Source organism: Dipodomys ordii, unplaced genomic scaffold, assembly GCF_000151885.1.
Source record: "Dipodomys ordii isolate 6190 unplaced genomic scaffold, Dord_2.0 Scaffold75, whole genome shotgun sequence".
Taxonomy (NCBI): domain Eukaryota; kingdom Metazoa; phylum Chordata; class Mammalia; order Rodentia; family Heteromyidae; genus Dipodomys; species Dipodomys ordii.
The window spans coordinates 1,507,718-1,579,357 of NW_012267291.1; the positions used below are offsets into that span (position 1 = coordinate 1,507,718).

At 49.6% G+C, this 71,640-nt stretch overlaps 1 protein-coding gene across 1 annotated transcript; it reads right to left on the reverse strand.

Moving 5' to 3' along the window:
* Positions 1–36,531: 36,531 nt before the first annotated feature.
* Vapb (VAMP (vesicle-associated membrane protein)-associated protein B and C) lies at positions 36,532–57,928 on the reverse strand. The gene is made up of 6 exons (XM_013024288.1): positions 57,853–57,928; positions 56,328–56,540; positions 47,009–47,112; positions 42,114–42,194; positions 40,236–40,412; positions 36,532–37,829 (listed from the first exon to the last, which is right to left on the reverse strand). Exons 1-6 carry the CDS (start codon positions 57,926–57,928, stop codon positions 37,671–37,673), a joined length of 810 nt encoding a protein of 269 aa, XP_012879742.1. The 3' UTR covers positions 36,532–37,670.
* Between the last annotated feature and the right edge of the window lie 13,712 nt (positions 57,929–71,640).

The following is a 71,640-nucleotide window of genomic DNA, read 5'->3' on the forward strand; positions in this document are numbered from 1 at the left end:
TAAATGTTGAGAACATCGTAAGATGGTTTGGAGAGCTAAAAGAAACCTCTAGATGGTCAATAACAAGAAGTCGTTTCTAGCTCAGCCTGGAAGCGCACGCCTGTAACCCCAGCGCTCAGGAGACCGAGGCAAGCAGCCAAGTGGGGCGAGCTCTCTGCTGGAAGGACTTTTATTTTTTAATCTGCAAAGAAATAGGACAGAATGGGCTCTCTCCCCCACGGAAAATAAAAAGACAGACGCCGTAGTGAGAGACCAGGATGCAATCCAAAAAGCTGTGGGGGAAACTCCACAGAGAACCCCAGCAGGCTGCCAGCAAACACCTCCCACGACCTGTCTGCACTTGGTCACATGTGCGGTTTGCTTGGCTGTGTGGGACGCATCGTTTATTGTGATATTTTTCCTTCTTCAAAATAAATATTTGGGGGTGGGGATGTGTCTGTGTGGTGGAGCGCTCACCTAGCGTGTGAGGTCCTGGGTTCAACTCCCAGCATCCCACACACACACTCACACTCACACACACACACACACACACATCCAAATACGCACACGCACAAATGAATGAGTAAATAATGAACACCAATTTTAAGGATTTTTATAACTGTGCGTTCTTTTTCTATGGGAGAGCTGCACCCCTTCCCCACCCACCCCACCCCCCGTCCCAAGGTGACCTCGGGCCCCTCAAAACCTGGCCCTGGCCTGGGTACTGAGACCTCAGCCAGGGCGGCTCCTCGTTTTCACTCTCTGCTCTCTGGCAGAGCTGGCATCAATTGGGGCTCCCCCCCCCATCTCACGCTCAGTGAGCTCACCTGCTGGACTGCCCTGGCCCACTGGGGTTTTTCTGTTTGTTTTGGTTTTTATTTTGGGTCCGGTCGTGGGCCTGAACCCTGAGTCTGGGCGCTGCCCCTCAGCTCTTCAGCTCAAGGCTAGCGCTCTACCACTTGAGCCACAGCGCCACTTCTGGCTTGTGTTTTTGCTTATGGGTGCTGAGGAATTGAACCCAGGGCCTCAAGCATGCAAGGCAAGCGCTCTACCACTGAGCCACCTCCCAGCCTGGTTTTTCTGTTTTCTGCTCTGGGTGTATGCATGCGTCGGTTGGGCTCACGGGATAGTATAGATTATTAGTCCACTTCTTCCATGTCAGGCAAGCATGCAGATTTTGATCCTAAACTATGTGTTTAAGTCCTGCTGGCTTTGTGGGCTCACCCCATTTTCAGTCCCAGAGGATGCCTTTCTCTCCTCTCTTCCCATCCACCCAGCACACATGAAGGTGCAGGGAGCCGGCTGGAGCCGGCCCGCCTCCTGCCTTAGATTCCATTTTCTTCATATTTGCTTTTGTCCTTTTCTTTGGCCTTCTACTTTATTTGGCTTCTCTCTAATTTTCTTCTTATAACTTTTGATACTGCTAATTACAGTCAGATTTTTCTTCCTTTAAGTACAACCAAGTAAGCCATAGACCTGCAAAGTATTGCTTTGGTTTCTCTGCATTGCATTTTCCTTTTTGTTTATTTTATTTTGTGTATTTGTTTACTTACTTGCATATTTTTTAGATACTAAGGATTTAACTCAGGGCCTTATACTTGCTAGGTAGGCACTCAACAACGCCAGACAGACTCCCAATGTTTTTGCTCTTTGTTTTTCCAACAGGGTCTTGTGCTTTTGCCCAAGCCATCCTTGGACCGCAAGATTTTTTTAATTGAATATATTTTTATTATTATAAAAGTGATGTACACTTCATGAGTCAGGTAATAGGTACATTTCTTTCTTTCTTTCTTTTTGGTCCGGTCGAGGGCCTGGGCGCTGTCCCTCAGCTCAAGGCTAGCACTCTACCACTTGAGCCACAGCGCCACTCTTGGCTTTTTTCTTTTTGCTTATGGGGTGCTGAGGAATCGAACCCAGGGCCTCATGCATGCAAGGCATGCTGAGCCACCTTCCCAGCCCCTAGGTACATTTCTTTTTGGATAATGCCACCCCTTCCTTAGCTCTCTCCCAGATTTTTCTTTCTGTCCCCACCCACAAGTTGTATAGTTCATTTTCGACAGAGTGTCTAGTGAGGAAGTATTTTCATTCAAATATTACTGGGTTTTGTGAGGAGAGTGTGGGACCAATCCTGGGGTTTGAACTCAGGGCCTGGGTGCTATCCTTGAACACTCTACCACTTGAGCCACAACTCTACTTACAACTTTTTTAGTGGTTAACTGGAGATAACAGTCTCACAGACTTTCCTGCCCAGGCCGGCTTCAAACTGAGATCTTCAGATCTGATTTTCCTGAGTAGTTGGGATTATAGGCATGAGCCCTCAGTGCCCAGCTTTATTACTGGCTTTTAATTTGATTTTACTGTCTTCACGATAGCAGTCATTTGAAGGTGTTGAATAACACTTTATGGTCATTTATGGGGTTATTTCTATGTTGCATGTACTCAAATGTCTGAGGGGAATTACTGAACAGCTCTATGTGTATGCATGTGTGTGCATGTGTGTGCATACACGTGTCAACGAATCCCTGATCACTGCAAGTAAGCTAGAACCTTACTCCTTCCTCTTTATATTACAGGTTTCAAACATACTTTTTCTTTGGTGACCCTACAAAATTAAAGCTACTTGTTAATTCCCTTTTCGTTCCTTCTATTTACAATATTTTCAAATTCTTTACTCATTAGTCTACCTTCTTAAAAAAAATCAAGGGCTGGGAAGGTGGCTCCGTGGTAGAGCTCTTGCCTTGCATGCAGGAACCCTGGGCTTGATTCCTCGGCACCACATAAGCAGAAAAAGCCGGCAGTGGTGCTAGAGCTCAAGTGATAGAGCGCTAGCCTTGAGCTGAAGAGCTGAGGGACAGTGCTCAGGCCCAGAGTTCGGGCCCCACAACTGCAAAAAAAAAGAAAAAAGAGCCGGGTGCTGGTGGCTCACGCCTGTAATCCTCGCTACTCAGGAGGCTGAGATCTGAGGATCGCGGTTCAAAGCCAGCCCGGGCAGGAAAGACTGTGAGATCCTATCTCCAATAAACCACCAGAAAACCGGAAGTGGCGCTGTAGCTCAAGCGGTAGAGCGCTCTCCTTGAGCTGAAGAGCTGAGGGACAGCGCCCAGGCCCAGAGTTCAAGCCCCAGGACCAAAAAAAAAGAAAAAAGAAAAAAGAAAAGAAAAGAAATCAGGCCTTCCTTCCAGTAAATTTTCATTCCTCAAAAATTCCTTTGTTAAGAATGGCCCTTGAATAGGGTGGTAAAAACCCTATTCATTTTGTTGTTTACCTCAAATTTACCTTGATTTTTTTTCCCCCTTGTCCTTGGGAGAGGCTTTTAGCAGACCCACAAGACCAGCAGAGGCTGCGTTCCGTCCTTGTCTTCAATGCCCTTTAGGCTCATGTGCTGATTTCTTTCTATCAACCCTACTTTCTACTCCCATGCTTTCTGGTACAGTGTCTTTTACCATTTCTGGGAAGCTACCAGGCAATTTTCTTCTCTCCTACCTTTTTTTTTGTTCTTCCCTCTAGGAAACATTAGTTAAACTTTCTTATTATAGTTCCTATGTCGCTTTACCACCTATCCCCCACTAGTTTTCAACTCCTTTCTTTCTTTTCTGACTTTAGATAACTCCTTTATATCTGCCTTCCAATTCACTGATCTCCCCTTCAACAGTGTCTAATCTGCTCTATGATGCACCCACAATAATTTTATTCTGACCATTATATTTTTATTTTTTCTATTTGTTTTCGAATCTGCTTATTGCCTTTATAGTCCTGTGTTGCTTTTCTCTCTTTAAAATTTCATAGATGGAAATGAAAACAAGAATTGTTTTTGTTTTTTGCTGTTTTTGTTTTCCTGTTTGCTCATTTATCTGTCTTTGGGAGGGTAAGGGGAGGCACAGAAATGGAGGGACAAGGGATGAACAAACGCAGCAGTGGAACTCACTGGATTCTGTGTTGAAAATGAACTTTACAACTTATGGGTGGTGATGGGAGGGAAAAACTTGGAGAGAGCAAGAAAAGGAGTGATGCTGTCCAAAAAGACACGTACTATTTACCTGACTTACGTAATTGTAACCTCTCTACGCATCACCTTTATAGTAACAGCCAAAATAATAATCATCTTTTATTTCATTAAACATCCCATCCATATTCTATAGTCTATTCTATACCAATCACTGCTGTTCATTGGGTTATGGGCTCCACCTTGGCTGGCTCTGGCTCTCTCCTGGACTGCTTACTTGTGTATTTGGTGATCTTTAATGGGGAATTTGTATTTACTCTTACTGCATTTACTCTTATTCTGTTTAAATCTTGAAGTCTACCATGCTTTACTCGAGATCATTCATACTTGTTTCTCCCAAGAGTGCAGGGGCAGCAGCAGCCCGAGATCTGGTCCAGCCCCTGGTCCCCACCTCCACGCCACCTTGGGCATGTGGATACCAGGTGTGTCCACTGCTCTTGGAAGGGCTTCTTACATCAGGACCCTCTGGGGTGCTGGGGACTCACAGGCTTCCCCGCCTTCTGGAAAAAGTGTTACCTAGGCCAAGCACAGTCGTGTACAGGGGAAATGGCTGGGTCGCAGGTCGACAAGGTTCCTTTGCTCCTTCTTTCTTTCTTTCTTTTTTCCAGGCAGAGTTTGAACTTGGGGCCTGGTGCTTACTAGGCTTGCACAATACCACAGAGCCATCCTTGCTGTTCACTGTTTCAAGGATAGAGTCTCACCTCCTACCTGGGCTTGCACCTGAGCCCCAGATCTGCCTACTTTAGATTTCCTATCTTCAGTGTCACAGCAGGAGCCTGCTGCTGTCCCCAGCTGCCCCCAGAGATGGAGTCTCAGACCAGCCCTGCTGGCCACCATCCCCCCGGCCCCGTCACCCCATCTCAACCACCTCTGTAGCTAGGCATGTGCTGCTGCAGCCAGCTAGGGGTTGCGAAGAAGGTCTTGAAAACTTCTCTGCCAGGGCTGGCCTTGAACTGTGAGTCTCTCATTCTCAGCCTCCCAAGTAGGAGGGAGACAGCAGTGTTAGAATTGAGAAATGATGGCAGAGAAAACAACAGGAAGATATGCTAAGATATGCACTCTCAGAGTGGACTCAAGCTGCTCACTAACTCCTGCCCCTTGTTTATTTGTTGGTATAAAGAAAAATGCCACTAACCACAAACCTTCATTAATATATAATTTCTCTTCCAGGGTTCATCTGTGAGACATGGAAATGAGAATGCCCTTGTTATAGCTGCTAATACTCGGGATAGCAAGGGGACGAGGACTTGGGGGCTCTTGTACGTCACTGGTGGAGGACAAAGTGAAGCTGTATTTTTGGTGGACATTTTTGTGGTCCCATCTATTGACATGTGAAATGCAGTTTCTCTGTTGGAAATTGTTCCACAGACACATACAAAATGTATAACAAGATGTGTTAGAAGATGTCCAGTGTGCTGTTGATTTTGATAGTAGAAAAAAAGGAAAAGGAATGGGGGGGAAAAAGAGGGAGGAAGGAAAGGAGGAAGAGGGGTGTGAGAAAAAGAGGAGGAAAGGAGGAAGAAGAGGAGAGGAAGAGGAGAGGAAAAGGAAGGGAAGGAGGAAACAGATAGAGATCCCAAACTAAACAAGCATGGTCAAGTCAAAGTTCCCAGCAGGATGAAATATATTTTTGCATTTTCCACAAAGAGATAAAGTCTAAGATAAATATATATATATATATATATATGATAATTTAAGTGTAACAAGCTAAATGCAGAATGATGTGTATAGAAAGATTGCATTCATAAAAAAAAATACTTTAATAGCCAAAAAACCCAAAACCTATCCCTGCATTTTTATGCAGCAACGGATGCAAAGCTGTTTTCTAAGAGGCGCCCCAGTCAGGGCAGGAAGGCAGGAGTTCCAGGGGGTTCTCATTGTCTATCTTCTTAAGGGGCTTGAAAATTCCACTGTAAGCCACGGAGGGCTTTTGAGGGCAGAGTTCAACCAGTTTCATTGCACTCTCGTGGGTGGAGCCTGCTTCCCCCAGGGGTCTCGGGCCTGCCTCCTACTTTCCCTCTCCACCCTCTTTCCCAGACAGGGACTATTCATTAGTCCCTCTAGTCTTTACAAAAAAAAAAAAATGCTAGCATGGAAACAATTGATTTCAAATAAGACGTATCAGATGATTCCACTTCTGTTAAAAATGTAGGATGCAAATGTATGATGTACATATTACAAAGAAGAAAAACCTAGATAGATTTATTCACTCGCTGAACAAAAGCGGACCTCCTGCCTCTTAACAAGAGGGCATTGTTGCAGACACAAAGATCAGATGAGAGAGGACCCAAGTCCCCCAGCTGGGCTTTGCTGGGTCTGCTGGGCCCTCGATTCTAGAATATTCGGGGAATGTGTCTGAGTGGGCGGACAGCAGGTCACCCCAAGAGAGAGGGCTGCAGGTAGCTTGGACGTGATCTTCACACTCTTCTGTATTTTCTGATTCCTGCCCCCCCCCACCTCCCCATAGGGCATAAAAGAACTTACACTAGCCAGGACCCACGGCTCACAGCTGTAATCCTTGCTACTCAGAAGGCTGAGAACCACAATTTGAAACCAGTCCAGATGAAAAAGTCCATGAGACTCTTATCTCCAGTGAACCCCCGAAAACGAAGTGGAGCTGTGAGGTTCAAGCGGTAGAGCACTAGCCTTGAGCACAAAAGCTCAGGGACAGGGCTCAGGCCCTGAGTTCAAGTCTTGGTAGGAGCACACACGAGAAAGAACCTACATAAAGATAACAATTACTTCCTCCGGTTGTCTGGCCTCTCCGGCCGTCCCGTGGTCTGGCGTGGGCTCTGGCTCTCCTCATCGCTTTATACTTGGGGACTGACATGAAAGGAGTTGGCGTGATTCTGGAGCCAGCGTTCCCCGGTGTTCACGGCCATCTCCCCCACAACACCCGGCTCTGTGGGGCTGCCCAGAAGGCCCAGCCCCCTGCGTCCTGCGGGGGACAGCCCTGCCTCTCCACCTGTCCTCCGCCTTCACCCACCCGTGAGGGGTCAAACAGCACCCCAAAACAGAACTCCTCAGCTCATCTTAGGAACAGCCTTCCCCAGGGCCAAGGCTTGCACCCCACATTTCTACCTTCACCCCAAAGCAGGCTTTCCTTACCTGCAGCCACAATGCTTGTGCCCCCCTCTCCCCCAGCTCCTGCTCCCCTGCTTCCGGGGCCCCGCGGCCTGCGGCCTCCCCCCTCCCCGGCCGCCCACACGCCTGCGTCAGCACCCCCCCCCCGCACCTCCCGCCCCGCGCTGCGGCCACCAGCGGCCTGCTCACCTCTCATCACCACCGGCCTCTAATTGACTCCCGTTTTCTCTTCAAATCAACCGACTCATTTGCACAGAAGTTCTTTTTAAAAATAATCTATCCCTCGGTGCCTCTCCTGGCTCCGTGCGTCACTTGCCGAGTTGAGTCAGACTGGCCAGGAAGCGAAGCAGAGGTGGGCACGCCAGCCCGGCCCCCAGGACGGCGGACGGGGCCCCTGCGCTGGGCACCGTGTCCTGAGCACCCCGCTTTGGAGAACACACAGTGACCACCCCCACTGCCCGGAGAACGCTTCTGACCCCCACTCCCAGCTCAGGCCGGGCCTCCTCTGCGCCCCTCCTCCGGATATCCCCCACTCTCCACCCCCGCCTCTGTCACCCCGGTTCACCCCTCCCAGCCGAGCCAACGGCGAGCCTCACACAGGCCTCCGTCTGCCCACCCGCTCCGCTTCTCACAAGCCCCCCGGGTCTCATAGGCAGTGAGGCCCCCGCGTGCCCCGCATCACGGATTCCTGTCGATAAACTGGACCAGCGCCCAGCAGAAGGGGCCTTGCTCCATCAGCTGGCTGGGGACAGAAGCCCCTTCACAATCGCAGGGCTAAGTATACAGTAGGCGCTCAACAAATACCAAGCAAACACTGGAGGCCCTAAGAGCCGCTGCAGAGAGGCCCGGAAGCCCTGCTCTTCGGGTCTTTGCACCCTCAAGAGAAGCCACACTGCCACGCGCATCTTCCTCTGGGTCTGCGTTTGCCTGGTATATGGTGGAAACATCCTCCAAGTTGGTCTAGAAATGTGGTCTAGAAACGAAGACTAGAACTTTCCAGAAACATGTGTCTTCCTGCCATAAGACACATTTCCCCAGTGACGAGGCCATGGAGAGCTCGGGGGAGTGGGGGAGCAATGTCCTCCTGGTCCCCAGATCACAAAGCTTGCAAAGCAATGTTGCACTGATTTTGAATTTTGGAACCCAACACACTAAAGTTAGTATTTGCGTCTTTAGGATTCTATTTGTATGGTAATTTAAAATCAAGAGTTTGGACAACCAGCCCTTCCCTTGAAACTCTGAAAAACACATTAACTTTCTAGATGGTAAAAAAAAAATGATGCCATAATTAAATATTACTATTTCTCTTAAAATAAAATCTGGGCTCTCCTAATGAAACGGTCTGTCTCGAAACATGACGTAAGCTCCCCGCAGAGTCACACTCGAGGGAAATTCTTGATTTTCAATGTATGAAAGAGACCACGAACTTAATCTCAACACAAGGTAAGGGAAATTGATTCGTTAAATTATAATCATCTTCTTGCATTTGAAATCCCTGTGCTTTCGGTCGGGGGCTGTCCTCAGGGTCCCTCCCCTGTACACATCTTTGGGGAGTGGAGATGTTTTTGTCTCGTTGTTTATGATCTTCCCAGATGCCCGTTCTTGGGGCTCACTTGAAGAATCTCTTGTGTTGACAATGTCTCCGATAGGAGCCAAGGCTACTTGCGACTCCATCATCCTTCCTCTCCCAACTCAAAACATATTCTCGGGGTGAGTGTAGAGGAAGCTCTCTCACCTGGGAGGAAGTGTGAGCCCCACAGCTGACCTTCAATGACCTTGGTCTTCCCCAAGACCAGGGAGCACCAAGGGAGGCCCCAATGGACTGGGGGACCCCCAGCCAACACTGGAAGAGGCGCGCTGGGTGTCCTTGGGCTCCACCGAGGCTCCCAATAGCCCCAACCAAAGCTCAAGAGGGCCCCCTTGTGGAGACTCCCCGGAACAGCCCACAAGTGGTGTGCTTACCCCAAGGCTGGGGTAGTTCTCCATCAACTCCCCAAGTCGCTGGGAGTTCTTACGCCCTGAGACGCCCCATGGAGACCTCCAAGCTCCATCTTTCCATGCACACGTCCAACTTCCATCCTTCTCCCTTCCAAAGCTACGTCTTGCTGGTAGGCGAGACGGTGGCGGGTCCCTCTGGAGAAGACCTGGGGGACAGAACTCAGCTCCCCCAGGCACTGCCCAAGATTCCGTCATCTGCGCCCCTTTCCGGGTACTGTGTGAAGTCCACTCCCCGTTCACACAGACGGCTTCTTTCTCGTGGGATGGGTCAAACCCTTGTGATTATCTCGACAAATGCCTGCTCTACAGAACCAGAAAAGCTTCCATCTTGTGCCGAAAGAGCTCCAGGAGCCGTGTAGACACAGGATCTATTTAGCAAATGCTGGCTTGGAATCTTGACCCCTTCTGGCAACTCACTGAGCCTGGGGGGCTGGGTGCTCACCCCCTCCCCCTCCCCACTCCTCCAGGCCCTGGGCAGAAGACTGGCATGGGTGCGGTGTGGCAGTGCGTGAATGTGTGGGCACCTACGAGGCTGGGCTCATCAGGCCTGGCGTTCTGGACACCAGAACATCTGTGTGAAAAGGGGGACCCTCCCGTCAATCACCCGCTGGCCTGGACTAGCTGAGCACAGCTGGTTTGGGCTGGAATTCTCCAGTTCTCCTCTGGGTGGAAACCCCAGCCAGAATGAGAAGTAATTAGCATTACCATGGGGGCCAAGGGAGAATTGTGCTGTGAACGGTTTTTGTACTGGAACATTCCTACACAAACAAACAGAAAACCTGGCTGAGGAGCTGGTTTCCCGCGCCCCCTCCCCACCCCCATGCGTGGTGTGTTTCTTCTTCCCTTAGCAGGAAATGCTAAACATAGGCAGCAGGGAGATGTCCTTGGGGCCATCCCAGCCTTGGAGCACACGCCTCCACACGGGCCTGAGGCGACTGGACGGGGCTCCTCTTCACCATGGCTGCCTTCGTCTGGACGGGCCTGAGATCATGTTAACTGTGAGCCAGGACCACAGTGACCGGCCTGCGTCCTGCCCGAGCCCGCGCTGCCCCACTAGCGGCTCTCTGGCCTCTCCCGTCCATCTGGAAGGCTACGTGTCAGGATCTGTCCCCTCCTGAAACCCTCAGGACAGCTGTCCATGAGGAGGGCACCAGGCAGAAGAGGACACATCCCTCAGGCCTGGGAAGCAGCCAGAGAGAGCAATGGAGCTGACCCTGAAGAAGGCACACATGTATCTCGTTCCCACACGGCCTCCCTGCCCACCCTGAGCACAAAGACCCCTAGATCAGACGGATGACAAGACTCTCCAGAGGAGAGATACGTGTGGCTGCCTGGGCCACGCGTGCAGAGGGCCTGGGCTCGCCGTCTCGCTGCGATCCTGTGGCTGGTCTGCAAGCCCCCTCTGGGGAGGGGAGGTGGCCTCCCACCCGCCGCACCTCCTCTAATCAACCAGCTATTGTTTGGGTGGAAATCCTTGTTCAAAATGTGCATTCTCCTCCAAGTCAGCGCGTCCTAGGTGAATGACCTCAAGCTGAGGGCTTTGAAATAAACCCGAGGTGCTCCGACCTGCTGTCCAAGCAAGTGCATGTTCCCCAGGAAGATCTTAAGCCCAGCTCGGGTGCATAACCAGGGCAAGGGCGGGCCCAAGCCGGGGTAAGGACAGGACCCCACTCACTCAAAGATGACCTCTGGGGTCTTCAGATCCCAGCAGGAAACCCTCCCCCACTACCCCCTCCCCAGACGCAGGCCATGCAGCCGCGCATACAACAGCTCCCTGTGACATGGACACCAAGGTCCGGGAGGCTGCGACGGGGGTAGAGCTGAGGAGACCTTGCTAATTAATACTTCGGATGGTGCAGCACTGGGGCTGGTCCCCAGCGGGGGCTGGTGCCGCCCGCCTCCCCTGTGCAGGGCAGGACCGCACCCGGGGCTGGCTGAGGTAGAGGCATCCGAGGTGTGCAGGAAGTTTAGCAGTTGGCATCAGGACGTAAGGCCAACTCCGGCCTTCTGAACCCTTGACAGCGCTGGGGGCTCACACCTCCCTCCACACGCGCGTGTACGTGGCCGGCCCATGCCCAGCCTGCTCCAAGCCACCTGGCCACTCAGCTACTGCCCGCAGCCAGATTCCTGGCGGTCCTGACGGCCGCAGACCTGCCCCTCATCCCCCGCACTTCAAGCCTGACCCTCATGGTCACATCCTGTTGACCAGAAGAAGGAACCCATGTGCACCCTATGGAGTATGAGTCACCCGCCATTCCTAGGTGTAGGCATCATTCCAGAACTTTCCAAGACTTAACAAATACTTATGGAGCAAGCGTGAGGCACTGGGCTGGAAACTGCCGAATCAGGATCTTGTCCTTGTAGGGTCGAAAGGGCTGGCAGGAAGATGCGGAGAGGAGGAGGGAACGAAAGAGGGGGGGGGCTGAAAGAAGAGAGAAAGGAGAGAAAGAAAGAAATGGGGAAAAGAAGTGACAGAAAGAAAGGAAGGAAGGAAGGAAGGAAGGAAGGAAGGAAGGAAGGAAAGAAGGAAGGGAGGGAGGGAGGGAGGGAGGAAGAGAGGGAAAGGGAGGGAGGGAGGGAGGAAGGAAGGGAAAAGGAGGGAGGGAGAAGGAAGGGAGGGAGGGAGGGAGGGAGGAAGAGAGGGAAAGGGAGGGAGGGAGGGAGGAAGGAAGGGAAAAGGAGGGAGGGAGGGAAGAAAGAAGGAAGGAAGGGAGGGAGGGAGGAAGGAAGGAAGGAAAGAAGGAAGGAAGGAAGAGAGGGAGGGAGGAAGAGAGGGAGGGAGGAAAAAGAACAATGGAAATAAATTGGAGGTGCTCCTGATGGCCAAATCAGGGACAATTTGAGCAAGAAAATGTTGAAAATAATGGGTTATAACCTATAAACTATAATCAACTCCCAGGAGCTCACACCAATTGAAACACAATTGAGTAACTAGGTTAGTGGGGAAGGAACGCTTCCCTGGAGCCCAATTCCAGTGAGTTAGCTGGAATGAAGCTGGGGCTGGGGCTGGGGAGCCCCCCCCCCCCGCCCCCGTGAGTGATCTCCACCAGTGGGCGTCAACCGGGCTGAAGCCAGAGCCCGTCCCCAGGTCCCGAAGAATCCGCCCAGAAGGTAATTATTCATTGCAAAAGGAAAAGAGGTAACTTAGCCCCAAGCAAAGTGGAGACCACAGAAATGGGTGGGTGGACACCGAAGACCTCCTGAGACCGGGATATGCGGACAAACGTCCCGTCCACAGCGTGCCTCCCAAGAAAGCGCACGGGTGACTCATCCCAAGTCAAGGCCGTGCTGGGAAATGACCGGTGTTATTCACAAGTGCCAAGCTGGCCAGGTACCCGTCCGAGGCTCACGCCTGTCATCCTAGCTACTCAGGAGGCTGAGATCTGAGGATCACAGTTCAAAACCATCCAGGGCAGCAAAGTCTGTGAGACTCATCTCCTAATTAGCCACCAAAAAAAGCCAGAAGTGGAGCTGTAGGCTCAAGTGGTAGAGCAAAATAAGCTAAGGGACAGCATCCAGGCTACACACACACACACACACACACACACACACACACACACACGTCTCAAGGTCAAGAAAGACAAGGACCAGAACATGTGTCAGGTTGGAAGCTGTGTATGATGAAGGATCCCAGGCTGAGCTGGCCCTGGAAAGGGTGTGGATGGGGCCCAGGGAGCGGGGTGCCAGCTTGCAAGTCTGTGAGGACTCGGTACAGATGCTTATTCCTGGGTTTGGTGGCTGCTGGGCACACGTAGGCCGTGTCACCTCGATCGTGCTGGAGAGGGATTTTGCATCACTTTTGTCAAGTCTGAAATGATTTCAAAACAAAAAGTTGGAAAGTAAAAGTAAACAAGACACGAAGAGGAGACCCATCAATGCCAGCTGGGCCTGGCGGGGTGGCGGGGCACAAGGAAGGGCCTGGAGGCACGGGCCCGGCCTGGCCCTGCACCGCGGGCCGGGGCTGCGCAGCGAAGGCCAGGCCGACATCCCCAGCACTGCACTTGAGCCCACCCAGTGGGTGGTGGAGAGACAGGACCAGAAAAGCGTCCACTGAGCTCCAGGTGAGCACAGGAAGTTGGGGGCCAGTGGGAACATTTCCTCAGCTCTGCCACTCAGGCCAGCCCTGCAGGACATGGGGAATTTTGGCCCTCTTGGGCACCCTAATCAATCCAGGGCCTGTAAAGGCTCAGGCATCCATGTCCATAGACACTGGTGCTTGGCTGGCTGGCTGGGGGTCACGTGACCGGAAGGCCTGGGCTTTGGGTGGCGGTTGGCACTGGCTGTGGGTCTCATGGCCACGCAGCTCTGTGACTGTGGCTCTTGTGAGGACGGCCCTCGTGGAGGTGAGCGAGCTGGCGGGCGGTGCGGGTTAGTGTGCGGGAGCAGGGCCCCTCCCCAGCTGCCCCCCTCCCCCACCCGCCATGAGTCCCATTTACTTCAGAGATTAGTACTTTAAAATTAAGTTGCCATCAACCCCTCTTAAAGCTCGGTCCTCAACAAAATGGCTGCTTCCCGCCAGCCCTATAAACCCAGGGGTGACGTTGGGGGTCTGGGGGAGCGGAGCACACTCTCTCAATGACCCTCCAACCCCAGAATGAGCTGTGGAGGAGAGGAACATGGTACTTTCCTCCCCGGCTCCCGCCCCAAGGACGGCGACCCACGGCGACCCTCATCTCTCCAGACCCCTCCTCCCCGCATCATCTCCAAGAAAATAGGGTCCCCTGATCTGCGTGTGAGGCCCCGCCACGCCCTGGCCACCGCGGGGCAGGAACAGTGCGTGCTTGGACCTGGCAAGACGGTCATGAGGATGGGGGAGAGGGGGCCCGGGTCACAGGGCGCTGTTTACGTGAAATCCTGAGATGAGGCAGACGGTGACATAGATCACGGATTGCTTCGGGCTATGAGGACTGTTCTGGAATCAGGTAAGGGGAGGGACTGGGGACTGGGACGAATGTCACTGAATTGTAGCCATAAAACAACTAAAGGAGTGAATTTGATGTTGCATGTATTTTATTGGCTAAGCTGGGTGTGGTAGATCATACCTGTAACCACAGCTACACTGAAGATTCTAAGCCAGCCCAGGCAAAAGCAAGAGAGCCTACCTGGAAAAAAAAAAAAAAGACTAAAGCAAAAATGACTAGGGCAGGGCTCAAATAGTAGAGCTCTAACCTAACAAGTATAAGACCCACGTTCAAGTCCCCTGTACTGAAAAATACATACATACATACATGCATGCATACATACATATATAGATATGCCAAACACCAGTGGCACATGCTTATAATCCTAGCTACCCAGGAGGGTGAGATCTGAGGATCACAGTTCAAAGCCAGCCCAGGCAGGAAAGTCTATGTGATTCTTATTTCCAATTAACCACTAAAACCCAGAAGTAGAGTTGTGACTCAAGTGGTAGAATGCTAGCCTTGAGCTCAGGGACAGCACCCAGGCCCTGAGTTCAAGCCTTAGGACCTGTGCACGCATGCGCACGCACACACACACACACACACACACACACACACACACACACACACAAGTAATAATAATAATAATAAATGTGAAGCAGCTACCTGAGGTGTGAAGCAGCCAAGTCCCTCCACCCCACTGAGCCTCAGTTTCCCCATCTGCAGAAGTGAGTGGTGTGTGAACTACACCGTTGGCCCTTGGGCTTGGCCAGGCAGGGAAGCTGTGTCTCCAGGGTTACAGGAGGGGTCCTGGCTGTGTGCACATAAAAGCTCTGGCCCAGGGGACCCCTGGGACCCACGCTCGGTGGCCAGGGACACCAGGGCAGTGGTCTGGAGGCAGCCCTGGCCAGGCGCTCCGAGGTCCCAGAGGCTCAGCCAGTGGCCGTTCCCCGCGGCCCCCGTGCTCCATATGGTGTTTGTTCACGGGGCCAGGTCCCGGGTGTTTCGACTCGTGATAACGCATAGGCCACGGAAGATCATATTTTCAGCTCTGGGAGCCTGTTCTGAGCAATTGGGCACTCTAGATTTAATTCTGCAGGTAATTTGAACGATGCTATCTAATTTCAAATGTCCCTGCTCTTAGGAGTGCAAAAGCAGCATAATTTTTAATTAGTGGGTAAACAGTAAATAATGGATGGCAGTGAGTGGACTCCACTGTTAATTAAAAATCCATGGTTGATAAAAATCAATTTGGTCCCCGCATTTAACTCCGTCTAGCAGCCTCCCCCTCCCTCACGAAAAAGTTGTACAACAGGCCCTTACCATCTGTCTCAGCTGTTGATGAACTACAGACTTTTCTGGAGTGGGGGAAAAAAAAGGTCTGTCTCCAAAATCTCCAATTGGGCAAATGTTCTAGGCTCATCTCTACCTGGTGAAGTTCATACTTTTATGAGTAGAAGCTTCCAGAATGGCCACGAGGCAGTGTGGTCTCCAAGGGCCCTGATGTGACTTTGTGTTTGCCGGCAGCAAGGTCCCACTCTTGCTCACAGGAACGCAATTAAATCCCAATTTCTCATCAAAAACAAGATACACTAAAAACATACCGAGCAGAGGAGTCCATCTCAATCCACTCTTCAGGGCAGGAGACAGAAAGCTTGTGTTCTTGTGAGACAGAAAACATTTCCCCAAGAAACACACATGGTGGACACCATTTCACTTGGCAGTGTAGACTTGATTTTCCCACCAGGCTGATATGGCTGACCCCTCCGGGTCCTCCACCTCACTTTGTGTCTAGCCATCCTCCCAATCACCTCTGAGATCCTAATTAACCCACAGAACTGAATCCAAGAGGCTGGGTACCAGTGGCTCACACCTGTCATCCCAGCTACTCAGGAGGTTGAGATCAGAGGATCCAGATTCAAAGCCAGCCCCGGCAGGAAAGTCCATGAGACTCTTATCTCTAACAAACCACCAGAAAACCAGAAATGAAGCAGCAGCTTGAAGTGGTAGAGTGCTAGCATGGAGCAAAAGGAGCTTAGGGGCAGTGCCCAGGCCCTGAGTTCAAAGCCCCATGACGGACAAAGAATGAATAAAAACAATCAGCAGTGTCTGCTGCCCGTGTTGGTTTGGAAGCACTGAAGTTTGGGCCATTGTGGCCCTGGGGCTCGTCCCTCCCTGCCCAGCACAGACTGGAGGGGAGGCTCAGGCGCCTGGCTGCGGGGTCGGGCTCAGACGCGCCCAGGCAGCCAGGCTGGTGCAGAGCAGCTTCTGTCTTTCAAGGCTCTGAGACGCTGCCCGAGCAAGCACGCGCACGGCTCTAGTGAGGGACTGGGCCTGGCTGGCTGCTGGGCTTCATTCTGTCCAGTTGACAATACAGGCCCGGACTCGGTGACCAAGAGCCGCACCTTCTCTCCTTCAGCACGTGGGCGGAGGGGCTGCATCCTGTGACTACAGCCCTGTGGCCGTGGCGGGGACACAGGCAGGCCCTGGTGCTGCCTCCAGGCTCTGAGCAAGGCGTCCTGGCCTCCCGGCCTGAGTCACTAGCCCCCAGGGGCTGAGGCCCGTCCTCTTCCTTAAGAGGAAGAAAGTAGAGGCCTGGTGCCTAGACTTGTCAGGAGATCAGAACGGATGACTCACAGGAACGCACCGGCTGGTCAAAGGCCCTGGGGTCCTGAGCAGCAGCTGCCTCACTGCTGCCTCTGCAGCCGCTGGGGACCTCAGGGGATGCTGCCCCCCCCCAAGAGAAACCCGGTCCAGCTCATGTCCACAGAGCTGGGTTCACATGTCAGTCAGGCCGCTCAGGGGCAGCCCCCCACCCCCGCTTCCCCTGAGCCCCCCACAGGAAGGTGGAGCTCTCGAGGGGAGGGGACTTCCCAGGACCCTCACTGGCCCCGGCCCCCACCCCACCCCCGGCCTGTCACCCCGACCAGCGCCGGAAGGCTCAGCCCTGCTGGCCACAGGGGCCCCGGTCCGTCGCCGTGGCCAGAGGTGGGGGCCAGGGGTCCCGTGAGCACAGCCCGCGCGGAAGGGTTTGAGCTTCCCAGCCCCCATCTGTGCTGTCCCACGTGGGGTGCTGGGCAGGCTGGCCCCAAGGCTGAGATGGGCAGGCTGGGGTTCAGCCAGAGGCCCGAGACCCTGCTGCACTCACCCCTCTCTGACCGCCCCCCTCCCTGAGACCCATCACCCCCACTCGGGCAGGAGGCTGGGGACAGGGCGTGGCCCGCACAGATGGCACCAGCAACAGCTGGAACCAGGCACCACACTCTGCTTCCCTAGCCTCACACTGAGCACTGAGTGTGTACCCCACGCCGGTCCGGGGTCCCCCAGACACAGCAACGGGCCGGTAGTGAGGATGGGATGCCTAGAGGGCTGAGTGGAGGGCAGAGGGCCCGCGGGGCTCCCTGGCCCCCCCCCCGCCTCCCCGCTGGGTGGGGCTCATGGGTGGGACAGGCAGTGCATGGAAAGCTAGTGGCTCTTGGCCCTGGCTCATCTGGTTTGCAGTTGGCATCGCAGAAGCAGCCGGGACCTCGGGAGGTGGCAGCCCGCAGCCTGGGCCCTGAAGCCACTGGTCACCCAGGTGCAGCCCCCTCCCCTGCCTCAGTGGGCCCGGGGCCTCCAGCCATGGCCACGGAGCTGGGAGACTTCTCCCCCGCAGCCCCGGCTCTGCGATTGCCAAGTAGACACAGGGCCGGGCAGTGGGACAGACTCTAAGTGCTCACACACTGCAGCCAGCCACGGGACCTCAAGATGCGCTGGCCTTGGCCTTAAAGAAACACAGCGGAGGTGGACAGCAAGGGCCTGGGCGCTCTCGCGCTCTCTGTCCCTGTCTCTCGCGCTCTCTGTCCCTGTCTCCGTCGCCGTCTCCGTCTCTCTCTGTAAATATGAGCAATGGGGGCTCCAGCTGCTCCCGGGAGCCCCACCCTCCTCTCCACTAGCTGGACAGGCACAGTGGCTCTCACAGACCCCCGGGCCTTGCGCTCTGCCCGGGTCTGGGCCGCTCAAGCCCCAGGTGGCCAGCTGGGCCCCCTCGGCTCCCGCTTCCAGGACCAGGGTGGAGGAGAAGCCTCCCCCGCCCCCCAGGGCCAGCCGGGGCGGGGTCCAGCGCTGGCCTGGACGTGGCCCGCTGAGCTCACGGAGGTCCCCGCTGCCAAACATCTGCTAGTGCTTTCCGTGGAGGGAGGAGCATGGGGCCCACAAAGCTGCTCCCAGCCCGTTCCCAGGCTCTGTGGACTGGGCCCTCCAATGTAGGTGGGACCCTCCCTTCCCGGGGTCACAGGCAGGACGGGGGAGGGGGGAGGGGGGGAGGGCCTCTGGATCAGCCTGCTTCTGCACCCAACCCACAGCACTCAGAAACAGTGCTAAGAAACTTCTTCCAGAACTTTCTTCCTACAAAGCTCCCTCCCAGTACCCTCCAGATGGGCTTCTCGGCTTTCGGGGAGGGGTCAGGGTGCTGCGAGCACCGAGCGGAGCCCCGTAAGTCCTCGTGGTGTGGGGTGCTCTTCCCCACTGTACCCCACACTTGCGCCAGGGGTGAGTTTCTATTTTTCTAGAAACCAACTCGCTCTAGTTCACTTCAGCACAGCCCCATTTTCACGGCTTTATGGAGGTATAATCGGCGTACAGTAAACGGCGCACGTTTACAGTGGAATCTAATTACTTTTAAAGAAAGCGTAATATCGCCCAGGATACAGAAAGCAGAGCCACTTGCCATAAATAAGAAGCAATGGTGAGACGCGGCTCGATGAAACAAAGCAGGGTAATTAGGATCTCTGGATTCACGGCTACCTTGGGCCCTCTGCTCTCTCTGGGCCAAGTGAGGAAGTTGGAATTAAAGACGCATCAGCCCCGAGCGGGGACTCTCCTCCGCTTCAGCAGAGATTCAAAGGCAACACCGGGCCGGGCCGTTTCTCACCGCAGTAACCAGCCTGGGCTCCAGCCACTGGTATAAGTACCAGCAAAGCAGCCACAGTGGCCCCTGGTTGGGAGAAAACTGGGAGGGGTCTGGGAGGGCGCTCATCCCTCACACTGCCCCTCCCCCCAGCCCCACTCCGGCCAGGGCACTGTAGAGGAGCCTTTGCCTGTTTCCCAAGCCAGTGGGCACATTTGCATCGCTCGCAGAACAGAGCCAAGCCGGGTGCCGGTGGCTCTCGCCTATAATCCTCTTGACTCAGGAGGCTGAGATCTGAGGATCACTGTTTGAAGCCAGCCAGGCAAGAAAGTCCATTAGACTCTTATCTCTGTGGCTCTAAGTGGTAGAGCGCTAGCCATGATCATCAAAGTTCTTTCAGGGACAGTGCTCAGGCCCCGAGTTCAAGCCCCATGATGAAAATAATAATAATAAAATAGAGCCTGGTGGGCCAAGCCTGGTTTGTGTGAATAAAGTTTTATTGGTACGTGGCCAGGCCCACTACTGGCATGTCATCCTCTAGGATGGGGACCCCTGAGTGGCCGTGGCAAAAGGCAAAGGCCAGCATGCACCCAGAACCGAGCTCCACAAAGCAGGGCCACCGTGGCTCCTGGGGTCAGCAGGCCTGAGCTCATCCCCGTGTACATGCAGCGCCGCCTGCAGTTGAAACCTGGACCGCGCAGCACGGCTCCAAAAGCTGCCTGGGTGACACGCACGCCAACCTGACCTACAGAGGCAACACAGCTGCCCACCGGCTTCCAGCACCCACGCCAGAGCCCGTGAGTCTGGAAGGCTCGGAGGGGCGCTCTGGGTCCCAGCCTGAGAGGCCCTATCGCATCTGGTCCATTCTGAGAGCCCCCTTTACCAGCACCTCCACTCCACTCTGCCAGCCTCAGGACATTTGCACGTGATGTTTCCTCCACTTGAATGATCTTTTCTCAAGCCTCCGTAAGGCTGTCTGGCTTCTCCCAAAAGAAAACACTGTTCAGCCTCCACCATGTGGCTTCTCTTGACCACCCCCTTCAGATCTGGTCCTCACACCCCCCTTAGACAGGTTTCTGCTTTTCAGTTCTTAGCACAGATGAAGGCAGGGTTAGACTCTGGGAACTTGTAACGAAGCAGCTAGTGAATTTTTTTGTGGGGGAGGGGGAGTACAAATAAGCCAGGAACCAGTGTGGCTCGTTCCTGTAAGTCGTAACTATTCAGGAGGCTGAGATCTAAAGATCATGGTTCAAAGCCAGCCCAGGAAGAAAGTCTGTGAGACTCTTATCTCCAATTAACCAACAAAAACTCACAAGTGTAGCTGCGGTTCAAGAGGTAGAGTACTAGTCTTGAGTGAAAAAACGAAGGGACAGTGCCCAGGCTCTGAGTTCAAGCCCCTGGCAGAAGGAAGTGAAGGAAAGAAGGAAGGAGGGAAGGAAGGAAGGAGGGAGGGAAGGGAAGGAGGGAGGGAGAGAAGAAGGGAGGGAGGAAAGGAGGGCAGGTAAATTAATCAAGAGGGAGGGTGGGAGGAGAGGGAGGGATCTTTCAGCATGTGTTGAGCACCTACTATATACTGGGCACTCAAGGCTCTCAGCCATTTGGAGCATCATATTATCCTTGTTGCAGTCTCCCAGGTAGCACTAAAGATGAGACATATGCCAAACTCATCCATCCTCCTCCCCCTCCCCCTTCTCCTCCTCCCCCCCTCCCATCCCCCCCCTCCGCAGAAGAGGATCACAACAAAGCTCTCCTAATCAATAAACCAATCTCGGGTTCTTTTTGTGCTATCCATCTCATTCTGATTTGCTCAACCAATGTTCTAGGCTGCTCTGGCCTGAGTCGGCCGTGGGGAGGCGGGGCACTGTGTCTGATTGCTGCCTCCCCCCGCCCCCAGTCCTCACTGGGGTGGAGAGGGCGGAGGGCAGCTCACCCAGGGCACAGGGCTCCCAGCAGAGGCCGGGAGCCATTCCTGTCCCAGACCAACGCCGCCGGCGATGTGATTGAAAAGCAGGCCACCCGCCACGGTGCCCGGTGCCCCGCAGCGCCAGGTGTGCAGACGGCAAATTAAATGTCCGCTCCTGGTGGGCGAGCAGGAGGGAGGTCATTTCCAAGAAGACACCGCTGCCCAGAGCTCCCCAGCTGCGGAGTTAGTCATTACCTTCTGCTTGCCCACGGCCCAAACCAGATGGCGGACATGAGCGCTTTCAGGAGTTAAATTGAAATCAATTTGCTCCCCAAATTCCTGGCCTGGGTCTAGACTCCCAGTCAGCGGCCTCCTCTGGGCCGCCTCTGGGGTTCATTAGACACCTGTTAGGGCCGTGAGAGAAATCACTTGATGAAACAGCCTCCAGCCAGCCAGGCCTTGGCTGCCACGCGGGCGAGTGCTGGTGCCCGGGGCTGTGTACACGCCGGCTCCCCGCTCGTCCCCTCCCGGCCTCTTCCTCCGTGAGAAACGGCTTCTCTGTCCCCTCTTCTCTCACACTGGCTCCGAAGCTGGCTAGGACAAAAACGGCTTGGCCCAAATTACTAACCGGCACCGGAAGTGCACGGATCTATGGAAGTTGTGTGTGGTAGGGAACAGCGGGCCAGGGTTATTTCCGTATAATGTGTTTTGTCCTGTCCACACACATTAGTGTAGCCATGGTCAGAACGAAGGTTAAAAGGCCTAAATTACAGGAGACGGCGAGCAGCCGCCGCCCAATTACCAACGCACCAGCTAACTACAGCTTCCACCGTGCGGACATGCCCGCGGCCAGTTACTAGCTTTTCAACCCAAAAAACAAAAAACCCAAGGCAAAAACGATGCTTAGACTCATCACAGAAATCAAGAATAAGAACTTCTAAGATGGAGAACATACAAAACCAAAACGAACACACCACCTCTCGCCCCCCAGCCTCCCACCTGGAACCCGAGCTACTCAGGAGGCTGAAATCTGAGGACGACGGCTCCATGCCACCCTGCAAAGGAAAGACTCTTATCTCCAATTAGCTTCCCAAAAGCCAAAAGTGGGGGCGTGGCTCAAATGGTACAGCGCCAGCCTTGAGCACATAAGCCAAGCTATAGCACAAGGCTCTGAGTTTCCTTTTTTAAATCTCCAGTAATTTCCCAAATCTCCAGTCCCTTCTGTTTGGCATGAAACCCAGCAGCAACAAGCTGGTAAAAAGCTTTGGGTATTTTGCCCGAAAATATAAATACCGGAGCCAATTTCACAGCTGCACCTTCACAATGCCCCTCGCTCCTTTCCTGTCCTGCTTGGACCCCTGATACAAGCAAGGGTGCGTCTGTGAGGCTCCAGGTCAGCTCTGGCCGGTGGCAGCTCTAAGGCCATTTGTCTTGCAGAAGGCCACTGAATTCCGAACAGCAGATCCCTTTAAGGAAACACACACACACACACACACACACACACACACACACACTCACACACATTCTGTATCTGGTTCCTCCATGGTCTCTACCAAGCTTTTCACTCCCAAATGCAAACCGACTGTTCCCGAGCAATTTGATTTAGTGTCTGTTTCCTGTTGATGTGTTTTACTGTAAACCCACCTGAGAGAATATGTGAGCCTGGGTCAACTGTAAATAAGCCAGAGATAGAAGAAAGATAGTTCCTAGCACAGAGCAGCAGAAACCCAAGACTGAAGACTGGCTTTGCTCATGACAAATTAACACCGCAGGCCGGGCAGACCTAGAATCCTGGCGCTCGGGAGGCTGAGTGGGAAGCAAGGACTGCACAGTGAGGCCAGGCTCTCACATCCTCAATCCATACCTAACACTGGAGTGAACACCTGGGAGCTCAGCCCTCTTCTGAGCAAAGGGGTCCCAAGTCATGGATCTTCGTTCTTTTTCTCATGCTGCGATCAAACCCTTGTGGCAGCTAGGCGGGTGCACAGCCACAGAATTGCATGGCCAGCCCCACGGGGTATCTGGGGGGGGCAGGCTTAGGTCACCACAGCCACTTCCCTAGGGGTGGGACAATGATGGCCACCAAAATGTCGAGGCACAAGGACCAGTAGGCTCAGACACCCCAAGTCCCGTGTCCCTGTCACCCCAGGTCCCCATGTCCCCTGCCACCCCAGGTCCTGTGTCCCCCATTACCCCAGGTCCCGTGTCCCCAGTTACCCCAGGTCCCCATATCGCCCATCACCCCAGGTCCCCATGTCCCCCATCACCCCAGGTCCCCATGTCCCCCATCACCCCAGGTCCCCATGTCCCCCATCACCCCAGGTCCCCATGTCCCCCATCACCCCAGGTCCTTTGTCACCATGTCCCCCACCACCCCAGGTCCCCATGTCCCCCATCACCCCAGGTCCCCATGTCCCCTGTCACCTCAGGTCCCCATGTCCCCCGTCACCCCAGGTCCCCATGTCCCCCATCACCCCAGGTCCCCATGTCCCCATCACCCCAGGTCCCCATGTCCCCTGTCCCCCCAGGTCCCCGTGTCCCCCATCACCCCAGGTCCCCATGTCCCCATCACCCCAGATCCCCATGTCCCCTGTCCCCCCAGGTCCCCATGTCCCCTGTCACCCCAAGTCTCCATGTCCCTGTTCCCCCAGGTCCCCATGTCCCCCATCACCCCAGGTCCCATGTCCCTGTCCCCCCAAGTCCCCATGTCCCCTGTTACCCCAAGTCCCCATGTCCCCTATCACCCCAGGTCCTGTGTCCCCCATCACCCCAGGTCCCCATGTCCCCCATCACCCCAAGTCCCCATGTCCCCTATCACCCCAGGTCCTGTGTCCCCCATCACCCTAGGTCCCCGTGTACCCCATCACCCCAGGTCCCCATGTCCCCTGTCACCTCAGGTCCCCATGTCCCTGTCCCCCCAAGTCCCCATGTCCCTGTTCCCCCAGGTCCCATGTCCCCTGTCCCCCCAGGTCCCATGTCCCCTGTCACCCCAGGTCCCCATGTCCCCGTTACCCCAGGTCCCTGTATCCCCTGTCCCCCCAGGTCCCCGTGTCCCCCATCACCCCAGGTCCCCATGTCCCCTGTCCCCCCAGGTCCCCGTGTCCCCTGTTACCCCAGGTCCCCATGTCCCCTGTTACCCCAGGTCCCCGTGTCCCCATCCCCCGAGGTCCCTACAGTGCAGCTCCGGGGCTGGCTTCCTCCATGGCTCTGGCTCAAGCAGACCAGGCCAGCCCAGCCAGCCCCCTCAGAGGAAGGGCGTGGCTCTCCACTCTGGCCTGGACAGACACACAGCCCCAATTCCACACCAGGCTGGTGTAGCTGCTCCCCTCCCTCCCCCCACCCCCCGACCCAGTGTCCTGGAGTTCAAGGGCCCAGACACCTCCAAAGCTAGGCCCGGGGCCACACTGACTCCCAAGCTGGTGTCTGTGCTGCCCAGATCCTGTGTGAGGGGCAGGTGACCCCTTCCCTTCTTGTGCTGGGGCTGAGCCCCCCCCGCCAAGGTCCACACCCACCTGCCAGCCCGCAGCTCTACCCAAGCGGTGTGGTGTGGTGCGGTACCGTGCGGTGGTGCATTGTCACTAAGAGACCGGTCATGTGAATTTAGCAAAACAGACTCAAAGCAGGGCCATGGGATAGAGAGGCCGCTGTGGGTCTTCAGGACTCTGGGCTTCCTGGCAAAGGGTTTGTCTCTTGGGGGCCAGTTGGCTTTCTTGAGTTCCCACTTCTGGCACTGGCCTGCCTCTCTCCGCCTGTGCTCCAGCGAGTCAGGCCTCCAGCTGTTCATGCTGCGCCGGGCTGAGCCGAGAAGCGTGGCCTCCATGAGCCAGGCGCAACCTCGGAGCCACCCGGGTCCCACACGGCCCCCGGGCTGGGCTGCGGCGGCAGGTCTGAGGGGACAGAGGGAGGGAGTGGCGGGTAGGCGTGGAATGTAATTAATACTAATGATGGTATCAGGGCCTGCCCTGTAATCCGCCTGCGGCCTCCCTGTGCTCTGGGGGCCGCGGGTTCTGAGCGGGCATCTCCGGACCACCGGGCTGTGCCACACCATCCACCGGTGAGAACCCAGGACACGCTCAGCTCTGCGGTCCGCTTGCTGGGACTGCGATGTGGGATGTCCTCTGGGCTGAGGGGAGCGAGGACAGGCTGTGTCTCTCCCGGGGGCCCTGCCCGTGTTGCCAGCCCCCCATCTGTACGCCACAAGATTAACTGGCATCCGGGGCTCAAGAGTTTTCAGGAGCGCGGACTGGATCGCCTGCTCATCCTCCCCCTCTGTGGCCTCTGGTTCTTATGACAGGTCTTGAGCAATCTCCTGCGATACTAATGATGCTTTCAGAGAAGCCCCTTGTCCTCTCCGAGATTGTGTGGGGTTCAATCAGCCCGCTGAAATTGCTCTAACTTATTACCCATTCTTCTTTTTTAAAAAAAAGAAAAAACCCACACCAAGTTAGTATTCTCTGTGGGTCTCAAACAGCGACGAGTGTTCCTGGCATATTTACCAAAGTACAAGAAATAATTAGATTATTTACGGTCTTAGAATCTCGGGGGGAGGGGAGCTCCTGGCGGGGGTAACAGGGGTGTCAATACGATACCCACGGCTGAGCAGGTCTTGTATCGCAGGCTTGAAGCAACCAAGCCACCATTTATCATCAAATTTGAATCTTTTAATAAAATTAAACAGCCTGAAAAATGTTCTTGCTGGTTATTAAAGTCAACCAAGGGGATTATGGGTCTAAAGAAAGGAAGCGGAGGCTCTGCCAGACAATGCGTGAAGGAGAATAAAACCAGCGGAGGTAAACCCCGGCTGTCTGCTGCGCCCGACCCCGCCCGTGCCCACAGGGCTCCCAGGGGGCTGGCGCTGAGCTCAGAAGAAAACTCCAGCTCTAGCTCCCCGTGGCTGTGGAGGTTCGGCCCTGGCGCCCCTTATACCCCTCTTTCTGAGTGGCTGCGCCCCCTGCACCCCTCTGAGTGGCTGCCACTCTGGGGCCTTTGCAAATGTCCACACCCCCCCAGGACACCCACCATTGGTGTCCCCCAGAAAGCAGCCTCTTTTTCCCTTGCTGCCAGTCCAGTCCATCACTCCGTTGTGACACTGGCGGAAATGTGAAGGGCATAGGTTCCTGAGGACAGGCTCGGGCCTCTTCTCACTGCCTGGACCCAGTGGGATTCGGGGTGCTGGTGGGCAGAGTTGAGCAAAGAGAGAGGGGTCCCAGGTTCACACAGACCTACAACAGGATGATTAACCAGCCCAAGGGGGCTATCTCTCTCTCTCTCTCTCTCTCTCTCTCACACACACACACACACACACACACATACACACACGAGGATCAGAGAGGAGCTGGCCAGACCTGTCAGGGAGAGACTGAAGGCCGAGTTCTGGTCTTCCTGTGGGCAGTGCCAGCCCGTGGTGGGGGAGGGGGGAATCTGTCATGAAAAAGGCTGGGACAGGTCGCTTGTCCCGGACGCCCGCACTGGGCTGGGCTGGGCCCCTCGGCCACCTTCCATCCCTCTGACCAGAACCAGAGTCCCTGCAAACAGGAAGGAGCGGAGGGAGGCACCTCCCGGGGAGGGAGGTCAGAGCCCTGGCCTGTGTGCCGGCCAGGGGAGGGGGGGAGGGGGGGCTCATCTCAGAAGCCGAACTCCCCGCCCCGACCCTCATGGAAGCCAGGAGAGAGCTTTAGTCTATACAAAGGAACAGAGCCTGGAGTCCACGCTCAATGCAAAACAAAATTAATATTCTCCATTGTATGTGTGGTCACGTTTAAAACGGGGGGGGGGTTGGGGGATGGGGGGTACTCCCAGGAGAGTAAATGAGCTTTAACCAATAAAAAAAAAAAAAAACAGGCCCATCAGCCAACAGATGCTGGTTAGCAAAAGAAGTTACTTCTTTGCCTTTCCCTCAGCGAGGATGTTGCATCTCCCAGCGCACGGGGCCACCGGGCGGAGGAACGGCATGTACGGGTGACAGGTGACGCGGCCCCACTCCGCTCGTCTCCAGGGAGCCGGGTGACTCAGGGCAGGCTGGAGCCTGTGACGCAGAAGGTACAATTGCATTAGGACCCAGGCCGGGGCCGCTTGGTTGCCATTCATGTCACAGATGGGGGGGGGGGGCTGTTCTCACTTCCAGGCCACCACCACCTCCCTCCCACCTGCCCCTATGGCTCTGAAGGTGGCAGGCTGGCCAGTCTGCATGTGCGGGCACAGCCCTTCCTATACAGGCCCAGCCTTTGTCCCTGCTTCCTACTCTGGGGTCCTATTTGTGCGTCTCCCACCCTTCTCTCTTCTTTTCAATTATTAGTCAGTATCTGAATCTTGCCCTCTCATTTCCACTGAGCTGCCGGCCAGGGGCGGTGGGCCCTCCCCACTCCCACTTCCTGCCTCCACCAAGCCCTCCAGTGTGCAGACTGTCCCCTGGTCCACATAGAGGTTAGGTAAACACTGGTGGAGTGACTAAAAGCTCCGAATCCAGCTACCAAGGTGACAAACACTCAGCAAAAATAAGCTGATGCTGACTTTTTTCCAACATGATAGAGCCAAGTAGAGACCCTCGGCCTCCAGAATTCCTATTTTCTAGTAGCCAAGCTAGTCCCAGGACCTGGGGACAATGGCCCCTGAATAGGGACTGCAGGGCCTGGCACAGGTCCCTAGAGTCTCTCAAACTTCTCCTTCTACAAAGGTCAGGAAGGGGCGGGGGGGGGGGACTCAGCCCCCTCAGACAATGTTCACCCTTTGCCCTGGCCCACCTCTGCCCTACCACTCAGCTTCTCACTCATAAAACAGCCAGATGGTTCCTGGAGCCGTCCAGCCACCTCCTAGGTCAGAGAGACCAAACTTGTAAAGGACGAAAATGGAACTCATTGAGGACTCTGTCTCTTTCTGAGGCATTTGCTTGCAGGGTTATTAGTGATCTATCTCTGTCAGTCCTACATTTGTAAGTTTTTGATCCTTAAGAAGGAAAAAGAAGCTGGGTGGGAGCGGGGGTTCATGCCTGTCATCCTAGCTACTCAGGAAGCTGAGATCTAAGGATCTTGGTTCAAAGCCAGCCTGGGCAGGAAAGTCTATGAGACTCATCTCCAATTAACCATCAGAAAACCAGAAGTGGTGCTGTGACTCAAGTGGTAGAGTGCAAGCCTTGAGCTGAAGAGCTGAGGGACAGCACCCAAGCCAAGAGTTCAAGCCCCACGACTGACTGGGAAAAAAAAAAAGAAGGAAAAAGAAAAGTAACCCAACAGCCATCCCTGTTCAAATAGATACCTCCATTTTAGTAAGACCCATGCACAATCATGAAAACAAAGCACAGACCCCAGGCCCCAGAAGACCCTCTGGCTTCCAGCTGAGTCAGGGTGAGGGGAATAGGGGGACACCTACTTTTACCTCCACTCCAAGGTCCCAGGGAAAGAACAGAACAGAGAGTCACATACAAAGAAGAAAAGCAGAACCCAAATGTCAGCCAGCTCTGGGAACCTGGACAGCAGACTGACCCTAGACTGAGAAAACAGAGGTGGCGGGGTGGGGGGGGTGGGGGGGTGGGTATGTCAATTCCCAGCACTCTTTAAAAAACAGCAAAACCACTACCTTATAATGTATTCAATGAAAAAAGATAAGGATCTAACAATAATTACCAGAAAAGAACAAACTCTTAAAAACTACAAGTTTACTAGCAGAAAAGATGTTTGAAGATTAAAGTTAAATTTTTCTCCAGAAATCAAAAAGGATCAGGAATATGGATGGTGTTAGATATTCCAGGAATGGCATCGAAAACTCAAAATGAGTGGAATGAGCATTTTCAACCCTTTTTTATATCCAGCACAACTATCTAATTAAGCAGACTAAGAGGGCAGAATAGGGCATTTTTACATATTCAAAGTAACAGGAAAATTATGCCCCAAACACTCCTTCCTCAGAGATCTGATAAAAGACATGTACCCCCAAAATGAGGTAAACAAGAGCAACTAGAAATCCAAAAAAGAGGGAATTCAACCAAAAAGGGACCAAAAAACAAACTACCAACAACAAAAACACCCAAAGGTCTGGCAAGAATAGGTAAGTGTACTGTAGCCAGTCCAGACAGCCGGTCCACAGGAAAAAAGAAAACGCAGGATTTCTCTGAGAAACTTCCTGTCAGGTTTTGAGATTTAAAAAAAAAAAATTTCAGTGTTTGGTACTGAATTCATTATATGGAGGAAAGGAAGCAGACAAAACTCTAAGATTTGTGCAGTCCAAGGAAAACAAGGGTTATGCATAAAATAAACACAGTCAAAAAACTATAAACAGTATTCTAGGCATCGTAGCCAGGCACAAAGATACAGAAATAACCAAAAATTATTATCTGAGTCCTGGAAAAGGAGGGAGAAAGAAAATCTGTGCTTAGGACAAGGATTGAGAGAAAGATTAAGAATCCATTCTGTATCTCTCTTAGGAGAAAACTAATGAGAGTATTTCCAAGAGAAAAACCAAGAATAGAAGCCCATTTGTTTGAAAGCTAACGGCAAATACAGGAGAAGCAGTCCTAACAGGAGAGCCAGGCCGTCTCTGGGGAGCAAAGCCCAGGGTGACATGGACTCCTGGTTTTCGTCGTGACACTGTTAGGAGCACTTGCCTTTTTTATATATTATGCAGGCAAAAAGTGCTTTGATTCAAAGAAATCCAGCAAGCCCCTCCAAGTGCCTGAGGGGAGGGGTCTCATGCTGGGGAAGCAGAGTCACAGCCAGTGGGCAAAAAGATGCTTGAGAGCTTGCAAGTCTGAGAGGAAAAACAGACCATGCGTGACAGGGTCCCGGCCCCAGGCTGCCAGCCCTTCCTCACACACGGCCTGGGATTTTATTATTCCTAGCTGAAGATACATTCCAGGACCAGCTGAGCCGTGTGACCAAGGAAGGGGTTAAAGCCGAACCATGGGTCTTGGCTTGGCTTTGAACAGCCTCCTGCCTACGCACCATTTCTTAACATTTTTGAAGTAGTGTAAAGGTACATTTTTCAAAAACAGGGGGAAAAAAAGCCCATAATACTCATTTTGTGTTTTCTCCAACTTTTTACTCTTTCTTTTCTTCTTTGAAGTGATTTTAGTGGCCAGACATTGCTGAGAAAACAGAAACAGGAGTTCTACTTGAAAACAGAAAGCCTGGGCTTTAAGTGCAGGCTTGGAGGGTGTTTTCAGTGGCTGATGGGGCTATCACCCCATTACAAGACCGGGCAGATCCCGGGGCACAGACTGTTTTCTAATGCACGAACAAAGAGAATGGCCGAGCAGTGCAGCTGAGCTCCAGGACTCCTTTTGTTGTTGTACCCCCCAGCCCACCTCCCCCCCACCCCGCTGCTTACGCATGTCCCCCACACTGCCACCATGGCCAGAGCCTCTCCCGGGGGCTCTGGGTGGTTTGGGACACGACCTCTGTGAGTGCCAGTCACACCACCGCCACCCCAGGATGGGGGAAAAGCACCCACGGGTCTGGGCAGTGCAGTCCTCAGCTGCAGGTGCTGTGTCCATGCATGGCAGTGCAGTTTCAAACCAGCCAGGGCAGGAAAGTCAGCGAGACTTTGATCTCTGTAACTGGCAGAGAGATTGTGGCTCAAGTGGTAGAGTGCCAGCCTTGAGAAACAAAGGTATTGAACAGTGCCCAGGCCCTGAGTTCAAGCCCTAGTCTTGGCATGGAAGGAGGGGAGGTAATGAGTCCCCTGGGCCCTTGTGCCCTTGTCCTTGCTTGTACTTCACTGCAAGCAGCGACGCCGTGCGATAGCTGAGCAGTGGGTAAGGGAGACTTGTATCATGTGCCTGCTCTGCTTCAGTCCCTCTTGCTACAAGCCTGTCTCCCCTTAGACCCGAATTCACCACGGACCACCATGGGCTTTCCAATGGCTTTCACTCACATGAACACCTGCTCTGGTTTACGCAAAGAAATGCAAGCTAAACCCGACACTGCTGTGGGAGCCAGAAAAGAGCGCAGATCAGCTGATGATGTGTGTTGCTGGCAAAGGGGCGAGGGGGCAGCCCGAGGGGCTGAGCTCACCGTGTGCTCAGGGAGGCAGGAGGAAGCCCTTCACTTGAGCCCAATATGGGGCCTTGCCATGGCTTGACCGCTTCTCTCTTTTGGGAGGTGACCCTCTTGTACTCTTGACCTATACAAGCACAAGGGCGCTTTCTGCGGCTGTCTGTAGAAGCAAGGCAAGAAACCGCACCAAGGCCCCTCGGCTGGTAAGTGAATTAGCCACACATCACAGGAGGAAGACTACAGAGCCATGGAAGGGAATGGCAGGAACACTATTCGTGCTGACATGCAACAGTCCCCAAGACAGATTTCAAAGCCCAAAAGGCGACATGCGTGACAGGGTAGGTAGTGTGCTGCGGCTTGTGATTAAAACACGGGCTTGGAGGAACACATCTAATAGAAAGGAAAAGTCTGGCTATCTCTGGAGGAAGGGCGTGCTTAGGTTTGGGGTACGGTAGATCCAGACTTCCTATTGTCTTACCATCTGCTGGGGAGGGGGGAGCGGGAAGTGGGGACTGGTACAAGGGAGGCTGATTGTTCTCAGAGGCTTCGCAAGGTAATGCTGCACGATTGTTCTCATGGAATCAGCCGCCACTTCTTAAAGACAAGCCAGCTCACTTTTCCAAGGCCAAAGACCCGGGGCTCCCCCCACCCGAGGCCTCCCCCCACCGTGCTCCAGCCCCTGGCAGCAGTTCCGTCTGTAAAGTTGACCTAAATGAGCTCTTAAATCCGTTTTCTGCTACAAAATATCTGCGATTTTCTCTCATTTAATCTAATTTCATGTTCCCAAGAAGAGGAGAGAGCAGAACTGGGCAGTGGACTCGACTCACGCAGCACAGTGTCCAGAGCTTATCATCTAAACTCACGCAGCACATTCTCCAGAGCCTGAACTCACGCAGCACATTCTCCAGAGCTTACCTAAACTCACGCAGCACATTCTCCAGAGCCTAAACTCACGCAGCACATTCTCCAGAGCTTATCTAAATGTGCCTAAGCCACCGACTCAAAATAATTTACACTGAAGCATCCTTTACACATATTCAGAGCACAGAATTTATTGAGCATAAGACGGAGACAGCGCACACAGAAGTTTGCATGGTGGCAGGGCAGATTTCATCAGACTGACAGAACATGCGAGCGCACCGGCAGCGGCGTTCGATCCGGACACTGCAGACATATGTCTCCTTCCCAACAGGAAACATAAAGTCAGCCGTAAAACCAGGAATTTATTACTATCAGATAACCAAAATGCATGATGATAAAGAGTCCTTTCCTGCACGGACTTTGTAAACGAGTTCCATGTCAAAACAGGAAATACAACTTAAACACATAAAGGAAAAATTATGAAAAGGAAAGCATTCGAAGACATCTCTTAAAATACTCCATTCCTAACATGTTAACGTACACTGCAGTCAGAATAAACATCCACATCACAGACTGCAGAGATCTTTTACAAGACAGAAAAAAAAGATGTAAGCCAGGCTGGGAACAGCATACATTACTGAGATTATTTCTTCACTCAAACAAGGAAAGAGGAGGGAAAAGGGACATTTAAATAGACAATTTTTAAGTTTCTTACAGTAATTTCCATGGCAGCAGTTTATAAGCTATTAGAAATGAGAGAGAGAGAGAGAGAGAGAGAGAGAATGGGGAAAAGGGAAAAAATGAAAAAAAAACACGAAAGAAATGCTAGTGATCAAAATGAGAACCAAATGTTTTTCTTGATGAGTTTGAATAGCCCATTAGACTGCTTCTGAATGAAAAATTTAAAAAGGAAATCACTTCCACTGATTAATTTCTCAACCCCTCATAGGAGTATCTAACATATAGAAGGAACTTATTACAACTGATTACACATTTGTTAAACGTATAATTATGTAAAGCAAAAAAACAGTTTATACACAAGGCCTCAGTATTATAGACAATATTAATTCTGACCTCTGATTCCACAGAAATGATTTAATGGGGGGAAAAAACAGTACTGAATGATGTGCTGGAGGGGTAAGAGCTGAATTTTGTTTACTTAAAAAGAAAAAAAAACAACAAAAGAAAGATGGGAACGCATGCAGCCCGTTCAGGAAAAGAATGAAAGTCTGTGCTATAAAGAAAACCAGCGAGAATATGTGAAACATCTACACAAATTTATCATCTTTGTAAGTCATAAAAGGTTTTGTGTTCTTGTTAGCAATAAGCTTTAATGAGATTGTGTTAAGAGGTCTGATTTGTCTCCCTTTAGCCAGTGTTTTATGCAGGGAAACACAAAAGTAACAGGTTACCCTTTTATTTGGCGATTGGGGGGAGGGGAGGGAGAAAGAAAGAGACCCCAGTGGCCTAGGCTGGACTCCAGGCCCGCCTCATCAGAATGCAAGCTGGAGCCCAGGGCGGGGCGCTAGCACCATCCTGCACCCACATCCATTAGCCAAATGATTAAATCTCCATCAGCCCGGTGGCGTAATAAAGCAGCTGTAATAGGGCATTGTTACAGGATCAATGTTTCCTGGTTTAAAAATAAACCTCTGCATTTATCTACCACCAGCAAGTGATGTTCCCTCAACACTGTTTGATTCAACTGACATCTTTTAATCAGAACAATCCATACCGTGGCTACATTCCAAAGGTATCATAATTGCAAATATTTATGGCGTTGGATAATAGCTGTATTTTTGTTGCTAACCTTTTTCTTCCCTTTCCTACAGATTGGATGCAGACATCTTCTAATGAATTAATTCCATTAAGAAGAAAAATCTAAAGTAATTACCTTCACCAAAACAACCTCTCATCTACCTTCTATTTTCGCCTTTAACTATAATACATAGCTGTTTGTATGTTTGTCTTTTTAATTTGCCCGCATACCTCTGTAATGGAATAAAGTAAAATGAAAAATGGTATTCTTCTCAGGGCTGCACATGTGGCTATAACCCCACCCTTTACCCCAAAGGGGAGATCTGGGCTCCAGGCAGGGGCTCATGGCCTCTAGCGCTTGCTTGTTCCTGATGGCCAAGCCTTGTGCGGAGCAGGCAGGATGGAGCAGGGGGCGAGGGCCTGTCCAGTCACTCAGCTCCTACCCCTACCTTGCCTGAGTCCGGGGCTGTCTGCTTCCTTCCTTCCCTTCCCTTCCCTCCTCTCCCCTCCCCTGCATCTCGCATCTCTCCTTCAGCTCAGCTACGTTCAATCCTCTGTAGGCCGCGTCTACAATGCCAACTTTTAACAAACGGGATGCAGAGCCTGATGTCACCTAGCTGAGACCAACCGGCAACTGTCTCTCTGAAGCCCCCAAATTCATTCCCGAGGCAGTGGGGAAATGGAGGCAGCTCCTTTCTTCCCTGTCAGTAGCACAACCCTTTTCAGTAGAAAACATCGGAACCGGAGTCCTGTCTCTGCTCCTTTCCGCCCGGAAGGCCGTCGGTGTGCAGGCCCACACACTGGGGGCTGCACAGGCGGGCGAGGCAGGTGAGGGGGGTCCAGCTTTGCCTGCTTCCTTTTGGGAGCTGAGACCGTCTCCGCACAGGGCTTTCCGGGGCTGACAGCGCTAGCTGCTGCATCCTTCATCCTCCCCGCAGGGCACATGCAGCTGAACTGAGCACGTGCTGCAGGTGGGGTGGCAGTGACAAAGCCACATCCTCTAGAAGGTTCCTTCCTATCACCGGAGCTGCTGGAGGAGGGGAAAGCTTCTCCAAATCCAGTCAAGGCCAGGCAACCCCCAGGGGAGCTGACTACCCTGGGTGTTCCCAGGGTGGTGGCTGGCCTCACCAGCCCCTCCGCCTGCCACTGCCCCCATCTGGTACTGGGGAGAGTCCACGCACCATTCTGCTCCTGCCGTCCAGCTGACTCCTCAGCAACAGCAAACATGGCCCTGAGTGTCATTAAGATCAGTCTCCTCCTAATAGTACCTTTCCATGAATCGCCAAGTTCCACCCAGCCCCCCACCGCCAGCCACACAGGGCTCAGCAGGAGGCAGGGTGCCACTGCCAGCAGGGGGCGCTGGCCCCCAGGCCCGCGAGGTACGATGTGGGGCCGGGGGAGGGGGGAGGAGCCAAATACTGGCTTCTCTGGACTTCTCCCCCTCTTAAACCAAGGATTTTTATGAAACAGAACCAGGAAGTTGTACTTGGGCCAGCTATTTTTGAGGAGCTGCAAATGACAAATGGCACTGCATTTTGGCATGGTCTGAGTTTGCAAACACAGCAATTTGTGTACATAAAAATAAAGGCACCATTTGAAAACGATCAGGTTACTTATATGTGGTCCTTATGCTGCACACATGCACGTGCGCGTGCACACACATACACACACACAGGAGCTTGTTTTCAAATTAATTTGAAAGGCTATTTAGTTGTGAGCTCTCACAACATTCGGTTCTATCTGACTTAGAGCCTGCAAGCTGGCCACTGATATCTTTCGATAGCAATTCCGTTCCTAGGATTTGTCTGGAAGCACTTAGGTTTTCACGGATCACTGGCCAGCCTTCATTTTTCCCCTTCTGTGTTATGTAGGTATAAGCTGTCTCTCTAAGCATAAACTGTCCAATGGTAAAAAAAAAAAAATCCATTTTGATTTTATCAGTATTTATGGCTGCTGGTGCCAGCGGTTTAAGACTAGAGAGGGAAAACATGCAAACTAGGAGGAGAAAAAAATTAAAGCCAGGTTCCTCACACCTACAAATAAAACGGGTGGCTATCTTCAAGAGGCGTCTGTATCATTCCAAGCTTAGATTATCAATTTAAAAATTCAATCAATAACAATTTACAGGGCTCTGCTATTGCGTCCGTCTCTGTACAAGCACCGTGGCTGGAATTTCTAAAGCCAGGACATTAGACGGAGCTAGTAAGGGATCTGTAACAAGAGAGCGAGCCTAGGCTGCTTCCTGGCCCACCCCACACTGGCCTTCAGCCTTTTCCCGAATATCCATCAGCCCTCTGTCACCCTTTACCTTACTCTCACAGAAAGAACCCAAGATACGTGTGTGTCTGCGAGACGTTTTCACACAGCCACGCCCTCAAGAACAAGCTTCCAGACCCCTAGCCTGCCAAGCCTGGGCTGTGTGCTGCCCAGAGCCTGTCTCCTCTCAAGGCTAAGGGGGCTGGCAGCTGCAGAAAGACCGTTGGAGGCTACCAGCCGGGGAGCAGAGGGTACAACCTCCCAGTTCAGTTTCCTAGCTCGCAGTCCTAAGTACCCAGGACCGTAGGAAGCAGCTCCTGAAGACTGGTCCCTGGGAGTGGCCGTCCACGTGAACAAGCTCCCAGAGACCTGAGCCGAGGCGCTCGGGAGCTCCACTCGGCAACGCCTCCATGAGCCGCTGGTGCTCACGGGGAACCTCTCGCCCACAGGGACAGACTCGCTGGGCCGCGACGCGGCAGGGCCTGAACAGGTGGCTCAGGGTCCTCCAGTCCAGGGGGAGAGGGGCGGGGAGAGGTGGAGGAACGTGAAAGCAGATGCACGGTGTTTATAAGCCCATTTGTTCCATGCTAACTCCTGTGCACAACTACTACCTAGAAAGAATTAAAGGGAGAAAAAGGCTTCCTCTTGAAGGGCTCGTGCTCTTCACTGCCCAGGGACCCCCCCTCCGCCTGGGGCCGCTCCCCGACTTGCTGGGGGCCGGGGCGGCGGGAAGGCAGGGCAGCAGACCAACAGCTGGCGCGCCCCCTAATCTTAGCCACACACACCCCCGTGTGCGCACAGTCGTATCATTAAACTCATATTTCTCACTGACAGAGCTCATTTTAAAATCAGCCTTCCAACGGCATACTAATGATGATAAAATAATAATAATTCCCCACACACAGCAAATGTGACAAAATGACAAAAGAACTCTTAATTTTGGGGCTTTATTTTAATTTTTTTCTTTTAAGATGCTACATAGTCAAACAGAATTGGATTGGTCTTTTATGGCGTAAAATTAATTCACAGTCAGACTTCCATTAGCAGTAGATGGATCAGCTAGGAGCCCCTCCCTCACCTCTGCCAGCCAGCCCGCCTGCCAGGGTCCTCGGCCAGGGACCCAGGCGGTCAGGACAGAGTCAGGCCTGCACTGGAAGTCAGAGTGGTGGCTGAGAGCGGTGGAAGGACAATCTAGAAGCACAGCCGCTCTTCTCTGTTTAAAAGTGGGTGACTCGGAGTGGAGCGTCACCACCAAGACTCTCCCCTCACAGGAGCTGTTGCTGACTGATGGAGAACGCCCAGCCAGGAACCTCGGCGCCCAGCAGCACGGGCAGCCCTGCCTGCCGGCTGCCGTTCTGTACCTAACTGTTCTCTGTGACAGTAAGAACACATGAGATGAGACACGTTAAATAAGTTAAATATGCTTGCACATCCCAGATACCAGCTCGGTTTCGCTACATGAACCAACAGGAAGTGAGCTTGGTCCCTTTCACAGAACGAAGCACTGCCTTTCCTCTCAAGTGTTGCGTCAGTCGCCACACGCCTCTCGTGGCAGCTGGGATGCCAGCCGCTGCCGCAGCGCCGTACTTTGTGGCGACTGCTGCTCTGCGTGGGTCCCACGGACGGATGTGCAGACACAGGACCGCAGCCTGGGCAGGAGTGGGCGGGCGGGGGTCACCGAGCCTCCTCAGTCAGTGTCCTGCGCCCACAGGCCAGCACCAACAGCGAGGAAGAGTGTCCTGCTTTAAGAGAGGTGATCCAGCGACATGAACCCAGGCCCACCCGCGTTCCAAACAAGTTCTATTCTGTACTGTCGGCACTCGGCATTAACAGAGCGCACTGCTTTCCCCCAATCACTTACTATACATTTTAACCTTCTAAAAGATTGTTAACTTATGTTATATTTGTGTGTGCATTTGTGTGTGTGCATGGGGAGGGGTAATTTAAAGGCAAGACCTGTGAGATGTCATCATACATTGACTTCTTTTTACACATGGTTATGATAAATTTAAATCCCATGATATGGTGGCTCCATTCATCCCATTTTCTTCCTCTACAAGGCAATCTTCCCTATAATGACACCAACGATAAAGAACAAAACAACCAGAGCCAGCAGCCGGGTGCTGAGGCCTTCCTCCTTCCCGGTAGCAGCCAGCGCCGAGATGGGGCTGTTGCTCTGCGCGGTCTTCCTCATCCGCAGCCCATCTTCTTCCTACGGAGCAAAGGCACATTTCAAAGAGGACTCATCAGCACACAGTCTGCAGTGGGGAAGGGCCAGGCTGAGGCCACTGGGAAACGCTGCCCGCAATCTACCCATGTGGGAAGGCACCTGGACCACACCACTGGCAGAGACCTCCTCGGTTCCCTGCGCATCCGTGGCTCTACTCACTTCCGTGGCCGCTCTTCTCTTCCTGCTCAGCCTGGACCCTCTGCTCTTCTGTGTCTAGTGAACTGGCTCTCAAGTCACCCAAGCACCAAGTTTTCTTATCACAGGCACGTCCCAAGACGTGAGTGTACAAATCGCAAGGAAGCGCACAGTGGGGGCAGCGGCTCACATGCGGCGCTCTGTCTGGCCTCAGCAGGTCCCTGCTGAGTCCCAGGTAGACAGCAGGATCAAGGGATACTTGGAGCATTAAATATGGCAGACCTGCACACACCCATCACCAGTGTTTTCTTCCTAAGGCACGGATTTCTCACTAAAGCTCCAATACCCTTTCTGATACATACAGAGCTATGTGATCATCTGTCACCAACTACCCGGAAAACTCTTCCTTCACCCTCACTGCTGCCATGCCCCGGGGCACCTGCAGGTCACTTTGCAAAGGCACTGCCCATGTCACGCAGCCAAGGCCCACACTCCTGCACAGGGCCAGCACCAGGGCCTTCTCTCTGCCCAGACTCCTCTTTTCCACAACCCTCATACCGACAACTCCATATGCTCCTTCCCAGCTCATTCCCTAACCAGCAATGCTCCCTGTCCCCCACATTCTTTTCACACCCACTGGGAAACCAGCACCCAGAAACCATGGACAATGGGCCCACAGGGTGCAATCCTTTGTGTCACCGCCTTGTCCCAGGACCCCAGCAATAGGGAGCTCCTCAGGGTGGGGACGGCTCCGGTCTGGGCCCAGTGCTGGGCTCCCAGCAGAATCTCAGTACACTTATAGGCCCAATAAAAACAAATCAACACAAAACAAGAATTAGTATTTTGCAGGATAAAGTATGTTCTAATGCCAAGATAGATTTGGTGATGGGGTAAGGGAATTCTGCTCCTGGGCACGGCTGATACCACAGCTTGGTGATGAATGACTGGCAACATGGGACTAACTCCCCCAAGATGGGCATAAGGAAACGCAGTGTTTATTTTATTGGGTCTATGTATGAGCTATTTCTACCTATTCATCACTTTAAGTGGCATAAAACACTCTTATCTGAAGAGAAATACATTCAAAAAGATGCTTTAGGCATATCTTAGATTTTTAGCCAAAAAGTAACGTGTCAGCTTCATAATTTACTCTGTAGTAAAAGAAGGTACTAAAGGAGTCCGATGAAGACCAGGAAGAGCAGGGGAGGGGGAGGGGCATATTCCCCAGTCCTCCAGGTAGAATGAAGACAAGGGGAGGCAACCACAAGGGAAAGGGCTATGGGTACTGGCATGTCAGGAAAGAAAGACTACCATGTGCTTAGGTGGCCCCAACCAATGCCACCAATACTCTCCTCATTTCTGTCTGAAAGGAGCGATCATTCTACACGGTGGAAAGGGGCCACAGAGGCGTTCAGCATACACAGGACACAAAGGCCTGAGAACTGCTGCAGCTAGAGCAGTCCAAAAGCTAGCTCCTAGCCTCGTTCCATGGGTCTCCACTGGCCTCAAAGCAAAACAAGTGCCTCCCCATTACCCAACAGCCTTTCCTGTCACATGAGGCCTCTCTGGGCCTACTGGCTGTAAAGTCTGATGCCTGCCCATGTCTGAGGAGCCCATTTCTTTTTTTTTTGGGGGGGTCCGGTCATGAGGCCTGAACTCTGGGCCTGGGCGCTGTCCCTCAGCTCTTCAGCTCAAGGCTAGCGCTCTACCTCTTGAGCCACAGCGTTACTTCCGGCTTTTTTCTTTTTGCTTATGTGGTGCTGAGGAACTGAACCCAGGGCCTCATGCATGCAAGGCAAGCGCTCTACCACTGAGCCACCTTCCCAGCCCCTGAAGAGCCCATTTCTATTTTTTAGCCACTTCAAGAGGTTTCTTCTACTCAGGAAATGAGCAGCAGCAAGGTTTGAAAAGGCCCACACAAAATAACCAATGATGTTTTTCAATTAAGTGAACAGAGGTGGGAATGGTATTCATTTTTGGCAGTGGACAAGAGTTTAAATAGTTGAACAATTTCTAGAACAATGGTTCTCAATGTTGGGGTACAATATCCTTTGGAGAGCCAATGAGAACCGCAAACTTCTTCCTAGGAAGAAAAATGAGCAAATCCCAAGCCCTAAAAAAAAACCAACAAATCCTGCCCAAGCACTGCAGAGGTTCACCCCTCCCCTCCCTGCTTCCCAGCCAGGACCCCCCCCCCCGCCCTGGGGTGGGGTGGGGTGGGGTGGGGCGGGGCAGGGCGGGGCAAGCACGCACCTTGAAGTGCTGGTTCTCCTCTCGCAGCCTCTGAACCTCGCCCTGCAGCCGCTTACACTCCTCCATCACCTTCCTGACCTCCGTGTCATCCAGAGATGAAGTCAGAGACTTAGACACTGATGGTGCTTCTGTCTTTGATGCACTTGTGGATATAATTTTATTTATTTCTATATCATGCTGTTCAGAAATAAATGAAAGTTCAAGTGTCACACCATGCAAGAAAGGATTTTTTAAATGCAAAACAAAGTAGATTTTGGCACACACCACATGTGGTAGCATTTCATCCACAATGGAAAATGTGACATTTAAGAATGGATCACTTTATCTAGCACCTTGATAATCGAAAGCAACTAGGTTCTAGAAGTTATGAACAAGGGCAGACAACGAAGTTGGGCTGAGGCTAATACTTCAAAAGAAAGAGTGTTGTGTGTAGGATGCCATCAAATTCCTGCCATCAGAATTAGCATACTGTAATGGTTCAAGCCCAGAAATGATTAGCCACAGATTACTGTCACCCCTGAGACTTAAGCATCCCAGAACTGGCTGGCTTGGGTGGGATGCGTGATGTGGAAGCTAGGATGAGGGTAGCATGTTCAGTCTGCGGAGACCCACCCATCTCCCTGCAGGACTGCGCCACGACATTCTGTAGACACCAATGGGAAGCCCTGCCAGGGGAGCCAAGAGCACTGGCATGCGCAGGGGCTGGAGTGGTGGTCCGAGGGCTCTGGTAGCAAAATGCAGAGGAGGCAGGTAGCTCTACCCTTCACTCCCCACCGAAGGGAGCCCTGGAAGGCCTGGACCCAGGCTACACTCAGCCCTTCAGAGAGCGGAGACTGCAATGCCAAGACAGAAGCAGCTCTTCCACTCAAAGAACAGGAAATGACAGTGGTTGGTTACAGAAGAAACCACCGTGTTGACACAAGCCAGTGGCGTTCCCAGAGATCATGTTGGCTCATGTGAAAATAAGCCTTCAGAGTACTCACTCCCATTTCATATTCATAGGGGTTTTACACTCGTGTACTTTTAATACAATTTAAATTTCTGACTATGCTCAAGGATCCAGTCTCCACTCCCACTGGTGACAGAGGACCAAGAGCAAGCAAGAAAGCAGGGCTGTGCTCCCCCCCCACACTCCTTACCCCCACCAGACAGCACAGGAGATAAATGCTTCTCAATGGGGGACAAAGCAGGGTACAGGGACTTCCCCAGACCTGCCCCCCACACATGAAGCCATGCCTGGAGGCACTTTAGGTGGTATCTAGTGGGCAGAGGCCAGGGGCACTGCACAATACCATGAAGTACACACAGGACAGCCCCAGTGGAAAGAACAATCCAGCCCAAATGTCAATTATACAGAGGAGCAGCAGCCTAGGAGGCTGAGGGCATGGTTCAGGTGGTAGGACACCTGCCTAGCATCGCAAAGCCATGAGTTTTATACTCTAGTACTAGGAAGGGAATGAATGAATGGGGAGTGGGATGGAAAGGGTCCTGTAGAGACAAGAGAGTAAAGAAAGATGGCGCTGAGGGAAGGGCGAGAGTGCACATGCTTACCTGCACCAGCACCAAGACAAAGGGCAAGCTTTCCCCAAGGTCACTGCTGCGTGACAGCAGCCTGGGCCTCGACGGACCCGGGAGGAGGCTTGCACAGGCCAGAGGCCATGCTTCTCAAGGGGAAACTGTTTCCATTAGCTGTCTTTCTGTAAGACTTTCAAAGGCTGGTTTCATAAAGGCCCATTTATTTGTTGACTTCAGCTTTTTTTTTTTCATACATTAGGAGGAAAATAATTTGCCAACTTAAATCTTGGTTTTGCAGGAGATGGTATGCAAATAAGTATCAGCTTGCAACATTCAATTACTGTTAACTATAAACATACTTACTGGTTTATCATTTTCTGCTGGCAATTCAAACACACATCTAAGTTTTGAATCCATAAGGTCTTCCGGTTTTGCCTCCTTCCACTAAAACAATTTAAATTTAATAATCAGGATATTATAAAGCTGCTGGAAGAATAATTCCCCTCCTATAACTGACAATTTCAGAAAAATACTCTTAATGAGAAAGCCTTGATGTATATCAAATAAAGAACTCAAGTCTGCTGGGATTTCAATATTTTGAACATGACAAGATTAAATACAATAGCTTTCCTGAATATTTATTACCTTTTCAGGTTCTGATGCCTTGCTGCCTGCTCTAGCGCTCTGCCCAGCTCTTCCTGTTGCTGGTCTATGGTGGCCTTGGCCTGAGAGGCATGTTCAACAGGAGGGTCATCCCCATTATGTCTGTGTAAGCAGAGGTGACGCTCTCTCTCTTTACGAAAGCGGACACATGCTCACCGCACAGTCTACCATTTGGGAGCAGCTTTAACACCCAACCACTAGCTACCAAGGGAGCACAAGCTACCAAGGCTGCTCTCCACCACGGTGGCTGTCTGAGCTCCACCCTGTCCCAAGCTTCCTGCCCTCAGCCTGCTGAAGAGAGCAGCTCTTTGCTAAGCTTGTGTTCTGGGATGGGGCAGGAGTCCTGTTCAAGAATGACAGAACAGCACGGTTATAATACAGAAAGAAAGCCATTTCCCCCTTTTCCCTCCCAGCCACGCAGGAAGCAGCTGGAACAAGGAGGTACCAAGAGCAAGAAACAATCTGTGTCTGACACCAGCGGACTGCCACACACAGTATGGCAGACTCAGGCAATGGAGTAATAGCAGGCTGCCACTCAATACTGCTTGAGAGCATGCAATTACGTGAGGGGAAGCTGCGGAATATTAAGTGAAGAAACTATAAACAATACTGAAGTCTGCTCTTCTACCCACATGCCCCATGGGTGTGTGCTATAGGAAGACCAGGCAAAGTCACCAACAGTATTAAAGCAACCTGGAAAGGCTGGTGATGAGCAGGACAGCCATGATGGCTTGGAGAGTACCCCAATATCTGCCCTATTACTCCAGGGAAGACACACTTCGCTATCCAGGAGAGTTGGCACTCACCTTCTCAGCTAAGTGACCAAATAGCACCAATGAAATAAATCCACATGCAATATTCCTGATGCAGTGTACACATGACCTTGCCCATGCAGAACCTAAATGCACATGTGACCTCGTCTGTGCAGAGCCTAAATACACACGTGACCTCGTCTGTGCAGAACCTAAATGCACATGTGACCTCGTCTGTGCAGAGCCTAAATACACACGTGACCTCGCCAGTGAAGAACCTAAATGTACATGTGACCTCGTCTGTGCAGAGCCTAAATACACACGTGACCTCGCCTGTGCAGAACCTAAATGCACATGTGACCTCGTCTGTGCAGAACCTAAATGCACATGTGACCTCGTCTGTGCAGAGCCTAAATACACACGTGACCTCGCCTGTGCAGAACCTAAATGCACACGTGACCTCGCCTGTTCAAAACCTAAATGCACATGTGACCTCGCCTGTGAAGAACCTAAATGCACATGTGACCTCGTCTGTGCAGAGCCTAAATACACACGTGACCTCACCTGTGAAGAACCTAAATGCACACGTGACCTCGCCTGTGCAGAACCTAAATGCACACGTGACCTCGCCTGTGAAGAACCTAAATGCACACGTGACCTCACCTGTGAAGAACCTAAATGCACATGTGACCTCGTCTGTGCAGAGCCTAAATGCACACGTGACCTCGTCTGTGCAGAGCTTAAATGCATAAATGACCTCGCCTGTGAAGAACCTAAATGCACATGTGACCTCGTCTGTGCAGAACCTAAATATACACGTGACCTCGCCTGTGAAGAACCTAAATGCACACGTGACCTCGCCTGTGCAGAGCCTAAATGCACAAATGACCTCTCCTGTGAAGAACCTAAATGCACACATGACCTCGTCTGTGCAGAACCTAAATGCACACGTGACCTCTCCTGTGAAGAACCTAAATGCACACGTGACCTCGCCTGTGCAGAACCTAAATGCACACGTGGCCAGTGCAGAGCCTAAATGCACACGTGACCTAGCCTGTGCAGAACCTAAATGCACATGTGGCCTGTGCAGAGCCTAAATGCACACGTGACCTCGCCTGTTCAGAATCTAAATGCACACGTGACCTCGCCTGTGCAGAACCTAAATGCACACATGACCTCGCCTGTGCAGAGCCTAAATACACACTGACCTCGCCTGTGCAGAGCCTAAATGCACACTGACCTCGCCTGTGCAGAACCTAAATGCACACGTGACCTGGCCTGTGCAGAACCTAAATGCACACGTGACCTCGCCTGTGCAGAGCCTAAATGCACACTAACCTCGCCTGTGCAGAACCTAAATGCACACTGACCTCACCTGTGCAGAGCCTAAATGCACACTAACCTCGTCTGTGCAGAACCTAAATGCACATGTGACCTCGCCTGTGCAGAACCTAAATGCACACGTGACCTCGCCTGTGAAGAACCTAAATGCACATGTGACCTCGCCTGTGTAGAACCTAAATGCACACTGACCTCGCCTGTGCAGAACCTAAATGCACATGTGACCTCTCCTGTGAAGAACCTAAATGCACACGTGACCTCGCCTGTGCAGAACCTAAATGCACACGTGACCTCGCCTGTGCAGAACCTAAATGCACATGTGACCTCGCCTGTGCAGAGCCTAAATGCACACGTGACTTGGCCTGTGAAAAACAAGAGGTGTAGGAAGGCTGGGGGAGGACCTCAACTAGAATGAGAACAATTTTGAAGGGCAATTTTGAAATATTCAGAAACTCTGGGCATGGGTTTGTTTCAGTATTAAGTAATAATGCTGAATTATGGCTCATTTTCTTGGTTGTGCAAGACAGTACCACAAGATTGCCCTTGCTTTGCAGAGCATCACCCAGCCTGATGGAGGTGTCTGGTTCAGCACAAAAAAAAAAAAAAAAAAATTTTGTTAAAGAAAGAGTATATGGCCAGATGCTGGAGGCTCACACTTGTAATTCTAGCTATTCAGGAGGCTGAGATCTAAGGATCACGGTTCAAAACCAGCCCAGGCAGGAAGTCCATCAGACTCTTATCTCCAATAAACCACCAGAAAACCAGAATTGGTGCTGTGGCTCAAGTGGTAGAGCACTATCCTTGAGCTGAAGGACAGCACCCAGGCCCAGAGTTCAAGCCCCACCACCACCAAGAAAGAGCTTGGGGGGGGGGGGGCAAGGTGAGGGGAGGGACAAAATGTTCACAAATGCAAGTCTAAGTAGAGATGAGTGGTCACTGCTCTACATTTAATACTTTGTTGGTAGAAATAAGAAATAAACATGTAAAACAAAGGGAAGCACAAAGTGCCTGGGAAGTCAGGCCTGCCAGGCAGAAGAAGCACCAGTTACTTTTGCTCACTTGTGTATTTCCTCCATTTTCTTCAGCGTCTATTTGTATAGCACTTAGCTCACTGTTATGGAAACCATCCTACTAAGAAGTAAAATGACCCTCTGTGGTCCAGGCACTGTCTGGCCTCTAACAGTTGGAAGAACAGGCATCCGGTACTGGGCCAGGTGTTTACACTGAGCACACAGTGTGAGCCGAACTGTTATTCCATCACACAGGACTCTGGAACATGCTCATGGCTGCAACATTATCAGAAGGCAGAACTTAACCTCACAACAGAGATGGCCTCTCCCTTGTCCTGCTGTGCTGAGCAGGGTGCCGGGCAGAACACACTCTGGAACACTGTACATTCTGTAGGTAGCTTCCTTGATCACACCAATCAACATGAGCTGACACGACATGTTCCAGGAAATGAAATAGTCATTCTGAAGCAAACAGTTTTCTAGCACTGATCCCTTGCAAACTTAGAAGCACCTGACTAACCCTTCTTTTTCTGCCCCTAAGTGAAGCGGTGGAGATGGCCACTGTCCTTTTCAAGGCTACAACCATAGGCTGGGGGTGACAGGAGCAGGATGAGTTCTGCATGACACTGCCCCTGGGAAAACAACGGTGTAGTGTCAGCTACTGACACAAAGACCCCCTTTGGGGATCTGGTTCTCTGGGCTGGTGAGCGGGAGGTCTGAGAGAACCCACACCACGGCCAGCAAGGCTTGTCTGCAGGCTTGGGTCACACCACACCAGAAGGCTTGCGGATTCACTCACACATGTACACCCCCCTCCCCGCTGCTTTGGGGAACCTTCTATTATAATCTCTCTTTTTGTAAAAACACAAATAATAATTTAACTTATAAAAACTAAAATCATCTTAGTTTTACCAAAACCAGAAACAAGCTAAACATGTATTTATGCAAAGGGGTAAGGGGGAAATGAAGGGAATTTAGGGTTAAAAAGCAAAGAATCAAGCCAGGAATGTAGCTCAGATTATCTAGCATGCACAGGCCCTAAATTGGAAACTAGTAACATACACAAAGAGAGATGGACACACGGACACACAAACCCACCAAAGAACCATGCTTACCAGAACCAAGCTCCCCTTCCAAGGAAGCAGAAAGCCACAGTGAGCACCCCGTACCCCTTTATGTTCTGGAAGTAAGGTAGGAACGCCCTGTGTCGGGAGGGAAGAGACACGTTCCCTACCTCTCCAGTCAATTCACCAGAACACAGCACTGCTGAAGCAAACTGAGTTTATAAAATCAGGCAAGAAACACATTCTAGAAAGCCATGTAAATGTTCAAATTACTGAGTTTTAGTATAAACAGGTAGTCAAAGTACAAACCTCTTCAGAAATACTTCCTCTGTAAACAACTCTGACACATTTTGAAATGCATGCACTCAGAATTCTATACCTAATTGGGCTGTTATTGCTAAAAAGAATAAGAAGTGTTCGGTACTTACTACTGCCTCCATATCAGAAGTGTCAGTCGGAGCAAACATAGACTGAACCATAAACTTGTGTTTACTTTTCTCATTGGGATCATAATCGAAAGGCTGTAACATCACTGAGAAAGAAAATATTTCATTAGGAGAGTCAGAACTTGGTAACCAGAGCCATTCATCATGCAAGTGCTTGTGCTCTGATGGGATTCTCTTGTCTCTCCCAAGCACACCCCAGAGGAGGAGGCCAGAAGCCAAGACCAGCAACTCCACTCTGTAAGCGAGGTCACCAGCCTGCAGCCGGAGAGGTCTAAGAGGAGAAGGTACTGGGAATAGGGTTAGAACTCAGAGGCCTCCTGATTCCTAGTCCTGTCATGCACTCCAACAGCCCACCAAACACTACCACCCACCCCTCACAACAGGGAAGCTGGAGACACACCATAGGCCTGCTGTGCTCAAGGAAACACATAAAAACCATCTTGTCACAAACTCAAATGGAATAATCCAAGCCGCTTAAGAAATGCTTTTAGCTTCTCTTCACCCCATTTCCTATGAAGCTCATCAAGATAATGCTTGAAATAGTGTTCTGCCAACAGAACACTAGAGACATCTCACCAGCAGGTTATAAACCATCCCAACTAGGGCTGGGAAGGTGGCTCAGTGGTAGAGCGCTTGCCTTGCATGCATGAGGCCCTGGGTTCGATTCCTCAGCACCACATAAGCAAAAAGAAAAAAGCCGGAAGTGGCGCTGTGACTCAAATGGTAGAGCGCTAGCCTTGAGCTGAAGAGCTGAGGGACAGCACCCAGGCCCAGAGTTCAGGCCCCACAACCGGACCCAAAAACAAAACAAAACAAAACAAAACAATCCCAACTCACTCTCCCTAAGTATGCGGAGGACCTGTGGATAGATGGGTCATGTGACATACCATGGGCAGGGTCTTCCCCCTGTCTGGCCTCTTTAGGCCTCCTTCCATTAAATGACAGTTGCTTCAGAATACACACCATGCTTGCAAGGCTCTGGCTAACTTGCATGTCAAGCTTAGTTCCCTGAAACTGAGCCTCCTAGGCAAAGAAAGCTGACCATGGCCCTGAGTGTGTCCACATTCCACCACCTGGGTGCTATTCTAGTGTCTCATTTAATCGCTAAGAGGTAGTACCATGGTGTGAGTTAGGGGCGGGGGTGATATTATTTGCATGCCTACTTTTCAGATGAAAAAAACTAAAGCTGGAGAGGCGAACTTGTGTTATACCATGGAAGAGCCCACTCACACCTGGGTGGACAGTTCACACCCAGATCACGCCCACAACCACCACAGGCCTAGCAGCTGCCCTGCTGACACCAGCACTGGCCAGCCTCTCTTCTGCTGGGCACTCATCAACGTTCCGCTGCCGTGGACACCCATCTCTGGGATTCCCATATGCCCCACAGAGCCTCCCCACCGCCAGAGAGGAAGGACAGATGTGAGCCCACGTCTGCGAGCAGTGTCAGTGGCTGGCTCAGGTCAGGAGACAGGGAGCCATGTCAAGCAGAGCCTGTGGCAGGACGCAGAGACAGCTCCCAGGGCAGCGCACAGAAGAGCAGCCAAGTGCCAAGGGCTCCCCCAGAGACCAAGGTTCTAGGTTCACCCCACTGTGAGGCCCTTCTTTTTCATCTTCTACCCCACCCATACCTTCACTGTACCCCAAGATGAAAAGAGGAAAAGTCACCTTTCCTGGTACTAGCTGAGTACGAGCTGCCAGAAGAAAGCATATTCTCCAACAAGCGTTCTGCCTCCTGAAGTTAGGACAGAGGTTGGAAGGTTATGGCCAGTCTAGCTGGGTCCCATGGCTAGCACATTCAACGGTGGAGCCAGGGCTCCAGTCCATGTGCATCACCACAACTTCTCCAAGCACGGTACATAGACCCCGGGGATCTACCAACCCCCACGTCAGGAGGTCACAGACCACACTATTGTGGAACAACACTATGATAAGGCCAGCCGACACTTGTGCGACGAAGCCAAAGCAACGGCACAGCCACGGCTCGTGCAGAATGCTGGGGCACCTACGTCTTGGCTCTCTACCTCCATTTTACAGCCTAGGCACCAACACCACACAGCTGGTGAGAACCATCACCATGGCCTGCTCAGGTGTCAAGAGTGAACTTTTGGGACACTCTGTGTGCAGGTGGACAGGTGCCCTTCCCTTCAGCTGTTTGCCACCAATGTCTGGCCTCTGCTCGTGGGCTCCCTGGCTATCAGACTGGGTAACTCTAGATAACCTCACACACCTCAGTTCTATCTCCTGTACTATACAGCCCAACTTTTGCCAGAAAGTTTAGATTTCAGCTGAGCATCAATGGCAAACACCTATAATCCCAGCACTCTACAGGCAGAGACAAAAGGCCAGGCCAGCTTGCACCACCCAGTGAATTTGAGGATATAGCCTGAGCTATGAAGTAAGTCCTACTTTGAAACCAAAGCCAAAGCAAAGTAGAAAAGTTTTGTGCATATCAGCCACCATCAACTCATGTCAAAATTTGCCACACTGTATCAGCTAAAACTTTACAGAACATGACAGAAGAAATGTTGTCAATCCTTTGTTCTTCCAGATTCATACATGTAAATTGTGACAGAAACTAGGTACTTCTTTTCCTGGCAGGCTATAAAACTGCCTCCCATTAACTTAATTTATTTCACTTGAATATCAAAGACATTGATAAGAAAGCCCTCTTAGAGGAACCATCGATTCTACTTTTAGAATTATCTGCTGATACTATGTTAAAGGAAACCTGTTACCAGGAGACAGCTGAAGACTGCTCACTCCTCACTCACATCCTCACTCAGGGTACCGTGTCTGCTAGACCATAAGGTATGGAACCTGTAAAACTAACTGCTTAAGTTGGAGGCGTGGCTTTAGTAGTAGAACTCAAGGCCCCAATCCAAACCCCAGTACTGTCAAAAATAAAAACAGAAGCTGCTTGACCCCACTCCAGGAGATCTAGGTCAGTACCACACCTCGGACCTGGGGTGCTTCTTTCACTGCGAGCTCCTTTACTGCTGATAGAACTCTGGGCTCTTCTTCCTTTGGCTTTCAGTTAGATGGAGACCAGTACTGGCTATCTGTAGAGCGCACACTCAGGAGCTAGTTGGCTTTTTCCCACTGACTTGAAGCATGCACCTTCCTCCCTTTCCACATTCAAGCACTCCTGAGTCAGATTCTTCTGGAAAGCCTCTGGTGCCGCCCAGGAAGAGGAGAGCTCCTGCTCTCCATCACCCAGCTAGCTTCTTTTCTGTCTACTCTCTCTCCCATGTGGCCCAAACACAGCTGCCCATCTTCTCAGCCTGTCTCCTGACATACTAGCTCTTTCCTCTCTCACAGCCTGTACAGCAAAAGACCACTTTCCACCAAACTGCATTTATGATGCAGTCACAATGAAGTCACTACTCTCCACCTTTGAAACTAATCACACAAATATAAATGGCAAGCGGAACTCTTGATCAGCTGACGATGAGCAGTGTGCCTATGGTGAGAAGATGTAACCCTAGCTCAAAGCGTGACATCTGAGTTACAACTGCAAGCCACACAACATTTATCATTACCTCTAGGATTCTCAAAATGTTGAAATCACGTCTACCTTCTTGTGTAGTCTAGCAAGCAAATAATTAATTTTATCTACATCAATTGCCTTTTTGACCCTCTGATCTCACTTTATTTATTTGTGCAGAGCAGTACAAATACCTAAGCCAGGATCAAAAGATGAGGTGTGTGACAGAAGGCATAGGCCAAATAGTAAGTCTCCCCTGCTTCTTTTTGGTAAATACCTTCCTCAATATGCTTTCCTGTCCCCTACAACTCAACAATGGAATCCCACCAGCCTCTTTCTGATGTTCGCTGTGCTGTGCTGAGGTTCCCCACAGTGCCCTGTTGTGGTAAATCATTAAGCCAGGTCTCTGGAGCAGCTTAAACAGACGGAACAGAGCCTCCTTCCCGGGACTCCAGGCCCTGCTCCTGCACATGTGCTCCTTGGGATATGGTTCCCAGTTCACCACTGGGCAGGCACCGTCACAACTGCCCTGTCCCTTCCTTCTGTGATAGGCAAGAAAGTAGAATAGGTCTATATGAGACTGGCAGTCAGGAGTGGAGGCTGGGGCAGGTAGTCACAGCATGGGAGGTCCACTGACAGAACCTCACTGCGGGCTGCCCTGACACTCGGCTCTCAGTGCTGCTGGGTCAGGCTGCAGGGACCTGTGGAGGCAACTCAGCTAAGTGAGGTGTACTGCCTGTACTTGACCGCCTCTTGATCATAGCTTTTCAAAGTATAAGGAACAAACATGAAAAATGAAAAGGACTCTTCTGAAGAAACCTAAATATTACAGTAAACTTTGAAAACCTTTAAAAGCACAATTAAGTGGAATTTTTGTTGGTAATTTTTTAACCATAATCTAATCTGATGAAAAAGATTAAAGACATCTTTTAAGTATGACTGTTAGTTGTTCCTATCAGAGAGTAATAAACCCAGTTCACCGAAACCATTTATAATAAGGTTCCACTTATCAGAGACTTCCAAAACAAAGATCAAACATGAAGAACACTGCTGTTAAAAAGTCCAAACTAGACAGGTACTGTGGCCCATACCTATAATCCTAGCTCTTCAAGAGGCTGAGATCTGAGAACTGAAATTTGAAACCAGCCTGGGCAGATAAACCCAAGAGATTCTTATATTTAATTAACCAGCAAAACAGCCAGAATTACAGACATGGCTCAAGTGGTAGAGTACCAGCCACGATCAAAAATTTAAAAAAAAAAAAAACCTGACTATACAACTTGTGTATGGGGACAGGAAGGAAAAACTGGGAGAGGGAAAGGGAAGGGGTGACACTATCCAAAAAGAAATGCACTCATTACCTGACTCATGAACCTACAACCTCTCTGTACACCACTTTTATAATAATAAAAAAAACAAATTTCAAAATACTGAACAAGAGGGAGACTCTGAGCTCAAGCTCAGTACCAATAAATACACTCACATGCACACCCCCCCACATGTGCATGCATGCAAATACCCACGGCCCAATTAACGCCCCCGCTCCCCCCATTTAGCTTCATTGTCAGCACTTCATAGACAAATGCTGGCTTCTTTTCAGCAAGCATTTATACTCTACTGCTAGTCACCTGAAAGCTGTGGCCCAAGGCTGACTGGTCCAGGGTCACCGAACAGCAACATTAAACTGAGTCAGCAAAATCTTAAAAGGATTAATTATCAATTGCAATACTACCCAGTTACATCAATTGACCCGTTTCCATCCAAGAATTACAGATATTAATTCTGTCCTAGGGATTTTATTGGAAGAACTTCATGCTTTAAATGTGACCGTAAAGAGTAGTGAAAGCTGTGTCAGAAATACTGCTCCTTACTACTCAAAATGAGAATTTAGAACACAGACTTAAGACACTGGGAGATTGTGTTTGTTGTCTTTAATCCATTTTCAGCACCCAGGATATACTTAGCAAAGTGTATCGGTACCATAAATATTGGGATCTTTAATGATTCTTTCCAATAACCCCCTTAGTTTGCATTTCTAATTTGTGTGGTACACAGGCAACCAATGGGTATAACTGAACTGCAAATGGAAATGTGCTTGCTACTTAGTGAAGTTAGAATTCAGTGAAGGTTATAAAAATACTAAACTTAATATCATATTACAGGAAGTGTAAGTATTTTTGATGAGCCCGTAATTTTACCACTTCACCTGCTGCATCCGCTGGCAAACATGGTTTGGAATATTAATGGAAAACGCCCTCATTATTAAATTGCAGTATTAACAAAATCCACAACCACTAATAGCTTACCACAAAGACATTTTCAGAAATTATCTGCCTTAAAAATATTTTCCCATCATACAGTTCAGAAAATAGACTTAATTTTATAAAGCTAGAACAAAAGGGAAGAGCCCCACTGCTGCAAACAATTCATTAACTCAAAAAGTTACAGCCTGGCGCTGGTGGTTCACACCTGTCATCCTAGTTACTCAGGAGGCTGAGATCTGCAGATTGCTGTTCAAAGCCAGCCTGGGCAGGGAAAGTCTGTGAGACTCTTATCTCCAATGACCCACTGGAAAACCGGAAGTGGTTCAAGTGGTAGAGCACTCACCTTGAGCTGAAGAGTTGAAGGACAGCACCCAGGCCCAGAGTTCAAGCCCCATGACCAACAACAAAAAAAAAATTATATACTCGTGCTCGCTTCGGCAGCACTTAAATTATATACTCCTTGCATATGCAATTTCAGGATAATCCAATCATCTCTCCTGCAACCTCCTAGAAGCGGTGCTGTGCTGCTGAGGCTGGGCCTGCAGGATGCCCAACCAGAGCCAGTAGACAGTGTGCAAGAACAAGAGCCCAACTGTGGCATTCGGGGACATCTAACACAAACTGAGCATGCACACCAGTGTCCTTTTGCCTACTGCCCTTCACAGAAACAGACATGGATCTAGAAGGAGTGAGTACAGGAATGAGACTGAGAAGACAAAGACAAAGAGAAGGACTTAAGCAACAGACTGGAACAACCAGAACAACCGGAACAACCATTGGAGACTCTTATCTCCAATGAATCACCGGAAAACCAGAAGTGGTGCTGTGGCTCAAGCGGTAGAGCACTCGCCTTGAGCTTTAGAGCTCAGGGACAGTGCCCAAGCCCAGGGTTCAAGCCCCACAACCCACACAAAAAAAATAAAAAAGAAGAAGAAGAAAACATGAATTCCTCCTAAAATTAAGTTCATCAATTACTAAAATATATGGGATCGATTTACTTTTAAAAGGCAATTCAAATATTTGGTAATGTATCTTGAATGAATCTTGCCAGGTTTACCTGAGCAGAGGAAGAATAATGTAGCCCCACTGGTGTAGTCCACTCTTAATACTGTCTGAGCAGTTCTGGGAGTTAATACGGTCCCTCCCACTTTTCCACAGAAAGGCCAGAGCCTCCATAGCGACAAGATCAGCATTGCTCAGCCAACTGACTAAAGAGTAGAGCTGGCTTCCTGCTCAGGTTCCTGATCTCCAGACTAGTGATCTTTGAGCACTGTGTATGAAGTGAGGTCAGACCGTGGACTCACAGGTCTTGCCTACATCTACCTCAACTGCATCTGCCCTCCTCCTCTCCCCTCCCCCGCCAAGTCATGAGGACCTGTGGTCAAGGTAGGTGAGTTTTATCCCAAAGTATGCATATCTAATAAAAGGAACTTATAAATCTGCAGCCCCAGGGGCTGTGCTCCTTCCCCAGCCCCAAGGCTGCCCTACACACCAAGTAAACACAACCTTGTCCTGTCTAGGGGGTAGGCCTGTATATACGAGGATGTTTCACTATTCAACTGCTTTCTTCTCCCACATAAATTATACACTCATATGTAAGTGTGGTCATCCCCTAACTCAGTCGAGGGCAGTACTGTAACCTAGAAAATGACTGGATCAGGAGCCAAGACACTGGACTTCAATGTGATCCTATCCACGTGATCATATCCACGCTCTGCATCCCACTTTCCTATCTGCAAAGAGAAGGCCATAATCATTAAACCTCAGCCTTCATTAAGTAGACAAGATGAAATCAAGAAAAGTGTTTGGAAGTATTATTACTTTTAAAACACTCCCATGATTCATATCTTGGAATGAAAAAAGAAAAAAAAAGATAAATCTCTGAATTCAAAAGATTAAATGCAATAATCCTCAACAAGCGTCTTTAGAGTCGAGGGGTGCGGCTCTCAGTCCAGTGCCTGCCTGGCCAGTAGCAGGTGCTGGGTTCAAACCTTAGTAGTGAACAGTAGAAAAAAATCCTGCTGCAAGACAGATGGACGCACACAATTATACTTAATACCGGAAAGTGCACCTCCACTATGCAATTATCTACTAGGATCATTTTATTTGGAAAACCATGCTGCTTTCCCCACCTGCATTGACTTTGAAAGTTGATAGTTTTCACCTACCAACAACTCAAATTTGCTCAAATTTAATATGGACAGGGAAACTAAGGAAAAAAGGTGGTTATAAATAGAAGGAATAAAAGATTTCAACAGAAAAACATAAGCCATCTGGACCCTTCGCATCTGTAAGTGCCAACATTCTGCTACCCCCTTCCTCAGCGCTTGGGTTCGTAGAGCACAGGCCAGGGCCGGCAGAACGGGCTGCCGCTCGGTCTCCCGCCAACTTTGTGATAAGCCAACACCAATCTCTTTCCTTGTAAAAATGGAGGAAGCAGGGCCTCCCTCCCAGGCAGAAATAACACAACAGAACCTGTGCAGATCTAGCACAAGGAGGGTCTCACCAATGCTAATCCCACCCTCCTGGCTGCTCCTGGGCCTAGGCCTGGCCTTCTAAGAATTACTCTGGAACTGGAACGGGTGCCCCTTCATGAGAGACACCAGAAAATGCAGGGAATGAGAGCTTGCAGGAATGATTAGATAATGAAACACCTTGTATCTTTCCAGAGGTGAGTCATTTTCTTCTAGGTGTCAAATGAATAGCCAAATGTATCACGATCAAAATCTATCACAGAAAAAGCCAGACAAATACTCACTTCAAATGAAGAGTCACTCCTAATGATCCCGAAGCCTCTGGACCCCGAGTCACTGGTATTAAGAGGATAAACACTCCCCATGGCACCCTAGGCTCCACAAGTTCTAATGAGCTAAAAGTTTATTCCATTTCTCAAATACATCGAAATACTAACCCACTGCTCATGCCTCAACTCTGAAATCCGATTCCCAATTTGGGCCCTATACCAGCATCTTTTTCAAAAGTTGGGCTTTGGAAAATATATGCACTCTCAGACTAAAGGGAAGAGAAACCCATCAGACAGCACAGAACTTGCACCCTTGAACGTATTCCAGTTCCTTCCGCCCTCATCTCCTTTAGATTTTCACAATCAGTAAAGTGCAGTTGCCCATCATTGGAAATGACATGAGCTTAATGTCAGAAATTGTTTAGCTTAAATAAGAAAATAACTCCATTTAGCTTTCTCCCACAAAGTAAAATTAAGTTTGTTTAGCCCTTTCTTATTTATTGCCAAAGGGCAGATTTAATTTCAAAGGAGTGACAGCCAAACTGATTCTGAAGTAAAGTCTAAAGTCACCACTTTAAATGTGCTCTAATACTGTGGCTCCAAGGCTGAGAACACAGAAACGAAGGCCTATTAATTATGGAGACAGAGGTGATGGGACCACCAAGCTTTCCAGCCAGAGGCAGAGGGAGAGGGCATGGGGGGTGGGAGGGGGGGAGTCTGACACCTCCCTACACTGTAAACCCAAGCCAAAGTCCCCAGGCCCTGGGCCCTTCAGGGCCTGCCCTTGCCTGGGGTCTCAAGACTTACCAGAGACATTGACCGAGGCCCCAGCATCAATGATCCCGCTGTTGGGCCGCACACAGTACCTACGCGGTGCGGTGGTCTTCACTTTAAAACACACATTCCGGTCTGTTGGGTTGCCAAGCTTTAAGTTGGTGGTGACAACATCGGTGAATGGACCTGGGGGCGAGAGAGACAGTGAGCAACGTGTGCGGGACTCACTTGTTTTGGGGAAGAGGGCTGTGGAAGAGAAGGGTGAAGGGAGGAGCCACAGTCTCTGGCTCACAGCACCAGCTCATCACCGTGGAGTCTGCTCCATGAGGCATCCAGAAAACTTCCAACCACAGCACCTCAGACCTCTCAACTCTGAGGACAAGCAGGCTCAGGGCGAAGGGCTCCCTGTTCAAGCGTCCATGTCAGCTAAAAACAGAATCTGTAACTACATGGCCTGAACCCAAGGCCAGTTCTTAACATATATTACGTACTTACTTCCACAATAAACAAGGTAAAATGGACTAAATCTGGATCCCAAAGAGTTGTTATCGAGAGCAGCAGAGGTAAGAAAGACTTTGGGGTGCTAATGGCCTATAACACAGAAACAAAAGTACCTTCCTGGGCTGGGAAGGTGGCTCAGTGATAGAGTGCTTGCCTTGCATGCATGAGGCCCTGGGTTCGATTCCTCAGCACCACATAAGCAGAAAATGCAGGAAGTGGTGTTGTGGCTCAAGTGGTAGAGCACTACTAGCCTTGAGCTGAAGAGCTGAGAGACAGCGCCCAGGCCAGAGTTCAGGCCCCATGCCTGGCAAAAAAAAAAAAAAGTACCTTCCTAGGCTCATCACCAGAGCCAACTGAGCAGCTCACCTCAAACATCACATCCAGCTTTAACTACCCAAGCTGCAGGAAGACTGAAACAAAGCTCTGTGCCTTGAGGATATTTTTTATTACTATTATTTATTCATTTTCTACTTTATTAGATTTTTAATTAAAAAAGTAAAACATGCTTCTTAAAACAAAGCAAACAATGAAATATGTATAAAGAGGCCTTAATAAGCTTTCCTGTGTCCCGGAGGTAACCAGCACTCGCTGTCTGGGAGACTATTCTCCTGGCCCACACTTACACACAGTGCACACAACACATGCACACACCTGTGCTGAGGAAGGTAAAAAGAGGGAATTACACCACAATGCACGCATGTGCACACAAGTGTGCCAAGGGAAGGAATGCAGGAGAGGGCTAAGACACATGAGACTGGGCTTTTCACACTACTCTGAAAGCTGCTTTTCATCGGCCTATCTACAGCCGACACTGGTCACTGGGTGTACTAAGAAGTCAGGTGGGGGGCTGGGAAGGTGGCTCAGGTGGTAGAGTGCTAGCCTTAAGCTGAAGAGCTGAGGGACAGTGCTCAGGCCCAGAGTTCAGGCCCCACGACTGGACCAAAAAAAAAAGAAGAAGAAGAAGAAGAAGTCAGGTGGGGGAAGATGAATTAGAGACCAAGTTTTTTTTTCCAAATTTTCCAACAGATGAGCCACACTGGCTTTCTCCAGCCTTTACCTTTCAGGGAAGGAGGTGGTGGTAGGGAGGCGTGTATGCTGCCACTGCAGTCATAAAGAAATGCATACTGGCTCATACAGCCCTGATGCAGAAGACCCAACAAAGACACTTAAATGGGAACTGTGCAAAGTTTTCAGTGAGACACTGTTGTAACCCCGGGGATCGGGATCGTTCTTTGCCCACCTCTGTATCTCTGGAGCTGTGTCCGACAGCAAGTAAAGGCCCCAAGAAGGAAACTACCTGTGGTTTCCTTCCAGCAAAATTAAGACCTTAGCCTGGTTTCCTCTAGAGGGGCTCAAAGTATGAAAAATCAATCTAATAAGGGCATAACTTAAATACAAATTAAGAAATCAATAATAGTGGACAGGAAGAAAAGAAAAGGGACTCAATTCCAAAATCAAATAAACCGCAGTTGGTTCTGCTTCAAGAAAACACAAATTTGTCCAAATTGATTGACGTGCATATTAGGAGGGCAATTTGAGCATAAAATGATTTTCACATTTGCTTATGCCTAATTTCATCTGCAAGAAAACCTGGTGAAAACTGCACCCAGCTGAGCCTCGCTGCACAAACACAATAAACACACACCACCCCCAACCACCTCAGTTCACCCCTCTTTCCTCCAGGCCAGAGAACTCAGAGTTTGCCAGTGAACCCAGCCTTTCTCCAGGTAAAGTGCACTCCTGCTGCAGCACTGGCAGGTCTCATAGGTCCCCATCTTTGTGTGTGCATTGCTAGAGAGTATTTGGTGTTGTGCGGCTTTCTTCCCTCATAGGCCTATGCTTACTGCTGTGCTACTCTGCATGGTACACGGCTGGCAGAAACACATGGGTCCTGGTATGGAAGAAGTGACTGCCACTGGCCAGCTGTGGTTTGGGGGTTACACTTCTCTGTGGGCGGCACCTCTGAGAATTAAATGTCCCATACAATTTCTCCACTTGCTGATCTTTCTAAGAAGCCTTTGCTTCTAGAAGGGTCTAGAGATGGAGTTCTATCTAGAGCCTTGGTAGTTCCTCTAGCTGCAATCTCCATCATGAACCACCCTCTCAGCTCCCTCCACTGCAGGGCAGGCAGACGCGCTGCAACTAGGGCAAAGGAGAGCTGGATGCAGATGGCATTCCATCCTTGGCTTCCAGAGAGAAACAGGACACTTGGTGCTGAGACAGTATCCCGGGGATTATGGGAGACTAGCCTCTGGAACTCTCCCTGACCCACCCTGCAATACCGTGGGCTGACTCAGATGACAGAGAAAGTCTAATCTTGAACAAACTCTCTGCCGGCTTCAGGTGGGAATCACTTCAGTAAGCACAGGCTAAAAAAAGATAGCTAAAAACAGCTGTGGTGTTCTAGGGCCAAGGAAAGCAGGAAGACATGCAAACCTTAAACCTACACGGGCACCCACAGATCCATAAACCCACTCGCCCATTACAGCTCCAGGGAGCAGAGCTCCAACTTGAGTAGCTGAGTTGGGAAGGAGACACAGTGGACAAGGTGACTCCGAGGGATGAGCTTCCAGGTATAAATGTGATCCTTGAAAAGGAAATCAACCACCAGGCCTTAAAAGCTTCCTAGATATAAGCTTAAGGTTAAACAGTTTCAACATGATTCTGCCTCAAGAACATGGACATGTGTTCATATCAGAAGGCTAAGAGTGCATAATGGTCTCCCACTCCCCAAAATGTACAGATATCTCACTGTGGTGAAACTAAGCTTAGCTTATTAACTGGCTGGTAATGTCTCTTCTCCTTCCTCCCCTCTGGCGTGGAGGAAGAAGACCCTACAAAATAAACCAAATTTAACTGCCAACACCAAGTTTCTTGTGAAATTTCCCTAGGTTTATCTTACATATAGCAACCTAAATGGATTACATGAATCACATGTTTAAAAAGTAATCTAAAGTATTAAAAGACAAGCAATGTTTGCAGCAATAAGCAGAATAAAATCAGTAGACTATATTTCTCCTTAACATTCAATCCTGGGTCTTTACATACTGGGATTTCTTGGACTTTGATAGCTTTTATATGTGAAAACTGGATACAGCTATGCTGTAATTACACACAACAAAACAACATCACAGGCAAAACAGCCAAGTCCCACAGGGAAAAATGAAGACATTTCATAAAAATAGGCCAATCCTCCTCTCCCCACTTTGGGCAATTTTCTCTAAGAATTTTATTGAAAATAAATTCTATTCAATTTGAGTAATTATAGGAGATAAACCATGTTAGTGTTCTCCTTTTCCCCTGTATTAATGAATTAGAATACACAAACCCTCAATAAAAATGATGGAAAGGCTTATGAACATCATTCAGAATTTTACTAGTCACTTCCATTTCATAAAACTGCCATTTCCATTAAAGCATTATGTAAAAAATGGGATTGTACTATACAAACATGCATATTTATCACCAATGAATTTAAACATTGCTTATAAAGTACAAAGTCAATTTTACAAATGAAATCTTCAAAAGTTGGATTTTTTTTCTTCTAAGAGATTAAAAAATGATTTCTGTCTCTAGATACATGACACATACATTTAATCATTTTCTTTCTAATCTTCTATTCTTGTTTCAGGTAGCATCTATATAAAACCAGAAACTAAGCATCTAAAATGAAAGTTGGAAGAAAAATAAAAAAACAAGAATTTGGGAGAAATCAGAAATACATGTTAGAAGTTTTATTCTTCTATCTAATATACCAGAATAATGTTCATTATGCTTTCTTTATGTTCATGTCCACCTGTGAAAATTTATGTAAGTTTGATAACGATGTTCCCAGAAGAGCATTAACTGAACACCAACAAACTCCCTAATAAACTCTAGAAGGTTCTAGGTGTAGCAAAACACAGTATGATTTCCGTCACCCTCCCCAGTCCTAAATATTTTCCCTTTTGTCTTTTTCAATTATGTTTCTTAAGAAAGTAAGATGACCTGGGCTTGACCTGTTTTAGAAAGCAAGTTACATAGAACCAACAGAAATATGTACATCATTAAAACTCAAAGAAGAAAAGGTTGATTTTTTGGTGTCAATTACAAAAATGGAACATGAAATTTACAAAGTATTAGCCTCAAGGTCAAGGAAGAAAGCCAATCCTCAAGGGGTCAAGTTCCAGGTGCTGTACATTCTTCAAAACTGGCTAGCTAAATTCATCAATCAGATGATGTAAGTTTACTTGGTGACCCTCTGTACCACTAACTAATGCTAACAAAAATGTGAGGAAAACATCAATTTGTGGAAAAGCATTCTGTTAAATATTTTAAATACTCTCCTAATCTACGCATGGTTCAAACACTTTTCTGTAATACTGAGAGACTCATGACTAACATGACTTTTCAGGAAATGTAAATTCTACTTTACAAAAGGATAACTTAAGGGCGCATGTCCCACCAATGGTAAAAAGTAACTGTGAGAACCCCCAGTGAACTCAGAATTCTCTCTTGCCTCATGAACCCTTAACATCTTATCAGCCCATTTGCTATTAAATGGCAAATATAATGTTTTAAGGGATAAATATAGAATTGTATTTTAACTACGCAACTCAATTCTACCATAAAGATTAAAATAAAATGTACTTCTAATACCAAACTATAAAACTCCTATAACACCAGAATAAAATCGAAATGACCTTGGATTTAGGAACAGCAGCTGAGGCGCAATCCATGAAAGGAAGAAATGATGAGCTGGACTCCACTGAAAATAAAAACATCTGCTCTGCAAAAAACACTGTCAAGAGAATGAAAGCACAAGCAAGACACATCTGGGAGAAAATACCTGACAAAGACAGCCAAGAAAGCACGACCGTCCACCAAAATATACAACGCATTCTTAAAAGTCAAAAGAAGAAAATTAACAACTTGATTTCAAATGTGCAAAACTCTGCACAGACACTCATCAAAGTTGTGCACGGAGCAAACAAGCACATGAAAAGACACTTCCCATCACACCACTGGAGGCTGCAAGATCAGAGAACCAGGAAACAGCACCTCTGCTATCCAACCCCACAGCACTGAGCAGGCGCTGAAATGCGGGCAGCACCAGCACTGCCGCTGAGAATGAGGAACTAAACGCAATCTCCACATATAACCCATCAGTCACTGTCCTTGCTACTCACCCAAGAAAGGTGAAAACGTGTATCACCCTCAACCCTGCACAGACAGACAGATATTTCCAGCAGCTTTATTTGTAAGTGCCACACCCTTAGAAGCAAACCAGATGTCAGTAGGTGGATAAACTAAACTGTGATATAGCCAGACCATGGGAATACTATTTAGTGCTTAAAAAGAAATAAGCTAGCAAGCCACACAAAGGCACCATGCTCCTAAGTGACAGTCACTGATTTTAACATATGACATTTTAGGAAAAAACCAAACTATGGAACCAGAAAAAAAAAAGCGGGAGGTTAATGTGGTAAGGGTGAAGGACAAGGGAGGGGAGGGGCAGTGGGGACACACAGAGGACCCAGAGAGTGGGAGAGGGGGAGGAGAGGACACGGAACTTTCAGGGCAAAAAAAATACTAGTGCTCTATTGATAAATCCAAGCCACTCTACCTTTGTCCTAACCCACAAAAGCTGTGACATCGATGTACCCGAACATAGACAATGGACAGTGAGTACTATCACCCACATTTGAATTGGGTTCACAAACCAAAATTAGTAAAGCACTGTAGTAGGGAGAGACAGTGCCATACACTTTTCCTGTCTGGGAACCCCACCTTCTGGGCAGTTCTGCTGAGACCCTAGAACTGCTCTACAAAATACTTCATGGGTTTTTTTTTAAAAAAAGGAAATAAACTACATTTTATATTAAGTCACTTCTAATAGTACCCTCATATTTCTTAACTACTGGTATTTTGAAAGTATATATGAATATGTGTGTGTGTGTGTGTGTGCAAATGCGGACAGATGAGAAAGAGTAAGACGCTTTGATTTGCAAAGAGATTGCTTGTGTTTCTTTTTTGGGAGTTCATGAAACTCTACTGTTGCAAATGCAACTCTCTTGTAATTTATCTCCTAATGTAGCTACAATACTTTCAAAATTCATACTGTGTGTGTTACCAAGTAAGTTATATACCAATTTGATATATAATCCATCAGGTCTCAGCCTTCTAGATACAAGCTTAAAGTTATTAGCCTCACAACAGCTTTTTCCTCCTGCATAAAAAGGGCTGCATTATTTTATAGTCTTGCAAACACACAATCTCTCTCCTTTTCACAATCCCTCCAAAAAAAACCAAGTTACCATATTTCACTTCAACTCTAAAAAGATTACCTTCTGGGAAGGTAATAATCTGACTCTGGAAGCCTATGACTTTTGATGGATTTTGTATGGGCAATAAAATTGTGCTTGAGGTTTCAATACAACAGACTATGTACATGGGAAAAGTATATTAAAATAGGGGACATGAGCCCTCTAAAGGAAAACTTCGTGTTCATTTGACAGGCATCTCCAAATTTCACCCTCTGGTAATCTGTTTTCATTACAGGGATCCTCTCCTTCTGCCCTCCTACCCATCTGCACTGCACGCCACCAGTCCCAGGAGCTTTCTTTTCCTGTTGGCCCAAGTCTTCCTTCCAGGATAGAAAGAAATTCCACAGACACAGCATTTTGGTTTCTCTTGTCCACAACTGATCAGTGACACCACTCTAGGCATAGCCCAGCGGATACACACTCGCTGAATGAATGAATGCCCACCCAGGGCAAGTTTCTGTCCACTCCACCAGAGCTATGTTCTCCCCAGGACACTGCCTGATGGGCACCTCCTGGCTTACTGTGCTCTCTCCATTGGATACATTGCGTGTACTGCTCTAATGGTCAGGTGGGGAGATCTCTTCCCACCCTATTCTTCATCACAGTCCAGCACAGAGCAGAGCCATACACAGCGCAGAAGAGTCCTTGTGTGAGTTACAGAACACCTGATTTCAGAAGATGCGCTTCTTCTCTGGCGCTGCTGCCTGGCCCAGAACAGGGATGCCAGGTCAAAGCCTAGCTCTGAGGTGTTTTACCTTTACGCCGACACCCAGGAGTGGGAGCCGCATAAACTCACTCAGGTCAATAATGCTTATGTCATGGAAGAGAGTAAGAGAGAGAGAACTCTTAAGCAAGAATTCAAGAGCAGGGACACTGGAAAAGTTAGTCATTTTTTACTACATTTATTTCCTTGATTGGCTGTTAGCTCACACATTAAATCAATGCACTGGGAATGACAGTAACTTTGCAATCCAAGTGTTTTAATGGTACACACTGGGTTGCAGAACTCCACCTGAAAATTCAATGCTATAGCTTACTTTGAAGTAACCACACACAAAGAACCCCATATTTAGATTTTAAAAAATTTCCAAAAACATCTTAGAATACCAACTGTTCTAACTTAATAAAATGGTCCTCTCACGTCCTCATGAGACACCAACGGAGAAACACGGCACCTCTATGACAGCAAGAGAAACTAAAGCCAGCCAGCCAGTCTGGGCTACATAGTGTGGGAGGGGAAGGGAGGAGAGGGGAAGAGAGGGGAGGAGAGGGTAAAGTGAAAAAGACAGTCCATTCAGTGAGAAACATCTGTTCAAATTAGGTATGTCTATGATAAGAGATGTAAAAATAACTCTGGATGGGTAGACATTTCTCCAAAGATGCACAAATGGCCAACACAAACATGAATGTGTTCAACATTATTATTCACTAAACAAAAGCAAAACTTCAATGAGAGGCCCTTTCATGTCCCCTGGGATCACTCAACACCAAGCGCAGACACGTGCTAGAGAGGACAAGGAGGTGTCAAGTGCTCACACACTGCCAGTGGGAATCTAAAAAAATCTACAGCAGCCTCAGAAAACAATCCAGCAGCTTCTTTGAAAATTACAGTCACCATAGGAGCCAGCCTCTGCACTCCTTTGGATAGGTCAGGAAAAGTGAGAACACACATCCACAAAGGAACTTGTACACATGCTTTACACCTGTGTAATTCCTCACAGCAGAAGTGGAGGTAACCCAAATGGCCGCCACCTGATGAGCAAACCAACAAAACCGGGCACGGTGATCCAATGGAATAGTGTCTGTCATATTCAACATGGATGAGCCCTGAAAGCATCGTGCTGAGTCACAGAGGCCCATCAGAAAAGACTGGTAACAGCTAGTACTGTACTATTCCTCTCAGGGCAGCAGCCAGGTATGTACCTCTAGAGAAACAGAGAATAATAACAAGTGGCTGCCAGGACTGACCAAGGGTAGAATGCAGACTGACAAGTAATGTACTAGTTTTTGTTTGGGATGATGAGAATGTTCTGGAGCTGGTGGTGAGGGCTAAAAATACTGAGTTTTAGTGTCCTAAAAGTGGTGCATTTTATGGTAAGCAAATTATAAATCAATAAAGGAAGTCAACAGTCACAAAAGAGAAACCAATGTCAAGAGCCCTCACTGACAACATGGAAGGAAGCCGGGTGAGTGTGGCAGAGGCAGCCCAGCCAACCCCGCCCATGGCTGTTGATCTTCACTGACTTCCCAACCCTTCCGAAGGAAAATGAAATTCACCCTGCTAACTCCACAAGGACTAACACCACACAGCTCTTCCCTAATGGAAAAGAGGAGAGCATGGATTAAGCAGTAGAGCACATTCCTAGCAAGTACAAGGCCCTGAGTTCAAACCTCAGGTTACCCCCATTCCATCCAAAAGAATCAGCTAAGAAAAGCCCAAGATCGGACTCAGGAAAACCTGTCAAAGGCATATGCTGGACAAGAAGAACAGACTGGGGAGCAAAAAGATTTGTAGCTTATTTAACAGACAAGCAATTGGTATTCAGCATGTATAAAGAACCATTTTAAAATAAATAAATAAAGACTGCCGGGTACCGATGGCTCACCCCTGTAATCCTAGCTACTCAGGAGGCTGAGATCTGGGGATCGCAGTTCAAAGCCAGCCCAGGCAGGAAAGCTTGTGAGACTCTTTTCTCCACTGGAAAACCAGAAGTGGTGCTGTGGTTCAAAGTGGTAGAGCACTCGCCTTGAGCTGAAGAGCTGAAGGAGAGCGCCCAGGCCCAGAGTTCAAGCCCCAGGACTGGCAAATAAATTAGATAAATAGATAGACAGAGAGAGAGAGAGAGAGAGAGAGAGAGAGAGAGAGAGAGATACATACACACACACACACACATACATACATACATACATACAAAAGACCTCTTGGGCTGGCAATGTGACTTAATGGAGGGTACTTGCCTAACATGCATAAAACCCTGGTTCAATTCCTAAGTACCACATACACCAAAAAAAACAGAAGTGGAACTGTGTCTCAAGTGGTAGAGCACTAGCCTTGAGCAAAAGAAGCTCAAGGACAATGCCCAGGCCCTAAGTTCAAGCCTCAGGACTGGCCCAAAAACAAACAAACAAAAAAAGCATTTTGACAGGTGACTACAATGAAGATGCACAGTGCACATAAACGGACATGTGCAATTAACTGATGCTGATACAAATTAGTAAGTGACACCAAAAGAGAAGGCCTAATAAATGTGCTAACATCCTCTCAAGACACGTCACACAGTGATAATAAAAGAATGAACAAGGGCCAGGAAGGTGGCTCAGTGGTAGAGTGCTTGCCTTGAATGCATGAGGCCCTAGGTTCAATTCCTCAGCACCACATAAGCAAAAAAAGTCAGAAGTGTTGCTGTGGCTCAAGTGGTAGAGTGCTAGCCTTGATCTGGAGAGCTGAGGGCCAGTGCCCAGGCCAGAGTTCAGGCATCATGACCAGCAAAAAAAGAATGAACAACATCTGCATCTCTAAAACTGGTAAGCGACGTAAGTTCAATGAAAACTACAACATGAGCTGGTAAAGGAAATACAAACAAAAATCAGAAAGACTTCACACTAAACTCCTCTGGGAAGTATGGAAAACAGGAAGAATAGCTGGGCACCAGTGGCTACTCAGGAGGCTGAGATCTGAGGATTATGGTTCAAAGCCAGCCCGGGTAGGAAAGTCCAAAGTGGTACAGTGCTTACCTTCGAGTTGAGAGACAGCACCCAAGCCCAGAGTTCAAGCCTCTCGACTGACAAAAAACAAAACAAAACAAAAAACAGGAGGTGTGAATGGGAGAATAGCAAAGTACAAACCATGTCTAAATGATTCATGAAGTGTTTTTCACTAAAGAAATATTGAAAGTAAGGCTAATACATGATTAATTAGTTCATACTTGGGTTTTCCTTACATTATCTGCATAGTTCTGTATTTTTCTGTAATTTTTCCAAAAAAGTTACATGTAATGTGAGATGCTCTTCTGAACAAATTTTATTCTCACCTAGAATGTCCTATATATACAAAAAACATTGGCAGTGACTAGGATACTGTTGAAAACTAGTATTTTATCACTTGAAACATGTTTGGCATAGCAGTTGTCTTGAGACAGACTCAGACCTGCATGTTTGATAAAAGCTACTTTATGACTAGAAGCTTTCATTCATCTAAAGATAAATACTATCTTTAATGCATTAGATTTTTAGGTAGAAAAATGGCTAGGCATATATAAGAACAGAAGCTTCATAGGCTCTAACTATATCCAGTACTAAGAAATTGTAGCCCACAACTGAAGACTATACACAGATGAATTTTCACTTATCAGTTCCAAAAATATTTCAAATGAAACAATTTTTTTCTAAACATTTATACCACCAGCTAACACATATCTAGTGTATGTTTTGTTCCTACTTAAAAGACCAAAATCTGTGATTATAGTGATCACAAAAATGAACAAAAAGAGACTCTCCTACATATAGGAGGCCCAAACATGACTCTGGTACATGTATGTGTGTATGTGTTGGTATGGGTGCTTGAGCTCAGAGCCTCTGGCTTTCAGGCTTTTCTGATCATGGCTGGTGCTTGACCACTCGAGCCACACCTCCAGTCCAGCTTTTGTACTGATTAATTGGAGAGTTTCTTGGACTTTTCTGCTCAGCTGACTTTCAACCGAGATCCTCAGATCTCAACGTCCTATGTAGTTAAGAATTACAAACATAAGCCACTAGCGCCCAGCTCAACATAGTTAACACAAAGTAGGAAGCTATCTGCCCACTCAGGATGCAGAGGGGTAAAGCAGTAAAAGGTCCCCATTTCTCAGTGTTATGGCTGTGGCTTTCTCTAACCTGCTACTGGGGAAGGGCTCAAGTGCACAGTTAGCGTCTCAGAACCGGCTCCCCAGCCAGCGCAGATGGCAGGCAGCGGGAGAATGGCCTCCATGCAACAAAATCACATCCACCACAGACACCAGCGAGCACACTTAGCATTCCACAGCCCTCTGCTCCAACTAGACTTTTCAATTTGTGAACTGTGAGAAATCGTAGAATGTGGTTTATCAGTTAGAGCATAATCTGGCCTGGCTTCCTTTTCAATAGAGAACCTAAGTGGCCATACCAGTAAAAAGAGATTATCATCCAGGTCAGCAGCTTCTTAAACAAATTCAACAAGAGGCCAGGGGAAAAGGCTATGAGACTTGGATAAAAAATATTTTCTATTTTCCCCTCTCTCTGCCTTTGGAAATTGTGCTCATTCTTCAAAGTTTTGCTCAGTGCCTTCTGTGTGGAAAGGCTGGCCTAATCACTCTTTCCTATACTGTGTTCCACCAGCACCCTGCCCATGACTTCCAAATTCGCATCTTGGGCACGGCTCCCTGCTGGGCCCAGTACTCAAAGGCCCATCTCACACATGCTCCTCGCACCCACTCAGTACAGTGAGGCTCCCCCTCCCCCAACTACTTCTCATCTCAGTACAAGACATAATCATTCATGCAAATGCTTGGGCCAAATACAGTTACCTTAGCTTCCTCCATTCAACCCATCAGCCATTAAAACAGATTGGGAAATCAGCACTCTCTCCTTTCTTCCCATTGCTGCTATTCTGGTGCAACCATAGCTCTGGATCTTCATAGAAGCCATGTGCCCAACACATCCCTCACCACCACCCACGTGCCATGCCAGACCCCCACTAGAATCTCACAGCACAACCCAAGTCCCAAACTTCTCCCTAGAGTTCCCTCCTCTCCAGGACAGAAAGGAGGTCTCAGTCTCGGTTCAATTAGCATTGCTGAAAGGTGACTTTCCAGTCATCCCACTTAAAATAGACCCTAGGGACCAGGATCTAGTGGCAGAGCCCTAGGTCCATCCTCAGCACGGCAACAAGTCAACGTATAGTTGGGGAGGAAGGGGTGGGGGAGAGGGACAGACAAGAGAGGGAAAGGAGGACAGTGGAACAGAGAAACAATGCTACTCTCAAGTCCTGTGATCCCACATATTTATAACATGTGTCCTATTTTCATTTAGCATCTTTCCCACTAGGAGATGAGAAGCATAAACACCAAGTTTTTCACCTCTACCCTTCAGGATCTATAACAATGCAGATACTTGGTAAATGGTGAACAAACAAGATGACCCGGGTTTCTGTACTAGGTTCTTGGGCTAAATATGGCATATTCTGCTGCCTGCACCCAGAGCATGGAGAAGATAGACCCACTCCAGGGCCCATCCAGAACAAATGGGACCTCTACCCGGGTGGGTGACATTCTGTGATGGGCTGTTTCCAAATCAGATGAACAGTAGGCAACCTGCCAGGGCAGAGTGGGGGAGCACAAAGAGGCTGAGCTCTCTACTGGAGATCACAGGACTCGGAGGCTACCAGCAGCTGTGGGACTCATACTCGTGGCTGGATCTGCAAACCTCTCACCGCGGGGAACACTGCTGGAACGGGATTGCAGAGTGCATGTACACCAGGGGGGAATACACAAGAGCTAGCTGGACCTGAGCACAGCCTGATAAGCTGGCCAGAGAAGAAGAGCACAGAGGGGAGAGTGAGGCTGAGGCTCAAAGACATGGTTTGCCTGATTTGGAAGGGCTGCAACTTAAGAACTGTGGACATGAACCTGTCAGTTCTAGCACCAGTGAATTTTTTTTTCTTTTTCCTTTTTCTTCTTCTTGGCCAGTCGTGGGGCCCGAACTCTGGGCTCGGGCGCTATCCTTGCGCTCTTCAGCTCAAGGCGGGTGCTCTACCGCTTGAACCACAGCACCACTTCCAGTTTTCTAGTGGTTTATTGGAGAGAAGAGTCTCACAGACTTTCCTGCCTGGGCTGGCTTTGAACCGCAATCCTCAGATCTCAGCCTCCTGAGTAGCTAGGATTACAGGGCCACTGGCACCCGGCACCAGTGGATGTTTTTAAAGAGAGAAATAACCTAATCAAATTTCAACTAAAAATTGAATCATTAAAAATTATTTTAAATCTGAATAGCTCAAAGGGTCAGACACAGGACTCTTTCAATAATCCCAAACAAGGAGAACAGGGCCCAGCTACTGTGGGAGAGTAAGACCAGCAAAAAGGTGCAAAAAGCTGGGCGCCGCTGGCTCATGCCTGTCATCCTAACTACTCAGGAGGCTGAGATCTGAGGATCGTGGTTCAAAGCCAGCCCAGGCAGGAAAGTCCATGAGACTCTTATCTCCAATAAACCACCAGAAAACCAGAAGTGGCACTGTGGCTCAAGTGGTAGAGCACTCACCTTGAGCTGAAGAGCTGAGGGACAGCGCCCAGACCCAGAGTTCAAGCCCCATGACTGACCAAAAAAACCCAAAAAAGTGCAGAAGATATCACTGCCAGAGGGTGAGATCTGGGAAAGGGAGTGGAAGGTAAGTTAGGAATTTGGCACATGCCCAACTCACTGTACACTAACGGGTACAGTGGGAGGGTAAACCAGCAGTAGAGTAGAGGCAGGATGAATATGAGGTATTTTAATGGCAATGAGGTAGGCAGGGATATCTAGCCAGCATTCAACTAGGGAACCCCAGATTCTTCTGGAGATGACCTCTGGGAATACACGGTGTTCAGGGGTGCTGAACTACATTGCGAGGTCAGCATCCTGGGAGACATCCAGTAAGAAAGAGGTGAATGACATCACCAACAAGGGTCACACAAAGAACTCTGTGAACTGAAGGCCTTGGGCAGAAGGCAAGGATGGCAAATTGAAAGCAATGAGAACACAAAGCGGTAGCTGGCACTCACTGCTCTCCCAAAGTGGCCACAGTGGAAGACTGGGCATCTGCTTAAATGGGGAAGGGCAGGCCGAGTGTGTTCATGGGCACAGGATAAATCAAGTAAAGGGAAAGTCACAGCGTCAGGAACAGAGGCCGACTACAGGAGCAAGACTACAGGTGATGGGAAAGGAGGCCGGGTTGAGCCCTGGGATAGGAGAGGGCAAGTGAGAACAGTGGGGAAGATGGGAGAAAACCTTCAGATACTTCCTGAGCAACACAATGGTGTCACCCGGCCAGACTGCAGGCCCAGACCTGCTGCAGCAAGTCTTCTCCTGTTTTCTTAGACAACACCCCTCTGGCCAGAGAACCTGCCACGTGCCATGTTCTGTGGCAGGTACGGGCACCTGGGGAAGCGATGTAGTCCAAAACTGACAAAGGACCTGCTGACTCGTGGGGAAGAAGCCAAAATGATGGACTGTAACCCACAGCAGTAAGTGTGGAAGCCCAGGGAACAACAAAGTAAGTGCAGAGTGTCAGGAAATGGCCCTGGAGTAGTGAAAGAGAAGAAACTAATTTTCAGTGATAGAAATAGCATATGCCAAAACCGTGTGGTGGAGAGCTAATGATGCAACACAAGCGTGAGGGGAGGCGATGCCAGACTCCTGTGGGTGACAGAGACAAGGGGCTCACTGAAGAACCTAAACTTTATTCTGCTGGCCACAGGGAGACATTTTGTGATTTTTTTTTTAAGCAAGCAACAGCTGTGATCAAATGCACATTTTTGAAAGCTCCTTCCGTG

Bases quoted from the DNA above. Each gene is read 5' to 3' on its own strand.
- Vapb (XM_013024288.1), bottom strand. From the start codon at position 57,928: ATGAGCCAGTATGCATTTCTTTATGACTGCAGTGGCAGCATACACGCC. The intron at 56,541-57,852 runs GTAAAGGCTGGA...TCTCTTCCACAG, and splicing joins ACCACCTCCTTCCCTGAAAG to CCCTCTTCCCCAAAACAAGT. The intron at 37,830-40,235 runs GTGCGTGCTTGC...TTTGCTCCGTAG, and splicing joins AGGAGAACCAGCACTTCAAG to GAAGAAGATGGGCTGCGGAT.